A 72,089-nucleotide genomic window follows, 5' to 3' on the forward strand; every position below is an offset into this window, starting at 1 on the left:
CCGCTGCACTCCAACAATGCAGCGCTTCATCCGACCCCCCCACCCGACCCCCACCCACTCCCCCGACCCCCGAGGACTCAGACGGCCGCTCCCTGGGGGGCCACCTGGCTGATTTAGGGCCCCGAGGAGCCGGAGCAGCGGCCTGGCTGGGAGCCAGTCTCCCCGCGGCCCAGTTAATGCAACCCTCTGCAGACCTGGACCGGAACGGAGGGGTGGGGGTGGGGGTGGGGGTGGGGGTGGGGCATCTAAGTGGCCATTACCGTGAGACTTTGAGTATTTGTTCTCCACTCCAGCGGTTCCAAACTACTGGAGTCTCAGAAGCCACATTTGTTTTCCCCCTCATGAAGTCGCCACCCAAATAAATGATTGAAATGATTGAATTGAATTGTGCGTCCTTCATAACAAATGCCCAACATCCATCCATCCATCCATCCATCCATCCGTCCGTCCATCCGTCCGTCCGTCCGCCCGTCCATCCATCCATCCATCCATCCATCTGTCCGTCCATCCGTCCGTCCGTCCATCCATCCATCCATCCATCCATCCGTCCGTCCATCCGTCCGTCCGTCCGTCCATCCATCCATCCATCCATCCATCCATCCGTCCATCCATCCATCCATCCATCCATCCAGCTTCTTACTCAGCTCAGGGTCCTGGGGGTCTGCTGGAGCCCCTCCCAGCTGTCACAGGGTGAAGGCAGGGTGGCACCCTGGATCAGTTTATTCAGGCCACAGACAAACAAACAACCATTCACACTGACACACACTCCTACGGTCAATCCAGAGTTTCCAGTTCACCTCACATGCATGTTTCTGGAGTGTGGGAGGAAGCTGGAGAACCTGGAGAGAACCCAGCAGACACAGGGAGAACCTGGAGAGAACCCAGCAGATGGAGGGAGGACATGCAAACTCCACACAGAAACACCCCCGGCCCAGAATCAAAACTGCCCACGAAGACGCGACCCAATCAAAAACAGCTCTGCAACCACCTTTTGGGTCGCGACCCACCAGTTGAGAAACGCCGCTCTACACGCTATGAACCCGGTGTTTGACGGACGCTCGGAGGAGGGGAAAGTGGAAAAAAGGGACGTTAAACTCAGGTGAGGTGGGTGGGACATGACGGCAGAGGTGGTGGTGGTACCGTAGATCCAGCCGATGGCCACCGACTGGAAGATGGAGAGGAGCAGCAGGCTGGCTCCACTGCACGAGAAGTGGTCGTAGATCTGGAAGACGTAGAGGCCTCCCTGCAGCGGCCAGCAGAGGCATCAGCCACAACAGCCAGCAACAGAACGGAGAGAAAATCTGAATTTGGTCAACGGAACCGGGCCGACTCACCGGCGTGACCATGACCAGGCCCACCAGGAAGCAGACCACGCAGATGGCGAGCAGCAGCAGCTCCCGGCGGTAGCCCCGCCTCACCTGCTGGGGGTAGAGGTCAGCCACCGAGGTCATCAGGGCCTCCAGGCTCACAAACTGCTCAGCACACAGCAAGAAGCAAGGAGGAGGGAGAGGTTACGGCACTTTAACAAGAGCCTCTGGAGAGGAGACAAGTGTGTCTGTGTGTGAGCCATATAGTCCACCTGTGTGTCCAGCCCCAGCATGATGACCATGACGAAGAAGCACACGGCCCAGAGCTGAGGCACCGGCATCATTGCCACGGCTCTGGGGAAGGCGATGAAGGCCAGACCTGGACCTGTGAGGAGGAGGAGGAGGAGCAGGAGGAGGTGGAGGAGAAGCAGGTGGAGGAGGAAGAGGAGGAGGTGGAGGAGAAGCAGGTGGAGGAGGAAGAGGAGGAGGTGGAGGAGGAAGAAGAGGAGGAGGAAGAGGAGGAGGTGGAGGAGAAGCAGGTGGAGGAGGAAGAGGAGGAGGTGGAGGAGAAGCAGGTGGAGGAGGAAGAGGAGGAGGTGGAGGAGAAGCAGGTGGAGGAGGAAGAAGAGGAGGAGGAAAAACAGGTGGAGGTGGATGAAGAGGAGGAGAAAGAAGAGGAGGAGGAGGAAGAGGAGATGGAGGAAGAAGAAGAGGAAGAGGAAGAGGAGAAGGAGGAGGAGGAGAAGGGGATAAGGAAGAGAAGGAGGAAGAGAAACAGGGGGAGGAGGAGGAGGAGAGGGAGAAGAAGGAGGAGGAGAAAAAGGTGGAGGAGGAGGAGGAAGAGGAGAGCAGGAAGAGGAGGAGGAGGAAAAGGAGGAGGAGGAGAAACAGGGGGAGGAGGAGGAGAGGGAGAAGAAGGAGGAGGAGAAAAAGGTGGAGGAGGAGGAGGAAGAGGAGAGCAGGAGGAGGATGAAGAGGAGAGCAGGAGGAAGAGGAGGACAAACAGGTGGAGGAAGAGGATGAAAGGAGGAGGAAAAGGAGGAGGAGGACGAGGAGGAGGTGGAGGACGAAAGGGGAGAAAGGGGAGGAGGAAGAGGAGGAGAAGGAGGAGGAGGAGGAAGATTAATCGTGAAGAATGGTGATCTCAACTGGAACTTGCGGTGATCTTGTTTCTCACTGGTGTCGATCCCGTCACATTTATTTCATTCGGGACATCAACTGCACGAAAAACAAGCGCTCCTACTTTCTCGCTCAGACACAAATGTCGACGCAACAATGTAGCATTCGATGCAGAACAGCCGGGGCGATGGCAGGTGGGAAAAAAAACATCTGTTGCGTGAGAAGGAACGCAGGAGACGCTTGGAAAGGCAGACTGGCAGCGAACTGGTTAGTCTGCAGTGAGAACTAAATAAAGCCCGCTGTCCTCGAAGTGAGGGCCAGAGGAAGGTGACATGCAGAGTGTTTCCACTTCATCGCAGCGTGGCAAGGAAACGCTGCAAACTTATACAACCACAACCTCAAGACCGCGGAGAAACATTTTGACGAAAGCGAAAAAGTTCAACTGAAGATGAAAGTGACGAGCGACTTGTTGTTGGTTCATCGTCTGCTTGTTTTTTTTTTATGGTCAGGTGACCAGATGATCATTTTGATGACCAGAGTTGAGGTGCCAATCTAGCATGAAGCACCATTACATTGACCATAAGGACAAAAAACAATACAACCCCCCCCCCAAAAAAAATCTAATAAATAAGGTTTTTATAGAATCGTGATCTCAACTGAAAAAAAATAAAAATGTGATTCTCAATTCCCACCCCCAGAATATTTTAGCACCTATTTAGCACAGGACAGTGCTAAAAAAAAAAATAATAATCCCATAACGCCTCATTAATCATCTTCCCACAGTGAGTGAAGGGGCTGCAGGGGGCCTGCAGGGGGGCTGCAGGGGGGCTGCAGGGGGGCTTCCTGGTGGCTCACCTGACTGAGCCACAACGGCGATGTCCTCCTTCTGCTCCTCAGCCATGAAGCCCAGCACGGAGAAGATGGCGAAGCCCGCCAGGAAGCTGGTGCAGCTGTTCAGCAGGCACAACAGGAAGGAGTCCCTGCACAACACACACACACACACACACACACACACACACACACACACACACACACACACACACACACACACACACACACACACACACAGACAGACAGACAGGAGAAAAGGTGGTGTGGTTAGAATGGCAGGGGGGATTCCTACCGCCTGGAGCATGTTCACATGTTCACATGTTAAGATGTTCAGATGATCAGATGTACAGATGTTAAGACGTACAGATGTTAAAGAGGTTGGGGGGTGGGGGGGCAGGAAGTGGATGTGTGCTTGATGGAAGTCTGGCTTTTCAGCTGGAAGTGCGTGCCGAGAGCTGTGTGCTTAGTGCATGTGTATATGTGTGTGTGTGTGTGTGTGTGTGTGTGTGTGTGTGTGTGTGTGTGTGTGTGTGTGTGTGTGTGTGTGTGTGGGGCTGGTGGGTCTCCAGTGTGCGAGGGAGAAAACGTCAAGTGAGGGCTTTCTGTCTGAGGTGTGGCTGTTTTCTCTGTCCATTCCAGCCATTCCTCCCTGAGCCACCTGAGCTGCAGCTGGATCTCACTCTTCTATTGTTCAAACACACATCATGCGTCAGACTGGGGGCTGCTGGGGGAGGAAGCTCTGTGGCTTGCCGACCACCTTTTCTCTGTGTGTGTGCGAGTGCGAGTGAGTGTAGTTTAGTTGCGTGTAACAAAGTGGTCTCACTTATAGCAATTATTGTTGTATTTGTTATAGCTGCCCAGGGCCGTGAGACTCCCCAAGCAGATGCCGTAAGAGAAAAAGATCTGGGTACCTGCGTCCATCCACACCTGGGGAGACAAGGGAGGAAACACAAGGTGGGGGGGGGGGGGTGAGAGAGACCGTTACTGCTGATGGAGGAGACGTTCCGAGGAGAACCATCTGAAACTGGCCAACGTTCGCTCAGCATCAGTTTTCAGGTTAGCCCGTATATCAGGAATGGCCAAACTACGGCCCGGGGGCCATATGCGGCCCGTGAAGCTTTTCAATCCGGCCCTTAAACCGAACTTTCAGTCATTTCAATAAAGAGCAAAATATTGTGGGGCTTCAAAGACACTGCTTTGGTTCATATCTCTGTATCTCTACGTATCCCATGATAGATTTTTTTCCTCCTATGAGGTGGCTCACCTAAACACTCCGTTCATCTGCTGCTGCTCCGCGACCCCCCCTCTGACACATTTTACAACCCATTGTGGCCCCACCAGGCCCGAAGGTTGGCCCACCACTGCCGTATATCACGGTTATTTCACAACATAAGCGCAGTTAGCGCGTCAATGTCCAGCTGACCACAAGTGGTATCAGGCAAACACCCCTTTAAGTAACATTAAGAACAGACACAGGTGAGCGTCGCTGTAATTATTCAGTTCATTTGGAACAAAAGCCTTTTCTTCTTTATCTCATCCATATCTTGATAGCAAGTCACTGCATGAGTAAAGAGGAAAGCAGTGGAGGAGGGGGAGGGAAAAGTGTGCAAATCAATACGTGATGGGCTCGATGCTGTCGATACGGCCTCCGCCTGCTGGCCCCACTAAAGCTCTCCCAGGTCGATCGGGGTCAGCCCCCCGACAACAAGTGGCTTCACCGCACTGGGTCAAAGCCACACACAGTGTGTGCGTCTGCCTCTGAGCGGAATCACATCATTCAGGACACAACCATCAGCGCTGAGAAGAGGACAAACGACACCAAAAAACCCCCCCAAACCCTGCAGTTGGTGCCGAGGCTGCTTTGACCTCATAGTGTGGCCTGCTGTTGCAGTTTGGACGCCCACTTGGCAACTTCACTTGCTGCAACTCACTGTGTTGTGTTTCTAATCCAAGTGTGGTCTCACTCCTTGGTTCCGTTTTGAAAAGCAAGAAATTAAGACCGGTGGCCAAAAGTGGCTTTGCACTGAGGACATTCCGTGGCATTCCCAATAAAACAATACAATGGAAAGTGTGTCAGCACTTAGCGGTGATTAATTGCAAAGCAGACCCAGTGCTTGCAATTATTAGATCATTACATTATCATTATTAGGGATGCAGCGATAACCGTATCAGGTATCGGTACCAGGCTTGAGTATCCATTCTAAATACATGCCGATACCAACTACATTTTTTTGTTGTGTACTGGAGTGAAACTTGTGATAGTTACCCTGTACGTACTCGGTATTGGTGAGTACTGAAAAGCAAGTACTCATACTTAACTTATTCTGTGAAAAAGTGGAAATCCCTATTAGTGATGCACCAATACCGATACCAGTATCGGGTATCAGTACCAATACCGGGGTTGGGTGCTCTACTCGTACTCTTAGAATACAGTATGTGCCAATACCACAACAGCAGTAGCAGGTGTATATGTATGTATAAGACCATTCTGTTTAATTTGTGTTTCTACTGCAGTGAAACTTGTGACAGTCGCCCCATGCTGAGGAATGTTGTTCAAACAACCACATCTGTGGGACAAAAAAAAAAAAAAATCAAAGTAATTCTATAATGTGTAAGACCTTATCAAGTACTCGTACTGCACTCGTTCTGGAATAAAGTGGTACTGTTCCTCCCTAATTAGTATGATCAGTTTTTGTCCTGACGAAGACCTCCAGCGCCAGTGTGTGAGGGTGTGCAGAGGAGCTGGTGGACATACAGTACCAGCTGTGAAGGCCGTCCCCCGACACGGTGAGCCGGGCCCTGAAAGAACGACTGAAGAACAGTCTCCAAAACAGATGATCTATTTAAAGGTCCAGTGTGTGAAATCTGTAAGGACGCCTGGTGTTTACGGAAGCCCGTCGAACAGCGGGTTTGGTATTCAGGCCACTGTGGGCTTCCTTATAATATGGTGGTGCAAGATGGCAGCTAACTGGGAGCAAGATCCTAATTGCTCTATGGATGTTCTTATATATATGAGAACCATTCTAAGGGTAGTAAAACCAAATGACTTTCAATGTACTGCCAGTATACACTTTTATTCATGTACTTATGAGCAGTACGTTTAGCTTTTACCAATATAAAAATCATAAATTAGGCCAATTTCTTTCACACTGGACTTTCAACACACAAAAAAAAACATAGTAAGAAGTGTAAGGCTGTGTACCTGTGGGTCAGCCAGGCGGGTGTGGTTGGGTTTCAGGTAGTAGATGATGCCCTGGCTGGCGCCGGGCAGCGTGACCCCACGCACCAGCAACACCAGCAGCATGACGTAGGGGAAGGTGGCCGTCAAGTACACCACCTGGAGGATGGGGTGGGGCACACATCCAATCAGTGGATGAACTGGCTTGGAAAGGTGTCAAACTCTGGCCCGCGGGCCAAATTTGTCCCGCAGTGTCATTATATTTGGCCCGTGAGGCCAATACAATATCACTGCGAGAGCTGCTGGCCCACTGCTATTATACGGCACATGTTCTGCTAATACTACAAATCCCAGAATGCTCTGCTGGTTTTCTAGCAGCCTACTGACTTAAACAGACTATAAGTAACGTTTTCCTGTTGCACGTTTTCTTGATACTCCAAGGCTTGAACGGTTGTTAGTAGGGATGCAAATTATCGATTCATTCATTAATCGATAGTTGATTGACTTTGTTGATCGATTAACGATTAATTGAAAAGTGGCAATTCTTTTCTAACCTTAATTTCACAACAAATGAAAAATGTCTAAGGAACACGTTATTTATCCCTTAAATAATGTTTAGGGTCCAATGTGACCAACACCCTAACATGTATCCTCTGACTTTACTTCAAATGGGTCACATTTCAACTTTTCAACAAAAAAACTGTTCTTCAATAAATTGTGACTAATTTAATTAATCGATTGACTTCTTAATCGACAATTTATCGATTAATTGTTAACATCCCGAGTTGCAAGTTCATTGAAGGATATTATTATTACAACTTAATTGGTTTATTGTTGTTGTTTTATTTTTAAATGGATTATCAGCCTATGGAAAAAGGTTACTGTTGAATTTTAAATCAGAAGGCTGAGAACAAAAAAGAGCCATACAACTTTTATTTACATTTTGATTTTGCGTGTGTCCAATGTGAAGTTATTTATTGCATAGTATTGAGCTTTGCTTCGTTCCATATTCAGGTTGTTGGGGTCCACATTAAAGGTTCACTGTTCTATCTAGAGGAATATTTTTCCAACAAATATCAACGTTGGACCGAGACTTCGTCCAAGTTTGACATTTTGGCCCCACTGAGTGTTCGAGTGTGACATGCCTGGTCTTGAAGAAGAGGAGTAAGAGGAGTGGCGGGGAGGGGCCCTGGCTAGCCACGCCCCTCTCTTCTCTGGTTACAAGCGTGTGGACAGACAAACAGACGGACGGGCGAGGGAGGGGCTGGTCGACGGCTCACCTTCCCCGTGGACTTGACCCCCTTCCACACGCAGAAGTAGCAGACGAGCCAGATGAGGCCGAGGCAGAGCGCCAGCCTCCAGTTGATGGGGCCCAGCTCGTCCAGCCTGTCGGTCAGCTTCAGCACCTCGCGTCTGGCCACACGCACAATTCAAGGCCGTATGATTAATTGCAAATAAATAAATAAATAAATAAATAAATAGCCATCTTGATGCATGCTGACGACAATCTCATTTTTAAATGGCAACAATTCTGACACATTGTTTCCATTAGGGACATCACCTGCACAAAAACAAGCGCTCCAACTTTCTCACTCAGCAAAACGGCAACGCAACGCTCGCACAAATGCACAAAAAGTTTAGAAGTAATTGGGGTTGAGGAAGTAATCGAGAGTAATTGGGGAAAAAAAGGAAATTAACTCAAAGCTCCACTTACTCCCAAAACTCCATGACGGGAGACGTGGCGTTCGCCAGCAGGCCGCTGGCGCCAGCCGACACGTTCCGCTGGTCAAACTGCACGCACGAGTCTGCAGGCACACGCACACAAAGTCAGCCCTCGGGTGGCAGTAACAGCCGCACGGCTGGTGGGCGGTATCTCCGCACTCACTGGTGTTCCAGGTGTTGTTGCAGTGCGACCAGGGCAGCTCCGCCTGGCAGCTGTAGAACAGGTAGAAGAGCGCCCACGCCAGGATGACGATGTAGTAGACGCAGCCGTGCAGGATGATCAGCTGGCTGGCGTAGCCCAGACCTGAGCCGAAGGTCAGAGGGTTCAACTGGTGAGCTGGAGAGGGAATATTTCTCCTGACGCTACTCAAGCAGACGCCGACACAGGACGACTGAGTCCAGGTCGGCATCTTTCTATCCACCGGTTCTTCTTCAGGAGCACCCAACAAACTAACTGACTGACTGACTAACTGACTAACTAACAAACAGCTGCTTGTGCTTTTCCCTGTGATAATAACAGGACCCTGTCTAACCAACCATCAATTCAATTCTGTCATGTTTTGTGTATTTCCTGTTTTATTTTGAAGTCTGTTTATTCTGCTGTAAGCGTCTTTAGTTTGACTTCCTGTATTTATTTCTTGAAGTCTGTCACCTGCGTCTGGTTGTCAGCCTTGCCCTTGATTGTTCTCACTTGTGTTCCCCTGCTCCAGGGTCTAAATAGTCCTTATCTCCCTCAGTCTTTCTGGGAATCATGTTTTGTTTTTTTTTTGTATTCTGTTCAGGGTCGTGTCTTGCCGTTCACATTGTTTTTAAGTGTTCTAAAGTCTGTTCTTGTTTTTCCTTAGTTTCATGTTATGAGTTCCTTTTGTCCCTGCCTTGCCTTTTTGTGTTAAGTCCCCCAGTGTGTTTTTGTTATTAGTTTCCCTCATGGGACACCCTTCACCCTGCTCCCGTCCTGACATATTCTGGCCACGTGCAGAAACCCAGATGACTTCAAAATATTCTAATCGGTTCTAAATGATCCGTTTCCTCTTTTTTTAGCTTTTTGGCAATGCCTGGATTGACACAACTGTTCAAAAGTTTGGGCTCACTGACTCATTTCTGCATTGACCTTTTTATTTTATGAAATGATGACCTGGAATGCTCTGCGATTATTATCCAGCCCGAGAATCAGTCAAGATGTGCTGAACAAGTCTGGCAAAATGTTACTGCTGAGTGAAAACCATTTCCAATGTCAACTGAAGGTGACGGAGAGATTTCCCAGTGGGAACAGTCGGCTGTTTTAAAGAGCCTGAAATATCAACCGTGACGCTTTGGTCACTCTACTATGGTTCAGCCTAGCACGACTAGGTTTGATTAGAAGACACAGCTTTGTTTTTAAAAATATCTACAATTTTCTAGCAATTCTAAAGTATTCAATTTCTGCCATGACGGCCACATACTGCACACTTGACATTCATTCTGTCAAATCGCATTCAATTACACACTCGAGGGAACAACTGTCAAGGAAGGAAGGTAGGAAGGAAGGTAGGAAGGAAGGCAGGAAGGAAGGAAGGAAGGAAGGAAGGTAGGAAGGAAGGTAGGTAGGTAGGAAGGTAGGTAGGAAGGTAGGTAGGAAGGAAGGTAGGAAGGTAGGAAGGAAGGTAGGTAGGAAGGAAGGTAGGTAGGTAGGAAGGTAGGTAGGAAGGAAGGTAGGTAGGAAGGAAGGTAGGAAGGAAGGAAGGAAGGAAGGTAGGAAGGAAGGAAGGTAGGAAGGAAGGTAGGTAGGTAGGAAGGTAGGTAGGAAGGTAGGTAGGAAGGAAGGTAGGAAGGAAGGAAGGTAGGTAGGAAGGTAGGTAGGAAGGAAGGTAGGAAGGAAGGAAGGTAGGTAGGAAGGTAGGTAGGAAGGTAGGTAGGAAGGTAGGAAGGAAGGTAGGAAGGAAGGTAGGTAGGTAGGAAGGTAGGTAGGAAGGTAGGTAGGAAGGAAGGAAGGAAGGAAGGAAGGATGAAGGGAATACCTCCAAACAAAGGGCAGATTGCCCTCCATGCGCTGACTCCTCCCAGGCTGGTGTACTGTCCCAGCGAGGTCTCCAGCAGGAAGAGGGGGATGCCGCACAGCACCAGGAACAACAGGTAGGGAATAAAGAAGACACCTGGACACACACAGAGACACACACAGAGACACACCCAGAGACACACCCAGGTGACGTCAGCGCACCCCCTCTGCGACACACACCTGCTACCTCCACGCTCGTCGTTTCAGGTTTCAGCTTGAAAAGGGAGTGTGCTTTACCTCCTCCGTTCTTGTAGCACAGGTAGGGGAACCTCCAGACATTCCCCAGGCCGATGATCTGTCCCGCCACGGCCAGCAGGAACTCGGCCTTGCTGGCCCACTGGCCCCGGTCGTTCAGGACCTTCTGGTTTTTCTCGTTATTGGCGGTTAGCTCCTCGTTTTGCGGCAGCTGCATTTTGTGGGACATCTTTTGGCCGAGAAAGAGAAACGACAACACCACACACGTAAGAACAATAAAGGAGACCTTCTCTTGGGTGACAGGAGGCAACTAAAGTGCAGCGCAGACAGCGGTGGCTAAACAGCCGGTCCAGAGTCAGGAGGAGCCAGGAGCAGGGGCTACATTTCTAACCGTTTAGCTCCTTCACTCACTCAGGGTAAAGGATTACAAACATGTGTGGGTGTGACATTTATCTCTCTCCTGCAGCACTGCCCGCACGCAACCAGGACAATGTGTGTCTGTTGGCTTTTTTTCTTTTTCTTTCTTCTCCCTTCATTTCTTGAGGTCACTCAGTTGGCCGAAGGGGCTCAGATGTACGAGTCTGCTTGTATTAGCTCAGTTCATCACCAAACATACACATTCCTCGTGACTGCATGGCACCTTAGGGGTTCCGTTGGTAAGAGAAGAGATCAGGCTGAAACACACACACACACACACACACACACACACACACACACACACACACACACACACACACACACACAGCCTTTCACATTAACAGGCTGATTTTAGAAAAAGTTTAGAGCAGCAGTTACCAGAAGATAACTGCTGCTTGCCTGCAGGCACCTGCCAGTCAGTAACAACCAAACGACACATGTCCACGCCATATGTTAATATTCAACAATATTTTTGAATGAGTTTGACCCCCCCCGCGCGCGGAGATGAAGCTTCACCTGAGACCTTGAACAACTCCTGATGCGCTCACGTGACGCAACTGGCCACTCTTTCTCACCCTTTCCCACATTGACAATGTGCAAGCGCGCGGCTGCGATGTCTGCCTACGACCCAAGACACAAAACAACACAGAGAGCCCACCAGACTGAGGTCGAGCGGCGGCGCCGTCACAGCACGTTGGCCATTTATCCGCTTCGCTTTTTCCCAGGTGTGAAACACACACACACACACACACACACACACACACACACACACACACACACACACACACGTAACGATTCTGTGTCAACCAGCCATCTCCGTCCACACTCATCACCAACAACACGTCACTGCGGGGGAGGAAGGGGGGGGGGGTTCTCACGGTGCGGAGGCGCAAAATGAAAACAATGTAAAAGCCGCAGCCTGAGAAATGATCGAATGAAATGTGCAAGTATTGCGGCATTTCTCTTCCTGCTGCTGGCTGCTGCTGCTGCCGCTGCCTACCTTGAGCCTGTCCTGTGTGTCGCTATGGCCGCGGACACACACACACACACACACACACGCGCGCACCCCTTCACCGGCTGCAGCGATGGTTCCTTCCAAGGGAGGAGGAAGAGGAGCCGCCGCGCACATGGTACGGTTCGCGCGACTCGGACGCGCGCACGCCGTGCGTCGACGTACAATGCGTGAGCGCAGTTTCATAAGGCGGCTCTCTTTCATAAACTCTTTCATGAACGGTTTGGACGGGGCGGAGAGTCAAGTCGCATTGGAGGACACGCCAATTCCGGATAGGTGTCAAACTCTGGCCCGTGGGCCAAATATGGCCCGCAGTGTCATTATATTTGGCCAGCGTGACCAATACATAACCACTACTCGAGCTGGCAACCCGCTGGTATTATACAACACGTGTACGGCCAATACTACAAATCCCATAATGCTCTGCTAGTATTCTGGCAAGTCACCCAGAACAGGGCGTTCAATGAAGGATATTATTATTACTTAATTGGTTTATTTTTATTACTTTATTTTTTAAATGTACTATCAGCCCGTGGAAAAGGGTTACTCTTGAAATTTAAATGAGAAGGCTGCCAAAAGGAGCCATACAGTTCTTTATTTATTTTATTTTATTTAAAATTCAATTTTGCAATGTGTGCAATATGAAGTTATTTATTGTATAGTTTGAAGCTTTGCTTGTTCCATTTTCAGGTTGAAGCAAAACTTGTTTGGCTCCATATAAAAGGTTTCGCTGTATTATTTTCGAGGAGGATTTCTTCAATATATATCAGTGCTCGACCGAGACTTTGTCCAAGTTTGACATTTTGGCCCCACTGAGTGTTTGAGTTTTGACACCCCTGGCCTCCTGTATTCATGGTTAATATCATAGCCCCACACAAGTGTGTAACAGTTGTCATCATTTGTGATTAGTCAGAGAAACAAAAGTTATTCATGCCCCATAAAAACACAACAGTGGATAACAAACGGTGCTCTGCACACTCTAATAAACAGTCATGTTGATAAGCGTCGCTCAGCTCCCAGACTCCCCCCCCCCCCCCCCCCCCCACCTGACCAATAGTAATATTCTTTATGTTACGTCACTGACAGTTTGATTTGAAGTGCCTCAGAAAGGACGATCGTACCAGTAAACTCACCACAATTTATTTATTTTTAATTGTATTTTTTTTTGCCACACAATTCATCATCATGTTTCAGGATTGAATTGATTCCATTGTGGCTCTGGACTCAGGTCCTGTCAGGTCTTGGCGCCACTGCCTTTTAGGGCAGCGGGGCAGCAACAAACTGCTCTTTAATGGGCCGTGGCATTGATTGTTCTCATTCAGCCCGACATTTATGGCCACGGTAAAAAGCCCATGCAGCTTTCCTTCAGAAAACTGCATTCCAAACCATTCATATTAACAAGGTTTATAAATCACCGGGCAAAGTGGGGATTTTCTTTTTTAATTTAATGGCGTCTATCTACCGATTTTATGGCGTAGACCTATTGCGTACATAGTGGTGGTTTAAACGGACTCCTGACTCCATTCTTTTAAAGGTGAAAACACACCTTCCTGATCCCAAGATCAACGGTCTGGATATTACATTATCTTTGATTATGATGACTGGCAGCAGCCATTGTTTGCAAATGTCACTTGCTGAATGCACAAGTAAACAGCTGACCAACAATTCAATTTTTGTGGCGTGTGTGGCGTGTGTACTTAGCGTTAGCTCGTTGCTCTGTTGCTCTGTTGTCTTCTGGATTATTCTAGCCCATAACTTTGGTTATTTTGAGTTTAGCGGCAGTATCATTAGTGTCGCTGGTGACGCACCGCCGAGTGCACTGACTAGATAAGGCCGCTGGTTTCCACTGTGCCGAGGTTATAAAGCTGCAATAAAACTGGTCACAGCGAGGGTTCTCTGTAGTTCCTTGTTCTACTTCACTGTGCTGCTGTGAAGCCAAACAATTTGTATCTGAAACTAAAGGTCCAAGTATCTAAAAAAAACAATGATGACAATAATTTTGTGGACTTTACACTGTACTTAACTTTAGGGGTGCGATCAATTCCCTCTTAACACGTCTCGTAACTTACTTTTGCAACCCTTCTAGAGCCAACCCCCGACTTAAAGTCAAAGGTCAAGAGTCAGGAAGTCATAAAAAAACGTTTTCAATCATACGCAATGCAAATGTTCCAGGGCGACCGGCGCACTTGTGTGATTGTACGCACACGCAGCTTGTGGCCTCCTTTAAAAATGCAGCGCTGCCGTCCCAGGGGGCCAAATAAAAGCTGGGCATTAATACAGACGCCATTGTCCTGTCCCCACACATTGTGGCACCTGTAAAACTCAACTCAGACCAGCGTGCACACTTTCTGCACGCTTTACCGCCGCTTTTATTTAGCGTCTGGCGTTCACAAGCAGGGCAGTGTGTTTTCCGGACGTGCAGCGCAAGGGGTTGTCGGAAAAGCTGAAGGAAATGGCGCGCGGTCGGTTCAGAACATCATGTGCATGAAGCCGTCGCCCCCTGCTTGTAAAAGAAACATGCAGAAACGCATGCAAAGAACAGCCTCGCAGTTTAAACACAGAAAGTGAAAGCAAAGCAAAAGATGAAACGTGCATTACAGCAGTCATTTAAACAAATGTCCCATGTGTGATTTATCATACGTGCGATATAATTCATGAACTCACTTTAAATCAGTGGTTCTCAGCTGGTGGAGCCTCAGGAGCCACATTTTCTTCCTAATAATGAGGTTACGAACCAAATTTATTCCACAAAAATAAAAACGCTTTCTATCATTGTCAATAAATTACTGAAATGATTGAATTGAATTGTGTGTCCGACATTTTCTCGATAATTTTAGAAACTGCCCATTAAGGCACAAACCAATCAAAACAGATCTGTGACCCACTTTTGGGTCGTGACCCGCCAGTTGAGAAACGCTGCTTTAAACCATATGCAATGGAAGTAAATACGGAAAACTTGTGTGTTTTTTTTGTTTGGCTGAACCGCGACACCATCCTGATGAAGCGCTCCTATAAATGTTAATTACCAAACAAATGCACGCAGACAAACAAGTCAAAGCAGTCAACAATAAACAAATTTCCAAAGACGATCTGCAGGAAAAAACATGAAACATTCTGGTGCAGATCTCAGCAAGTCTGATTACCACAAAGCAACTGGCTCCGAACCCCCCGGGTTGCATTCAAACCCATTAAAAGCCCTTGAGCCAAACGTTCTCCATTATTAACCTAATAAAGGAAGAGGCACCGCAGCTTTTGGAGAGCGGGGCACCGCCTTTTCCACCGTGGTCTAAAACGGCGAGACGGAGAGAGAGACACAGACCCGTCTGGGAGCGATCGCTGCCGTCAGTCCTTCTCCGAACTCTGCGGCCGTCTTCCTAATTTCCTCACATTGTCTTACCGCCAGAGTCCACCTTTGCCTCCCAGGCTCATTCACTCTGAGCCAACCCCTTTGTACAGCCTTTGTACTCTGAGTGGCCCAACAAGCAACCACACCCCTGGTGGAGCACCGGTGCAGTGGCGCAAAAGGCCACCGCCGCCGCTGCGTTGCCACTCTTGGACGGGCTTCCCTCAGTGTGCTGCATCGAGGTGACGTTCCCAACCACAAGACGGATCTGAGTGCCAGTGATTGGCCGTCGCTTTCATCAGTGTGCAGGCGCTCGCTGCTCCTGTGCCTGCTGTGCACTTCATGCCTGTGAAACTGGACATGCCCACCAGCTCAATACTCACCAATACTGATACAGAGTGCTAAATAAGGTACTGATGCCGGATACTGGTATCGATATCGGCAGATCCCTCGTGCACACAAGTTCAAACTCATGACACTTGGAAAAGTTTGGCGTGACACTTGGAAATCTCTGATTGCTTGTAATGAGACTTTGGCAACTCTAAAATGTTCCCACACTTGTTTAGCACATCTTGACGAGTTTTCGTGTACTTACGTTGATCGCAGAGCATTCAATATCATTACTTCATCAAACAGGTTCTAATGGAGTTCATTGCAGCAATGAGTCAGTGACCCCAAACCTTTGAACATATTTTCGTCTAAGTTTGAATAAATTGATCATCTTGCTGAATGAATAATCTCTCAGGAGCGATTCCCGCGAGCAGATGTGCAGGTGACATGTCGAAACCTGTTCGGTCAATTGCACCATTTTGGGAGTGGTTATGAGCGCACTGATCGCTCAGTGAAGAAGAATACTGTATTTAAAGTATTTAAAACAGATGTAGGACATTTAGGCGTTGTGTTGGATTAAAAAATAAAGATCATTTACAACCTACCTTTCGTCTTTTTCTGCGGCCGTTTATTTGGTGCCTGCGGAAAAGAGCACATGTTTAAGACCGAATTCACGCAGGGGTTGATCAACAACAAACAGACATTATGGGATGCAGGGCAGACGGGCACAGCCAAGGTAGAGCTGGTTCAGAAGGAGCGGAACAACGTTAAAACATAAATGGTCAAAGTTTTTCAAACATTTTACACGGTTTGCTCACCCTTTTGCTTCCAAACACTTTGACTCCAGCAAAAAGCACAAAAACAAAACGCCACCGCTAAGACGGTGAACTCGGGCGCTAACTGCCGTGCTTGTGGTCGCACTGGCGGAACCAGCAGTCGTTTTACAGTCCATGTGCGTTTGGATGTGTAACAAATGTGAAAACACATGGTGTGTGTGCGTGTGTGGGCGTCACCAAAACCTTGTGTAAACATGCGAGAAAACATTTTTTCTTGACAAAAAACAAAACAAAACAAAAGCTGATCACATGCCCGCAACAGCAGGTGACTGCTGATTGGCAGATTTCCCAGATGAACATTTTCAGTTTCACTAATCACACAAACAAGGAAGTCCTGGCTGCATCTTATTAACAGCAGCATCTTCAGCGTTGTTGAGGCAGGAAGTAACAAAGTACAAATACTTTGTTACGCTACTTTTTCTTTTTCTTTTCTTTTTTTTTTGAACTTTATTTAAGGATAATGTTTTACTCTTACTCTCAACATTTGTATTTTCTACTTGGAACATTGGAGAAACATGCTTGTTACTTTTGTGTTGAAAAGTGTTTAAAAGATACAAATTCTCTTCAAAGTAATTTGTTGTTGTTGCTTGTAGTGGAGCTATTTGAACTCTGCTGTTTTGTTGTTAAGTGTAAAAGTGGATCATATTTTAGAGGGAGATTATTTTACATTATTTTGAGTGCCTCGGCTTTGAGCTCACTCGTTATCAATGAATGTATTGTTTCATTTTTGGCAAAAAAACAAAAAAACAAAAAACTTTTTACTTAAGTACATTTCAGAAACTGTGCTTTCTAACTTGGAGTTGACTCAGTACTTTTAGTTTGACTAGAGTATTTCTTTACAAAAGTATCCATACTTTTACTTGAGTACAGAACGTGAATACTTAAAACCCGGTAAAAGTCAAATGAACCCAGTTTTCATAAAAAGATTTGCCACCCCCGCATCTCTCAGCCAGTCGTGCTGCGTTGTTTTTGAAGCCACAGGAGAACTGAGGAGCACAAACCACACAATTGTTATCTACAGCAAGGCGCTCGCGGCCAAGTTCATGAAGCTTTTATAACACCTTGATTCATTCCCCCCCCGAGGCTGGCATCGCGCAGCGGCGTGCACATGATACGTGACGGAATACCTGAGAGGTAATTAGATCATCGCAAGCCGTCAGTTCTCGTCTATTCCCATCATTTAATTATGAAGCGTCTTTGTTGGCCCGGCCCGGCCCGGCCTGGCTCGGCTGTACATTCCTCAGACGGGCACGAGAGTTTTTAGCGGGGGGGCGCTGCCTTTAGCAGGGATTTGCGGAGGGAGACCCTGCGATTGGAGCCAATGTGGGGAAGAGCGAGGGAACGAGTTGAAAGGTGCCTGGATGAACGTCACGGTCCTACTCGCCGTGCACACTCGCACCCCCGGTGTGTTTAACGTGAATACTTATCAAAGCTCTCCGACGAGTGAATGAATGAAAGGGCTCACCCTTCCCTCCACCACCTCCACCTCCACCACCACCACCACCAACCACCAAAACAAAGGAAAAATCACAATTCAATCGTTGGATGAAAACAAAACAAAGCAGCTTTTGTATTGGAAGCTCCACCCTCCCCTTCCCACACTGCCGCAAGATCACAAGTATATCCCGGCTTAACCACCCCCGCCCAGGGCACTCTGACTGTACTTGACAGTGCACGTGACTCAAACAACTCAAACAACTCGTCGCAATGACTTTCGCTTCGGACTGCACAGTATTTGCTCATCCGTCCCCTCAAACAATATCTTTGACACTAATACGATCAACACGAGACTCAGCTCCGCGACACTCCAGCGCCCTCACATTCTGCTTTGTCTTGCAGGTGCAGCATCGCGGGGAGTGACAGCTTGTTGAGGAAAGAGGTAACTAGACAGCGAGGCGCATGACATTCCATGTTATCGAATGTAAACTAACCAAACTGTTAGCTATCAAAGCTGCGATCGGCTCAAAGTACCAACACCTTCAAAAAAAAAACTAAAAGGAAATAAAAAATAATCTCAAGAACATTTCGAGGTTTGGCAGGTTTGTATGTGCCGGAGTCTGAACTGTTTATAATCGACAGGATTACATTTGCACCTGCAAACACAACATTTAAAATCAAACTGACAAATCAACCTCTTGATGCAGCTCTACTAAAACGACCCCCCCACGCAGGCACCAGTGGATCGATTGTTCAGAAAAGGTGCGTTTAATTGATGTTCTACAAATGAATGAATGAATGAATGAATAAATAAATGAATGAAGCGGCACTCCTCCTTCTGGGTGAGGAGGAGATATGGGTACTCACCAGCGATGGGTCGACACACAGTTGGAGTGAAGCCGCCTCTGCGTGGGGATATCAGAGAGAGAACCTGCAGCAGCCCCACCCATTGCCACTGCTGGCCAAGACTGTGCCTGTATGAAACAGCAACTTTGCTCACCGTCCCATGAATCCCTGCACAGGGCAGGTGTGGACGGCTGACAGTGACTCAACATCGCAGAGCAGTGCGACCAACACAGGCTTCCTCTGACGGAAACTCTGACTGCTCAGGTGGGTGACAGTCATGGCCTCTTGGACCTTGTTGCATCACTGTACTCGGCCTAAACCTGCTGGTATATTTATTTTTGGCAGATTTTCACATTTATGACGCTTCCTTAGAACTCCTCTGACCTCATCTGACCTCATCTGAGCTCCTCTTTCTTCTTCTTCTTGTAAATTGATGAAAGACCTTCTTGGAAATCTGGTGCAACAAAAACATTTTGTGTGCAGTTAAATACAATGAGTTTTTTCCCCCCCGAGACAAGGATTAAATGTTTCTTTGGGGCTTTTGTTTGATTGATTTTGTTTATTTTTTACTTACTTATACATTTATTTTTTTTATGTCTGTGAAAATGTGCATCATTTCCAAATGTTTTGTGTGGTTGTAAAAATAAAAATCTTCTTCTTTGTTCTTCTTTGTATTTAGAAGTGTGTATGTGTATATTCTACGATTTTGATCAATCAAAAGTACCTTGTTTTCCTTTGTAATAATAATAATAATGATAATACAAGTAATGAAAGTGTGGTTGTAAAAATAAAAAAAAATCTCCATGGATTTGCGGGTGTTGTTTGTTGTGAGAGGAGACACAAAGCATGAATCTGAGGGGGGGGAAAGATGGATGTCAATCCATTCAGTGGGTTACACAACTTTTTGCGTGTGTGCGGCGTGAAGGAAATGGTTGTTGCGTCAGCCGTTTGGGAGCCCAATTAAGCCCGGAGCCGTTTCACCTCAGTGGCTATCTGGGAAAGCCAGAGAGAAGAGGAGGCGGAGCGGCCAGTCACTGACACAGTGGGGCCCCATCAAAACAAGACCAACAAGACCAACATGCTCTAATAACTAGCGCGCCATGGCGCCCTCTACTTTGTTTTACTTCCACCTCAGGTATCGTGCATAAACATTTTGAGGGCCCCGAGGTCCTGCACTGAGAACCAGGCACCACCCAGGCCGGGTGGTGTGATGGCACCGTCACTGAATTCGTGATAAACAAAGCAGTTTATAACTTGTGGGTTTGGAAAAGTGGCAGCCAACAGCAGATGCTGCTGCAAAACATTCAAGAGGTCAAGCCACACTGCTTGCCATGGATGGATGGATGGATGGATGGTTGGTTGGATGGGGGAGGGATGGATGGATGGATGGATGGTTGGTTGGGGGAGGGATGGATGGATGATTGATGGTTGGGCTGAAGAATGGATGGGTGGATGGATGGGTGGATGGATGGATGGATGGGCGGAAGTGTTGATGGATGGTTGGATGGATGGATGGATGGGTGGCTGGATGGATGGATGGGTGGATGGATGGATGGATGGGTGGATGGATGGATGGATGGATGGTTGGTTGGATGGGGGAGGGATGGATGGATGGATGGATGGTTGGTTGGGGGAGGGATGGATGGATGATTGATGGTTGGGCTGAAGAATGGATGGGTGGATGGATGGGTGGATGGATGGATGGATGGGCGGAAGTGTTGATGGATGGTTGGATGGATGGATGGATGGGTGGCTGGATGGATGGATGGGTGGATGGATGGATGGATGGGTGGATGGATGGATGGATGGATGGGTGGATGGATGGATGGGCGGAAGTGTTGATGGATGGTTGGATGGATGGATGGATGGATGGATTAATGGAAGAATGGGTAGATGGCTGGATGGATGAAAAATTGGACAGGTGGATGGATGGACGGAAGGGCGGATGGATGGATACATGCAGTATTTATACATCCATATATAGTGGTATGGAATATTTTCTGTTTACCTAAAATGGCCAAATTATGACCTGGGTTTGAATTAATTGACAATTTAATAGAAAAATCTGAGAAGATCAGATTCAGCAATTTCATAATAACAAATCCACCTTGTAAAATGTGCCAAAAAAGGAAAACACTGCAATTACACCAAAGAACTTCTCAACACCCAGTGTCTCCCAACACCTTGGTTCCATAATGGACTTTAGATGTACAACTGAGAAAAATCTGAAATAGGCGTCCTTGACGTTATTCTGATTATCATGGTAGTTGATTTCACGATGGCTCCCAACACGACCTGCCTTGGCTGTCACAAAGCACCTGAGACAATTGAGAAATTCACCTTCACCTGCACGGGAGCGAGTGGTGCTTGTGTTTGTTGGGCCTCGTTCACACTTGCAGCCCAAATCCGATTTTGAGCCCATCCAGATTGAAACTGCATGGCTCTTTTGTAGTCTGAACAGTCACAAACCGTATGAAATACGATTTTTGCAAGACGGATTTAAACCACATTCGGGAGGTGGTTTCAGATCGCATCTGGACAGATGCGTCTCAGTCTGAACGGCTCCAAACACACAGAACGGTTTTGACTGTCCGCGACGCAAGACCCAATGCGCTAGACCAGAGAGTGACTCTCGAGAGGGAGACTTTCGGAGCTGTTAGGTGATGGAGTGGACAGAAGGAGCAGGAAACTGCAGTCCCTGGACAGAGGAGGAAACTAGTGCCTCATCCGTCTGTGGGGAGATCGCTCCATTCAAGCAAAACCCCAGGCTTCGTATCGCAACGATCGCAACAAGCAACGCTGTCGCACATGTATGACGTCACACACTACACGCGATGGACGGATTTGAGAAGGAAGCTGATTGGAATCAGACACGCCTGCAGTCTGAACGCAGCCTTGCTATCTGCCAGCCTCCGAGGGCGTCTCACAGCGTGAAGCGCAGCCACTCAGGCTCCTTCAGCCTGGGCCAACGCTTCTCATGCACCGCATATTTCTCTGACTTTGGTGAACCACGCCGCAACCAGCGGAGGTTGACAAACTGTGTGTGTGCGTGTGTGTGTGTGTGTGTGTGTTTTATTTAATGCCACCAGCAAAATAAGTCAAAGTGCCCCCCTCTCGCTATCTCCTACTAGGACGTCATTGAGGGGAAAAGAGAAAAGATCCTCTCTCCTTGAGTCCATATCCTCAAGGCCTGCTCCAAAGCAGAGTGGTGATTCATGTACAAAGCACTGCATTATAAAAAAACAACAGCACCAGATGCTGCTGTTGAACAAGCTGAAGTAGAAAACAATGTGCAAAACAATTTCTTCACTGCAGACAAATAATCCCTTTTTTGGAATTAGAGGTTCACGTTCCCATCAGTCGGGTCGCCTTCCTTCATACACTTATTGTACTTTACATGTTTTATTTCTCATTTTAAGGTCTGTTTGCTGTGCTGATGAAAAGGATCTCATTTCTGAGGAAAAAGCAGATCCACACACACACACACACACACACACACACACTTTTAAGCTGCATCAAAAGCTTCTGCTTTCATTCTGCGGCCGACTGTGGCTTTGCCTTGATTTATGGTCAAGTCCTTTTCTCTTGGGGGCTTTTCATTAACTTCCTGTTTGCGATAAACAGGGACCAGACGCTGACAGCGCCCACTGGAACCCTCGAAACGGCCGACTGTTGATTTCATGTGGTGTTGTTGTCGCCGTCGTCGTCGATTTCACAAACCATCCTTTGCAAATGTGCCCTATCAGACATTGTAGCGGCCCATCAAAAGAAGGAACTCGACCCTTTTAAGAGGTGGGATGATTTTTTCCCACTCTAAGCCTCCAGCTGGAGATCTGCTGATACTCCAGCCTTCCCCTCCGTTCAAACTTGACCTTGCACGACATACCGCCGGCCCGTGGAGAGAATCCCTCCGCTTTCTTTTCCTCAAATACTTTTTCCCCCTGAACCGAAGGGGCCTCTTTCCTATCTAAGCTCTTAATAGCCGCTCCGAATGGCATTCCTCCACATTAGCTCGTCATAAAAGCAGCAGCTCTTTTCAGTGCAGCCCAAATATGGATTTATTCATTTATTTTTTGCAACCCTTCTAATTACAGCCGCCGTACTCTGATTGGGAGTTCTTGCGACCAGGAAGTGTACGGTGTCTTCTAATGGGTTGTAACCGAGTGCTCTCCCAGACTCTAGAACAGGCAAGGCATGGGCCCGGGGGCCATATGTGACTCGTTAAGCTTTTTAATCCCGCCCACCGAACTTGAAGATATGATATTAATAGTCAGTCAGTCATAAAATAGCTGTATTTCCTCCATGTTTTCAGTGTTTGCAGAGTCGTTTCAATAAAGAGCTCAACACTGTGGGGCTTCAAAGACACTGATTTGGTTGCAACTTTGCTTTGGTTCATTTTCAATGGACATTAAATGTTTTCTACACATCCCATGATAGATTTTCTCCTCCTATGAGCTGGTTCACCAAAACACTCCATCCATCTGCTGCTGCTCCGCTGCCCCCCCCCTATCACATTTTGCAACCCATTGTGGTCCACCAGTCAGAAGGTTGGGCAAGCGCCTCCAATGAGCTCACTTGTATCTCTCTGTTTCTCCCCCCTCTCTGTTTTGGACACCTCACCTCACCAGTGTTGTTTTTTCCGCTGGGCTGGAAGCTGAAGGGAAAATGAAAGGAGCCAGAATCCCTCAGAGGGGTTTTTCTGGACGGCCGGTTCATGATGCCAACTCATGCCAGGCTGTTAGCCCAGACCACTGTGAGAAAAACAGCCTTTGGGTTAACAAGCCCTCGCCAGCGCGGCACAAAGACACTCATGCAGAAGGGTCAAACGCTTCAAAAAAACCCCCCCAAAAAAACCAAGCAGAAAAAAAAAGGCAAGATCAAATGTAGGTGTCAGGAATGAGATGATGCAGATGAAAAGGCGCCGCAGTGAAAGAGGAGAAGGGATCAAGGACGACATTGCTGCCCGCCTGACCTCTTAAATTAACATTTGGTGAAAGGCAAAAGGAAAAAGCCAACGACAACATGGAGAGGGAGCGGGAAGGTGACGGTGCGGAAACAGATGGAGGGTCGCTGGTGCGAGGAGAGAGAGAGAGGGAGAGAGAGAGGGAGAGACACAGAGAGAGAGAGAGAGAGAGAGCGACGGAGAAGAGGGAGCCGTTGAGGTCTGGCTGTGCGGGGTTTCCCTGATGAAGCACAGCTGACGGCGCGAAAAAACCTCCAGCGCTCTCATGACAGGCTTCCACCGCATCAACCCGCTGACATTATAGTCAGACTGGTCCGGGAACGGCAAGCCCACACACGCGCACACACACACAGTTTCGCAGCACGTGCAGGTGTGTGTGTGCTTTCAAAGCATGCAAATGTGCGCTTTTATGCCCGCGATGAACGCGCTAAAATAGCACTGAGCCGACACAGATACCAGCGTTCGGTGCGTCCCCACACTGAAATATACTGGTTTCTTCTCATTCTTCAATATTTACGTGGGAATTTTGGAAACGCTGCACATGTGACTAATAGCTGAGGGCTTTCACTCCGTGCCGGCGTTAAGAAAAACAGGGTTTCTGTTGACTGAGAAAAACAAACCCAGCCTTTATTGGTGGGTGGTTCCAATTCCGGTTTCTCATCTTCAAAGGCGAGCCAAGAACGTCAGAGCTGTTTGGACTGACGATGAAGAAAGTCATCGAGGCGCAGGTTCGTCCGAGCCTCCTTCAGCCGAGAACGCACTCACCCAAAGGTGCCCGTGTGGTTGATGCTGTGGCTGTCTTTCTCGCCCATCGAGGCATTTCCGTTTCGTCTTTTGCATCTATTTTCCCCCAAAACGTGCGCAGCTGTTTTTGGGGAAAACAAGCCAAAAAAAAAAAAAAAAATGCAGCTTGTCCCGGCGAGGCTAAAAATGGAACCTTGGTCCGTGTTGCGCATGTTGTGTTTACATGCCGTACTCGTAGTGACAATAGTACTTACTATATACACAGATGTTTCTTTCGATGTTTGATCAAATCAAGATAACACTGTGTGCTGTTGTCCAATGTTTTCACTAACGTCCTGTTAGTGGGCAAAAGTTGACCAAGTTAATCCTCGGGCTGAAAGGTCAGAGGGCAACAGGGACCTCAGGGTTTGTTCAGAAGCTGAATAGATGCTGGAAGGGATGTGGCTAGTTTACTTTATCAATGCTTTCCAGAGTGAAACAAATAAAAGCAATTGCTAATAAAACCGTCCTCACCCCACTCCATCCCATGATGGAGTGGGACAAGAAGAAGAAGAAGAAGAAGAAGAAGAAAACTGCCTGAAACAGTCTGCAGCTGCACTGCGGGTAGCCGGCAACATGCATCACCTGACAAGCCATGTGAACAGTCAGCACAACCCCCCGCCCCTCCAATTCCAACCCCCGCCCCCAGCACCTCCCACCCCTAGAACTTGTAAACACGGCAGGCACACGCAGACAGATTCCCACACGTAGATCACTCATCAGCCCTGACAAGGTGGTCAATGAGTTTCTGGTCCGCAGGGCATCTGTTGCGTTCATTTTTTATTTATTTTTGGCGCCGTTATGATGGATGACATGTGGTTGTGGGCGATGACTTGCCCGTTCTTACTGACCCCCAGCCTTTTTGGTGTGTGTGTGTGTGTGTGTGTGTGTGTGTGTGTGTCTACAGAGCATTGGGTCATGGAGTCCAGGCGTCCTCACAGAGGGGGCACCATCACGATCCCCCAGGATGAGAACAACAAGGCGCTGCTGGAGTTTCTGCAGCTCAATGTTTTCAGCGCCGGAATGTCGTCTCGCGCCAGCGTCGATTACGCCTTGCAACTGTGACAGCTTGGTCCTCTCATTTCCAATGCCCGCTGTTTGGAGACAAGGTGCGAACAGTTTACACCAGTTTGGGGTCAACGACTCATTTCTGCAGTGAACTCCATTATAACCAGCTTCATTAAATGATCTATGGAATGTTCTAAGAAGATTACTAGTGCAGGAAAGTCAGTCTGGATATGCTCGACATATTGTGGGATGGCTTTGATGGTTGTTGCCTTGAATGTCTGAATGAATGTGATTTAAGAGAATGAGCATCAAGTGCTTTGAACATTTCTAAAACAATTCCTCTTCCCCATAATTTTTAAATGGACACAAAAATGTTGCCGTACTTGTCCCGCACATCTTGACTGATTTTCATGCTGTCATAATAATCGCCGAGCATTCAAGATCATCGTTTCATGAAATTGGCTCGAGTGGAGTTTGATGCAGAAATGAGTCAGTGACATTTTGCCAAATCATTTCTTGCCGAGTGGAGAAACAGAATGGACGGAGCCGCCGCTTTTTCCCTCCTTGATCTCTGCAAACACGGGAACGAGCTGAGGGCTCCGCGAGCAAAGTCACGTCAGCAGTGCAAATAAACCCTGCGCAAAGGCAAACAATAGAAATGGCTAAAGGTTAACAAACGAGCGCAGGTCCGTGACGAAGACGCCGGTCGCGTCCCTCCGCCCTCTTCCTCTCCGCTGGCTGGCAACCAGGGAATGGATGCACGACCTCGCGGCTGCGCCAGCCAGTGAGGGGCCGCCGGGGGGTGTGGGGTGGAGAGCGCCAGGGGAGTTCTGAGGGCGCGGCCCCAAAGGAAGGGCGTGTGCCGACGGTTGAAGGATCCTTTGTGACAGGCGGTTGGAGAGATCACCCTGCGGTCGCAGTGATGGAAAGACACACACAGACACACACGTATGCGTGTTCCTTCCTCTCAGACACACGCAGACAACCAGGCCAACGCCAACACGGCCTTCAATGCCCCCCCGAGGACCGTCGGACCACCAGTTGCCATCGACAGGTCGGGCTGTCGGCTCGCACAAGTTGGCATCTGAGAGCTGCAGCTACTCCAGTCTAACTCCTGCTGCTCCTCCTTCACCCTCACCTCCACCTCCTCCTCCTCCTCCTCCTCCTCCTCCTGCCTCCCAGCCAACGAGCACCTGTTGTTCATAAACGCAAGATTAGCCCCAAGTCCCCATGTTGGAACTCCACCAAGGCTACTTTTTCACTGACGGCGTTTGCAAGGAATGCTCTTTGGTCGGGCGCTGACATGCGATAAGGGGGCCCTGGCCTCTCCTCCTCTAACTCTGCACTTTTATCCGCCATTTTCTCCCCACCAACACCCCCCCCGACCCCCCCCCCCAAAAAAAAAATCGACCCCTTTTTTTCTTCAGCGCTCAGTTTTTCTGCTCAGCTTGGACATGTGTATCGGTGGAAGGGAGGGAGAGAGAGAAAAACAACAACTTTCCAGATGACTTTCAGCCTGTTCCCGACTAACCGGATCCTGACGCTCCTCCTTCAATAGACTCCTTCTATTTATGTCACCTTGTCAAGGTGGATGCAAGCCGTCCGTCCTTATCTTCCCAGCTGTCTCCTCGGCGAATGCCTCACTCTTATTATCTTTGCCAATCTGAATCAGCTCATCGATCGCTGTGTTTCTTTGATTTTGATCAAACCCTGCTGGCCCACACGAACCCAAACACACACACACACACCAGTGCTTTTACATCTTACATGTCTCCGCTGACTCGCTATGTTTAAGCCGTAATGCCGTCGACTGATAATTTAGAACCCATTTTGTTTCTGCAGCTTTTCTCTGGTGGATCGTTTTCCCAGAGACTCGAGAGGCAGGAGGCCTTTTCTTTTATTATTCTTAAAGCAGCGGCTCCATTTACTTTTTTTTTTCTAAATAGCCGGGAGCCCTGCGGGGGCAGAGAGAGCCCAGTTGGGTTGGTCTTTAAACACAGCAGAGGGCTGGGAGAGTTCATTGTCTCGCAGCCAGATACGATCTGTGAGAACCTCCCTGCAACTTTAGCCGGCTGTCGGGCGAGATAACCCCTCGCGCTGACCCCTGTGCGATCTTCAGCGTCAGGCACTCTATATGTCTCAGCGCTGCTGCGAAGGAGTAGAACTATAATCATATAGCGTCACAATGTACACGGCAACCTTAAACACTGTGGCTTTGGCTCGCATTTCAATTTTTTTTAATTAGCTTTTGGCTATGTTTCGTACTTTTCTTGCTACCAGGTGTCATTAAATGGATTTTGCATATCATCAACAAAATCTTGGCTGCCCCCTGGTGGATTGCCAGGAGGTCAGGAAGCCGTTTGTTGAACTCCGCCCTCCCCGCTAAGTTGCGGTATGTCTTTGTGAGATGAGACAATGTTGTGAAAAAAATGAAAAAATCCAAACAAATGATAAGATAAATGTGGCACGGGCAACGACTCGAGAACCAAAACACAGATCGGTCCAGGAAGGCTTCCTCGTACAGTTTTCTCAGATCGAAGTGTTGCGCAAGGGGGAATTTGAGCTGTGACAAAAGTGAGCGAAAAGAAAAGTTTGATTTGGCATATAGCTTTCATATGTGTTTTTTTTACCACCATTATTTTGATAGAGATGACTTGAGATGAGAGATAGTAAAGGGCAGCAGACACCCCCCCGCCCCCCCCCCCCCCTTTAGCACTAATTTAAGAAGCTGCATACAAAGTAGGATTCGATTTCCTCCTGCACTGCTGAATGTATACGAGGTGCAGCATCGTGTGTGTGTGTGTGTGTGTGTGTGTGTGTGTGTGTGTGTGTGTGCATGCAGAATTGTTAATCCATACAGACAGACGGCCACAAGCTCCTCATCTGTTTCAGCCTCCACTCTGCCCTCCGCCGTCGTTACCCTATTTATGTCTCTGGGGCAATTAGACATCTGGAGACGATCTGCACTCCGCCTGTGCGCGTCTATCACGCTGATGCTGACAGAGGGACTTTTTTTTGCGTGTCATGAATGCGAAACAAGAAGTTCCGAAAACTATGAGACTTCACAACACCAGTGGTCGTATACGATGACTTTAATACTTTGACCGGACGCGTAAAGGTGAAGAGTGAAATATTCTGGGATTTTTAAGAAGGAGCAGCAACATCAAGACAATTTAGATTTTAGATTCCCTCTCCCCAGCTTGCCAGTGAACTACGGTGGCCTGTGAGCACAAAGCTGGACACTGGTCAACCTTCTTTGTTGTTGTTTTTTTTGAGGACGCCAGGGTTCAACCTATATATGAATTGCATTGTCAGCCAGCTGGTTTTGGTCCATACAGGCTTTCTTAGGAACGAAAGGTGTGTGAGGTGGCAGCTGAATGGGAGCAAAGAGATAGAGCCTTGAATACACATAGAGCCTAACTCTATGTAAATCTTTTATATACATATAAAAACCGTTCTAAGGTTAGGAAAACCAAATGACTTTTATTGTACTGGGATTCTACACTTTCATTCATGTATTTATGGGCGGTACGTTAAGATTTTACCAATATGAAAATCATACATTATGCCAAATTTCACACACTGGACCTTTAAGTGGCTCTGAGCGGGTGACACCCCCTTTTTCCTGCCACATTTTCAGCTGCACGTGTGTGTGCGATTTCCATCCCGCTCCATCGAGTTCTCTGCTCTTCTCTGCTAAGGCCTAAGGTGGAAGAGAGGCGAGGTCGGTCCGCTGCCAGCGCAGCTCTTCCCAGTGACGCACGCAAAACTCCCGAGATGCAAAATGGGCTCAAACTCAATCCACTGTTGCCTCGCTGTTCAATCCTGCTACCTGGAGTCGCGACGCCATTTCTCCAAACAACGCTGGCAGTCAGGGCGTCTGAGCGCCCTGGAGCGCCAGACTGTCTTCCTCCTCAGCGTGATGCTGTCCAGAGGGCCCTGCGGTCTGCTTCTCCTCCGCTCTGCCTCTTTAATGGCCGTGGAAGCGCCCCACTGCTAATGCCCTCTGGAACAACGTCAGGATTAGCTACACACACCCATTAGGGATTCCTGCTTTATCATGTACCCCCGAAGTTTTACAGCTAAGAGACATTCCTCTTCAATTAAGCGTGGTCCTGACTGTTTTTTTCTTTTTTTAAACTACTAGGGCCCCTTTAACTGTGCCACTGATGTGGAATTCGTGGGAGACATCACGAGGCAGCGGCCGTACGAGCTGCATCTCCGCGGCCTCTCACCGCCCGACTCCCACTGTTGACTCTGCATTAAGTGGGAATTCCGTGAGCCTCTCCTTCCCTCCGTCCCTGACTTGAAAGGCTCCGGTGCCGGACGCCGAGGTCAAAGTGTCGATTGGGCTTGAAACATTTTGCATCTGTGGCCGAGTGCTGCCTTGTTTGCTGAAGCATTCTTTGCATTTTTGACCCCCCCCCCAAAAAAATACAAACCCCAAAAAACTTGGCAAATGCGATACACTCTGTAACTTGTGCGCTATCAGCATCTTCCGTTGACCCAGAACAAAACTGCACAAGCACTTCCTGTTGCGACACGTCTGGGTCTCGCAGTCAAAGGCCTCGGGTTTAAAGGTCAACTTCCTGTCTGGCTACGGTGATGGGCGGAGACTAGCTCCGTCCGCACGCTGCAAAGTGTCCCGCGGTGACTGATGACAGGAAGTGGTCCTGGCGATCCCTGACACACTGACACACTGACAGACTGACACAGCAACGCGTCATCCCAAGCAGCGTGCGACAAGAGGTCGCGCACACATGCACGCACGCACACACACAACCCACACACGCGCACACACAAGGGCGGGCACGCCGCTCTGATAAATCATTGACCCTCGCCGGCCCTGAAAGAACAACAAGTTCTTTTAGAGAAGTAGGTCAACGCTCATGGGCGGTGATCAGCCCTGCCAGCAGGGCGGCGTAATGATCGGAGCAGCCAAAAACATCCGGTCTGATAAATCTGGGCAAAGAAAAAAAGAAAAAGGGAAGGGTAGGGGGTGGGGGGTGGGAACAGGTCGGAAAGCTGCCATTTACAGTGGAGGTAAAGAAAAATACAAGTGAAGTCCTTGCTGGTAGCCACTTTCATCCAGACGGTGAATGACACCAAATATATGTTCAAGGAAGAGTATTTCCCCTAAATTGAAGGTTGGACTTGTGCTTTGTTAAAAGGAAGAAACCTGTGGAATGTGGATGGATGGTATGAAGGTGGATTTGAGCGGAAGCCAATCAGAATGTTCCGCACTGACTCCCACCCTGAGAAAAGTGGGAATTTACAGTGGCACGCATGGAAAACCCACTCTGGTTTTTAAAAAGATTTGAAATCTTTTTTGTCCCCCTACGGCAATCTCGATGCCCCCCCCCCACCCCCCACACCCCCAACCCTAAAAGGGCGGGGGGGAGGCGCGTCACGTCCGTCAAACGACACTACAGTATTAAGCTCCAGCTGCCAGCGGCTGAGCGAGCGCCGCTGGATCGCCTTCCAACCTGTCAATCACGCGACCCCGTTAGGTTCAAGGGCGAACCTGAGGTCACCCCCTCAGCGCCCCCTGGGGCCAGGAGGAGGGCGCTCATTACACTCAGACAGGTTTACCTGGAAAGTGCTCCGGAAAAAGAGCAACGACGGGAGGATGGCAGGTTTTTCACTGGAGGAGCATTTCTCTCTCTAGCTAGAGGGCACTCCGGCAGAACTACCAACACGCATAAAAAAACAAAACAGAGCAGAGTTAAAGAAAAATAAAAGTGTGTGTTCGGAGCGTCTGGTGCACACGCCTGACAGGTTGCAAACACGAGTGACGTCGGCGTGCACACAGCCGTCTCAGAGCCAGAGATTTGACAACATGTTGTTGAATGTGAACTATTCAAGCAGCCGCTGGGAGGAAAAACAAATTTGCCGGTGGTGGATTCTCTGAGCGACAGCCTCCATGTCAGGGCCGCTTGGTTGTTTTTGACCAGATTAATCAGGGTGGCAGTCAACAAACACACTCGTTTGGGATGGAGGAATGTTTTTTGTAGCGTATTTATTTCCATCTAATGGAAATCAGGTGACATGGAAGAAAAACGTTACGGGGGGGTTGGGTTATATAAAAAAAATATTTAATATGTGAATTTTTCATTTTTTCCCCCTTTTCTATAATCAACCCCTCCTTTTTTATTTATCTATTTATTTATTAACTTACATCATTTATCTCCATTTACCATGTTTTCTGTCTAAAAATTATAATATTTATCAATATGTATGAATTAGGGCTGTCAGCATTAACGTATTAATCGCAATTAATTAAATACAATCCATAAAACCTTAATTTTTTTAATCGCATTTCAAACGTGAGGCCAGGTTCACACCAGAAGCGGAAGCAGGCCACGTGGAACGGGGCCTGCTTCCTTTCGCCGTCCTTGTTAACCGACGGTGTCGTTCAGACCAAATGCGAAGCGGCCAGCTTGCGTTGGCAGCAATAGTTTCAGCCTCTGGTCTATTTTGTGCACGAGCGAACACAAGAAAATCTGTTAAAGTTCCAGAATGAAAGAAGAATTAAGTGATTAATCGCAGTTAACTGTGAAGATTCTGCGATTAATCCCGATTAAAACAATGAATCCAACTCCAACACACAGTCACACACACACACACACACACACACACACACACACACACACACACATTAATGTTTGTTTTTCACTGTCTGTTGATGTCACTGTTGAAAAAAAAGAAAAAAAGAAGAAAAGAAACGCTGCCCTATTGCAGACATATTTCAAATGTCCTGGCCACCATTCAGGAAAATAAATAGATGTATCACTTTTCCCCCAAGATGCTGGGATGCCTGCGACTTCGCTGCCCTGCAACCTCTTGGTCCTCTCTTCCCTTTCTCCTTCTCTCCTTCCTGCTGCTTTTGGAGCGAAGTCGTGAAGAGCACCGACTCCCTCGACATCTCCTGTCTGGCGCGGGGCTTTTCTTACTTTTTTCCTTTTTTTCCAGCTGGAATGTGTTTTTGTGACCCATATTTTGTGGAGAAGGCCGCTCGAGGAGGGCGAATCCGCCGCCGCCGCCGCCTGACTTTCCGAAGCACTCTCCGACCTCAAACTCTCCCGCTCTCCCCCCTTCCCTCTCTCCTCTCTTCCACTGCGATCCTTCTGACCTCCGGCAGGAAATCTAATCAAGCGGCGAGCGAGTGAGCGAGCAGACCGTCGAGGGCGCCAGGTGACTTGCGGCTTTCACAGGTAACCTCAACCGAGGCCGCAGGCCCGCAGGGAGGAAACGGAGGTGTTGATGTGGCGTTATCAGCCCCCCGACCCTAAAGGAGGAAAGTCAGACCCTCCAGGAGGCTCGTTGGGGAGTGCTGGCAGAAAGCTTTCACTTGGGACGTTGTGGATGTTTCATTAACCCAAAGCCCGAATACGACCCAGCATGCATTTTTTCGAAACACCGTCACCCAGGTGTGCTTCAAGCTTCTTCCTCTTCTTCTTGGAGACAAATTATATGGTAATGATAATTGTTCATCTATTTTCATTTGTTCAATTTCAGGTAAATCTGTATTTACATAAGGCACTTTTAGAATGTGCTTCTTCCTCTTCTTCTTCTTCTTCTTCTTCTTCTTCTTCTTCTTCTTCTTGTGTTTGATCAAGTGTGATCACGCGGCCGGCACGATGTTCCGATTCCACACCTATGACCCCCTTTTTTCTCTTCCGGCTGGACTCGTTCACTCTTTGGCTCTCCGATCTGTTCTCCAGACGAGCGCAGGCGGACCAAAGCAGGTCGAGGTCGACGGCCCGTTGCCAAGACTAAGAGCGGCAGCGGTATTTAGGTTCGGTTGTTTGTCGCGTCATCATCGGCACATGCAGGGGGCGAGAAGAAGGCTCATAAAAAACTTCATCCGAGGCCACGGGGAGACGGAAAACATGGTGACAAATTCAATGCGCGGCGAGAAATAAATTCAATTGAAATATGTTTTGGCTAAACCTTTTTCCTTTCCAAAACATTTGCTCACGCTGTTGGTATTGTGTTGCATCGTCGACTGAGATGTGAAAAGTGAATTTCACAAGAAGAATGTGAAAATAAATAATGATGAGTGGAGTCAAGCTCAACTTTGTGTGTGTGTGTTTTTCCCCCTTGCTTACCCCACTTATTGTCTCATCGTCGTTCCTTTCGCTATTGCGAAGATGCCACCATTGGAAAAGAAAATAGCTCTATTGTCCTCATGTTTGTTTCAATGTGTTTTCTCCCCAGACTCTCTCGCCATTGATAGTGATACTTTATAATGTGGATTTCAAAAAGGGAAAAATAAAGTCAGCAAATCACCACAAATTATCTCGCAGTAATCATCAGGATGCAAATGTCTTTCACGAATAGCTTTTAGCAGAAGCCAGCGAGTCCATTCGAGACTCAGTTGGAGTTCATTAAAAAAAAAAAAAAAAAAATCTCATGAGAGAAAACTCAGCAAAGCTGTACGTTTCAAAGGAAGCCCCTCCAGTCCTGGCTGGTTCCCTGCACTTTTCCATCTGGCAAGTGACAGTGTGTGTGTTGCGGGCACCAGATGATGTCACCGCGTGTGTTTGTGTGGGTTAGGAAAGGGGGCGGGGCCACACAGAGCCGAACCCTGTGGGACTCCGCCCGCCTCCCCCTGGGGGCAACATGAGTGATGTCAAGAGCGCTGCTGTCTCGCCGCTGCGAGCTGGGAAAGTGTGAGAAAGTCTGTTCGTGTCAGCGTGTGTGTGTGTATTCGGGGGGTTGTGTGGGATTTGGGAATACCTCTCATCGGTGTGTCTGCTGCTGCTGCTGCTGCTGCTGCTGCTGCTGCTGCTGCTGCTGCTGCTGCTGCTGAGGGAGGCCAGGCCAACTCTGTAGACACAACAAAAGATCCAAATGAGAACTTGCTGACACCGCTTCTGGTCTTCTGGAGGCCGTTTTCTCCGACGTGTCAGAAAGTACACATACAGAAACATTCCAAAGGATTTTGCCATGCATAAATGAAATGAAATTATGCTGTGTATCCCATGGCTCGGCCTGGATGGAAAGTATTGGCCCGAATCTGTGTGAAAACCTAAATAATGATGGAACTGCTTCTTAAATCAGCTTAAACTGCACCACGCGACATAAAGTACAACTGGAAAGAGACGATGAGCAAGGAGCACAGCAGCAGATTCAAGCTAACACGCAAAATAGTCATGCTTGCAACCAGGAAGTGGACTATTTTACTGATCAGCCTTCACAGAATGAGATGCTTTTGGCTGTGCACTAGTGTTGTCACAATACTGGATTTCAAACTTCGATATGATTTTCAATATGTATCTCGATATTAGCAACCGTGGAAGTTTCGTTGGTGGGAGGGGGTGGTGGTGGTGGAGATTGTGCTGAAGTCAGCGGAGCACGTCGAGTATCGATATATCCAGAATATGGAAAAGTCGTATTGAACCGTTTTTAGTTTTCAATATCAATATTAAATCGATGCTTTTGACAACACTACTGTGCACGATCTTGCACAATCTTACTGTCACTATAAACATTGTTTTCATACGAGATGTACTGGACGTTAAAGTTCCAGTGTGTAGCCAGCCTAGCTAGCTTCGTATTTAGGGCCACTGACAGCTAACTAGGCGCAAGACCTAAATGTATATTCTTATATATATGAGAACCGTTCTTCAGGGCAGGAAAACCAAATATTCATTTATTTATGGGCAGTATGTTAAGCTTTTACCAATACAAAAATCATAAATCAAGCCAAATTTCACACACTGGACCTTTAAACTCTTCAAATACACAACAGCACTCCATTTAAAGGGGAATACGAATCACATTTCCCCCCTTAAGGGTTGACTTCCCCCCCTTCAATGAGTGACAGCCGTGGGATTAATAAGCAGAGGGGCTTCAAGTGACTTCAATTACACTTCCCCCCCTCCACAGCATCCTGCAGTGGAGTGACAGCCGACGGCAGCGTCTGGAGCAGTTTTTTCTCTGTCCGGCCTATGCTGCAGCTGCTCCGTTACTTAACTCCATCTGGCCTCCCAGCGGACACCCCAGCGCCGCTCTCTCCCAGCTCCTTGCTCCACTTAACCCGGGAGTACAGTATTGCCTTCCTGTTTGCACGCTTCCATGGAAACTCCTGGAAGGGAAGCGGAAGAATCGCCTGCCCTCGATCGTCCCTTCCGCCTTCGTCCTGCCTCGCTCCCAAAACGCTTCACCTGAAGTTGATATTTATTGTCCGGAACAGATGTGAGCTTGCGGCTTGGCTCTCAGCTCTTAATATCTTTAGCATAAGTCAAAGCTTGTGAGGTTTTGTTTCTTGGCTCTTGTTGCTTTTTTTTCTCTGGGTGCACCTCTGTTGGACAGCCAGGACGGGAGCAGGGGTCTCTGTCCGAGGGGGCGAGCCAGCAGCTGCATGAACAGCAACATCACGGCCCCGTGGGGGTAGAGCAGAGGCGGGGAGTGGGAGTGCGAGCCCGCATTTTGATTGATGGCTCCCCTGCTGGCGGATCCCTTAATCAGCAGCCGGCTGACTCACTGGGCACCGCGTAGGACTGACATTCAGTGTCTTCATTAGCTGCACCCACACGCGCAGGCAAAGGATAAAAAAATGTCAACTTTTAATAAGCTGCAACAATCTGTTCGAAAGTGAGCAGGAAGTTTCTTGGCGGAGGAATTTTGGCGAGTTAGCGTTTGCTGCTGACGGACGTCAGTACGGCTAGGAGAGAACATCTCTGGATAACTGCAACTCCGTCCAATTACAGGCCCAGGATGACGTGGGGATTGTCTTGGGACAACACTGCAGTCTTAAAGTTGCTCTTGAGTTGTTCACCCTCATTAAGTTAATGCATTTTTTAAAAGTGGAACGGACCAGAACAAAGTTACGTCTTGTGTCCAGGCTGTTGTTGAAAGGACTTGGAGGAAGAGGAGGAGTTTTTGGAGCAAGACTTGAGGCTCAGTCAGCACTACGGACCAAGAAACGTATGCAGGTCCTACATGCCCCTGTAATTAAGGCATATTTACTTTTGTAAATACAGTGTGCAAAAGACACATTCGACAGCTGCCCTCTGGGGGAAGCTGAGGTGGTGAAGGAAAACGGTGGTTCAATCATCAAGGTGATTCCGTCTCAGCTCCACTGAGGCGTCTCCCAGCTGCATCACCACCCAGACACAAATTTCCATGTGAAAAGTCGCCTGTTTAGCTTGATGTGAATCGTTTTCCACACTGCCTCGTGGTAGCGACTCGTCCTTTGCCCTCCCTGAAAGGTCGTAAAATATTTCCAAATGGGACCTAAATGCACTCCGGGTCACAGGTGGGCCTTCGGGGTCTGACTGAAAAGCATTTGTTCAGGCAGACGTCTGCGCCTGGTTATAATGGGAGTGCTCACCTTCTTCTGTTCTCCACTTCGACATGGTCTTCCCAACCTCTTTCTATTTTGTTGCCAAACACTTCCATTATTCCACAAAGTGAGGACCAGCAGACGTCCCGCTGAGGTGTGAAGGTTGTCTCCGCGAAGAGCCCGGCTTGTTTTGGACTCGTTTCCGCATGCTATACTTTAACATGCTTTAGACTGTGAGTGTGAAGACAATAAAGACGGGATGAAGCCCGGCTCTGGTCTAGACGGGGCGCCGGTGGGATGGGGCATCTATAAGGTGTCCGTCATGTGTACCGTGTGCAGGTGTTAATATGGGAGTGGCACGAGCCTGTTGGACTCCACCTAAGCCCAAACCGACTGTCAGTTTCAATGGAGCAGGAGCACTACTTGCTACTCTACATCAGTACTAAATAACTTGCATCAGCAGCCTCTTGTTTTGTTAAGATTAGACCAGCGGTGCGTGTATCCTGACTAACTGCGCTCTGGTGCCAAAGTAGACACAGTTACGGCATACTGCCCATGGTACAAATGTTTGGTTGGGATGACCGAGGGTTCCCGAGGCAGAATCGCCCTGAGTCTCCGCTGCCCTTGACCTTCTGGCGGTGCATCCTGTGAGAAGGGAGGTCCGCCGTGCTCAGGAAATGGCCCCCAATTGATTGCCGGCAGTGAACAAAAGGAGGTGGTGGGGTTGGAGGGAAGTGACAAAGTGAAAACGAGGTGATTTGCACAATGGGTGTTGCAGACGCCGGAGACATTACAAGTCTTTCCTTTTTTTTTATTTTCCGTCCCAGTCTCTGATCTGCTCCTGGTTGAACGGTACATTGAAAGTTCAAAAAAAGTGCAGCAACTACAGAACGTTTGCATGAGCACAAGTGATCAGATTATCTGAGGTATCATCATGTAAATGCTGCCTACAAGTTTCAAAAGGATTTCAAGGAAGAAAAAACTAATCTGGTGCTGCTTTAAAGCTCCGACTGAAACAGAGGGAGTCCTCCGTGCTGCTTCTCCACTTCATGGTCCAGTAAGATTCACCGTGTTTACAGGAACTGTTCAATTCAGCAACAGGTTCAGCATCATCCCGTCCCTTCTGCATGTTCATCCGTGAGAGCTTCTTGGCGTTAGCGTGAGAGACTTCTTCTTCCGTTCCTCTTGATCAGATGCTGGTGGCGAACTTGTCCACACTTGGTGGCATTGCTTTTTATTTAATAAAAAATAAATGAGTAAAAAAAGAAATCTCATATTTCTCACAGTCCTCTTCTGCAGCTCATCATTCCCCACATCCCTCTGGCTGTACTGGGATACGTCCCAAAAATCACTGTTCTGAGAACTGAAAGTGATACGGCGGTGACTCATGTCGGAAGTTCGCTAGTCGGAGTGCATGTTTTGCGTGAGATTGTGTAATTCTATCGTGGCTAATGGGAAGCCAGTCGCTAGGACATCGATGCCAAAGTGAGCAGGTGCAAGAAACAGCACAAAAACTCAAGGAAAAACAGACACGCCTGTGTCTTTGGACGCCGACAACGGCAAATGACTTTGAAAGGAATCAATTCATGATGCAAGAAAGAAGAAAAAAAGACACATTCTGGTGACCAAACTCTGCCTCAAAGTTGTTGCTTTGCAGCCATTATATTTCGCTGGTAGCCTCAACTGGCCGTCCGAGCAGCTTTCCAAATGTCACAAGAGGCGCAAGTGCCCACGAGGGGTTGACCTCAGTCCTACGCAAACAAAATGTTAACTTAACCTCTCAGACTGCTTAGCGTCCAAATGCAAAACATTAACCTCACCGCTGACCTCTGACCTTTATTAATCTCTTGCCATCTGGCTGGAAATGACCAGGCAGCGAGTCGCGTGGGCTTTTCTGCTTCCATCCGTCTGCTCTGCCGGTGTTGTGACCGACATGAAGCCATAACAGCTATAACTCATCGCAACCTTTTCAGGGTTAAAAGCACATGAAAGTGGCATTTCATGAGCAAGTGGATGTAGCAGCTGCTGTCATGAACCTGCCGCTTGCAGCGAGCGGCGAGCGGCATCCGTCTCGCTGTTGGTCCTGCTGGTGTGAGAGATGACCTCACCCGCGGCTCACCACTTTGAAACGCCCTGGCTCAAAGGCGGGCGGCGAATCGCAGAGGTGGCGTGAAAAAATCCAAGGCGTCTGCGACCTTTTGAGGTCTTCCCCTTTTTTTCCCCCCCTCGACGCAAATAAAAGGGAGCAGACCAGAACATAATAAACAGAGCGGGGGTGGGGGGGGGAGTGCTGCTGAACCACCTAAATGCTGTGAGGATGAGCTCATGTGCTAATAAAATAATGAGGTTTGTTGGCACAAAAGTGCAACATTTTGAGGTTAAAAGTCTAGTTTGGGTAGGTTCAGATTGCTCTCTAAGAAGTATCTCTATGAAGGTTCTCAGTCAACCAGGTCACCTTAGTGTAGAAGTTAAGAAGGCAAGTTGAGGTTAAGCTGAGGCAACTTGACTGGTTTTGCTGTCTTGAAGGTGGGTGAGGGTTCGGCTTTGAAACGCTGGAATAGGGTTTGAAATACATGGAACTCTCAAACCTTTATGAGAAGAAGAAGCCTTTCATGATAGCAAGACCAGTCCAGTTGCCTCAACTCAACCCTTCTGCACGGCTCTTGAAGTAGTTCCACAAAAGTCAAGTTCGTGGAACAGATTGCAGTTTTGAGAATTTGCTCGTGCTGTTTTCCAGCTTTTGTCCCACTTTCTTCCTTTCGAGGAAACGTCTGGCTGGAGGTGGATGGTTTTGGGGGGCGGAGGTTCAGCCTCCCCACCAGGCATGAGCTGTCGATGGCCGGTGACTTATGAGCAAAATAGAGCCATCCGTCTGCGCGGCTGTTTGAGCCAAGAGCGCAACGCGGCGGTACACGACACATATATCAAACAAAAGAAAAAGGCTAATCCGTCCCAGAGGGTTCCCTCGTCATTCCCAGGAATGCACCGGGCAAAACCCTGCGTGATATATGAGAAAAAAAACAACGGAGGCAAAAACACAAACCATGTGCTTTTCGGGATGCGAGGTCCATGTGAGTTCAAAGGTCGTGCGGCGGGCCAGTCTAATAGAAGACAGACAGGCGTTGGCATTCGATTCCCCCCCGCCATCTGAATAGCACTCAGCTGGAAAACAAGCGCAGGGCAGCATGTCCTGCAGGTCTGGTTCAAATGTGGGAGTGATTGAAGTTAAAAGAGGCTTGGAGGGACTCATGAATAACCCCTCGCTACTATCATGCGCGGCTAGCCTCGCCTCGCCTGCCCCGTTCCACAGGATGCTTCTTCTATTTTGGGTCATTTTGCGAGCCTGGAGTTGGATGTCTTTAGTTTGTGTGTTGGGTTTCTTCTTTCAGATGAAACTGGTAACTTGCTATTTGCAACTGTATCGTCTTTGCATGTCTTGCTTTAAAGGTGGCCTGTCCTGTCTCTCCGCTGCTGTGTCTTCTTTTGTATTTGCACTCAGGCAGACCCGCGGCGGAAACCCCTCCGCCTACCTTGAGGTTTTCACTCCCCGACATTCTCACGGGACATTCCCTGGCAGCGACGCTAGCAACGCTGGCTCATCTGCGGGGAAATTACGCCCGGGCCGCGGTTTGTTGTGTTAATAGATCTCGCCGTCCTGGCTGCCGGTTTTCTCAGGGCGCAGGCTGTGTGGTCCTCGGCTTCAGCTCCCTCCTGTCAGGTGCGGGGCCGCCGCCGTTATTTGTTAACATTTCCAACCCCTTAACGCTCGTCTGTCCGAGGAGAATGCGGTAGGTGGTTTTTACTGAGAAGGGGACTTTTTGGCTTCCATTGTCGTGGCTGATTGCAATCCCAGCGTAATCTTTGCTAAGCGCGCCCTCAAAGACACGGACCGACCTTCGCAAAGTGCTTTTCATGTATCTCTCTCCACAGTCTGTGTAGTCAGTGAAAGTTTGCGCAACCGGCATACCAAAGTCGGAGATATAGTTGGGCTAATCTTCCTGCTCGTTCCAGGACTTTTTAATGCAACATGTTTTGATCTGGTTTATGAATGTTGAGTGGGTTATGGTGTGGTGTAATTTGATTGACACGGACCATCGACACGGGTTAGGGATGGCTAATGTTTGGGTCTGTGTGATTGTACATGAAGGTATGTGTTCACATATGTATTCTTATACCTGCCTGTACACATTTGTATGTTCACATTTATGTTTTAATGTCATATGTTATTTACAGTTCAGTGTAAGTGTAATGTCAGGGTTTGATGGTTGGTTGAATGGTTTAGGAAGAACTGTACTTCGCTTCACCATCCACAACACACTTCCCTGTTCCCCCCAAGGCACCTGACACACCATCAACCAATCATCAACCCATCGCAAGCAGATCTGACTGCAAAACCAGATAAGGAGATTCAACACCATACTAACCTTCATAGGATGCGTGTGTAAATATCAGAGAGATATAAACGGAAAATGAATCATGGATTGTATGCGTCAACAAAAGGAAAATGGGATAAGACTGTAAAATCTTTTCTTCCTGCTCCTGCTTTTTGGTAATTCTGATCTGGTTTGTTATGTTTCGTAAATGTAACCGCATGTACATGTTCTTATCTGTCTTTTTCTTTTTATCCTGTTTTGTTTAAACAAGTTAAAAATAAACTGAACAAACAAACAAACAAACAATAAATTCCCCCAAAAACTCCACTGCATAAACACAGCATTTCCCCCCCAGTGTACGATGCAGTGGCAAAAGTCCCCTCCATTGGCTTCCAGCGGCCGTTGGTGCAGCATAAAGGTGGTTCTGTGAGTCCATGGCAGCGGTGACAGGGGACCCTGGCAGAAATATCTTCTTTTTTTTGTTGTTGTCGTCAGAAAATGACTTTCCTTCATGGTTGCCAAACAGAGAAGTCCAAACATGCTGCTACTCTGTACTGTTGCATGCTTTGCAAGTTGGTGTGGTGCAGTTTAGCTGGGTATTTTGAAGGTAGTTATTGGCATTTTGCGGTTGTTTAAACGCAGTTTCCACCATGTTTAGATCGTTGGAAGGTGTGGCCCATCCCTGTAAACGGACTGCGTGAAACCACAAGCAGCGTTGCCTCGAGATGCAATGACTCTGGCGTGCACGCCAGTGAAATAAAGGCAAAAGTCTCTTTCAGGTTTTTTCCATTTGGTCGCTTTTGTGTGTGTATGTGTGTGTGTGTGTATCTGAAGAGGTTGACTGGGTCACACGGAAGTACCGGGGGGAGCAATTAGACTTTTATGAGAGGAACTGCATTTCCAGTCACCACATTATCATCATAGAACATTTGGTGGGAGCAAACCCCTGGAGGAGGAGACTAAAAAGAATGCGCGCCATGAGAAGCACAAGTGTTTTGTTTTTTTAAATACACTCGTGTGTGTGCATATCCCGCATACAGGAAGAGCCCTCTTATGACTTAAAGCTCGACCCCACCTGTAAATAAATGTGAAACAAGTAGCCTGTTTACAGCCCTGGCCCCGACTGGCCTCCGAGGCGGCTGCACAACAGGCTGCTTGTAAACTGGGGCATCATTAACAAGGCTGAACATGGACGCCATTGTTGTCTGAGTGCGTTTTTAAACCCCGGCAAAGGTTTTTCAGGAGTTCCGCAGTGTTTAAACCACCACGGCTGCATCTGAGCGGGAACGGCTTGGTCGAGAAGCGGACTAATGAGGCACGGGTGGAGAGGTGTTCGCCGGAGGTGAGTTTGAAAACGCGTCCAGGAAGACGTTAACACAAATTAAAACATGCTTATATTTCCTGTAGCTGGAAAACAGCACCATAAAATTGGCAAGGGCAAACTTGCTGCAGCTCTCCCCATCTTGCAAAACTCCTTTACAAAGTACAGAACAGAACCGGACAAATCCAATCGCAATTTCACTTGATGTGAATCCGGTTTGTTTAAAGCAAAGTATCGCAACACTATCATAATATTTATCTCTATAAATATTTTTTCTGGGCCCCTTATTTGTGTAACCCAGTATCACGCGGGGCCATCCAAACATTTCCTCGCTTTCCGGCGCTCTCCAGGACAACAACACGGATCTGAGGCGAGCCGAGGGGGCCCCCGGAGTTGGCATCATCTGCGGGAGACATCTGCTGAGCGCGCAGAAAGCAGCAGCAGCAGCAGCAGCAGCAGCAGCAGCAGCATGAGAAGTTTTTTCCCCGACTTGACCATTCAGCCGACTCAGACAGTGTGCTTGCGAGCCTCGTGTTTGTTCACGATTATGATCTTAAGCCGCGTCCATAAACATACCTCCCCAAAGTGTTTTCCCTCCCGTGCTGGGAACCTCTTTCATCTGCCCGCCCCTCTCTTTCTCTTTCTGCCCGTCACAACTGCCCCCCCCCCCCATCCCCCCCCCTCCAAAGCAAACGCACAAAATCACAGCTGCACCGCTTCGAAAAACAGCTGTAAACTATTCGGCGGCGAAAGAAAAACACACGACGGTTGTGTGTCACTTTGTACCGGGAAATATCTGTTGCTCAACTGGGTTCTATTTGTTTGCCGAAAGCCGCCTTTCCTGGTCCTCTTGTGAAACGCAGCTGTTTGCGTGTTTGCCTGACCGTTGTTATGTGTAATGTTACTTCGTTAAGTTGTCAGCGTAAAAACAAACAGACCGCTTCTGAGTTCATCTGCCAAAAATGACTTTTGCTGCCGACTCAGCAGTTCGGAAAAAAAAAGTTTGCTAACGATGTTTGGGATGAGTCAAAACAGCAGGGGGACGTATATTTAGCCTTGCGGGACACCTCGAGCAGCTGGTGGTTGAGTTCATTTGATAAAGGCGCACCAACAAGCAGGGATTTTTATCAAAAGCAGCTGCGCCAACCTGGGATTACGCAGCGTCAATTTGTTTTACTAATTTCTGTGGGATGAGAAAACAAAATCGTTCAGGTACGATCTTTGAAACACGCCAACGTGGACGCAGAGGGTCGGGGCGGACAGCGGGCAGAGTTCACGACAAGGACGCAGACGTTTGCGGGCAGCCTAGAGCAACAAACGAGCCCAGGGTTGGTTTTGGTTTAATCGTTTGAGAAGAAATATTGTGAGAGCGAAGACCTCGAGCAGACAAACAGAAATATCCTCAACAATGTGCACTTCGTGGAAACAAATATGATACTTTTTGAGGGGGACAAACAAGTTTTATTTACCTTTCCAGCCGACCCTTTCGAACCAAACCAAACGGCTTCTTCTTTTGTTCACTCTCCACATTTTTTGGTTTCTGTTTTCTTTTCCCCCCCCGACCAAAAACCGACGGGGTTCACATAGAAGTCGCGGTGGAAAAACCAAAAGGTTGGCTTCACCTTCCTGCTTTTTTTTTTTTTTTTTTTGTACAGCCACAATCAGAGACGCCAGTTTGACGCCATGCTACTGAGGTCAGGAATCTATTTACCTCCTCCCTTTCCTTTCTTTGGACATATGTAAAGATGAAAGACGCACCTTGGCTTCCTCCTGCGAGAGTGACCGATCTGGCGGTTTGTCGACTTCCTGACTTCTGCAACCGCTGGCAGTTCCCTTGAATACGAAATCTAACACCATTATTAGGAGAAAAAAACAAAACCTATTCGAAACTGCTCAGAAATCCTGACACTGGCTGTTTCTCGGGAAGCTGGTGGTTAAAGGAGGATAAAATTAGGTCATTTCCTCTGCAGAAAAGAGGTGATTTACAGCAAAAGCAGAGTTTGACTAAATCTTCTGTAGTTGCTCCGAACGCTCCTGTGCGCATCCTGGTCGAGTCGGCCGGAGCTTCGGGTCTCTTTGAATGCTGATGGCTCCTGCAAAAAACGAAACAAAACACATACAACAAAGCCAAACCCAGACTGGGGAGCTGAGGCCCAGGCAAATCAGCGGCTGCACCAGCCGACCTTTGGCTCGCCGTGTTTTCACATCATGACGCACGACCTTTCTACACGCTGCCGCGCTCGTTAGCGTCCCCGTCGCACGCCGTGTGACACACAAGAAGTCTTGGCGGATGACAAAATGTTTTCAGAGCACACAGGCAAGCGTACGGGTGCTTGTGTGTGTGTGCAGATGTGCAGACTAACCCCCCCCCCCCCCCTTCCACCGCCCACCTCCAGGACTGCCAGACAGTGTTATTGCAGCTGCGAGTGGCCCTCCCGCCTCCTCTTCCTCTGCCTGAATCCCACTTCAGGTGCTTTCCAGGCTGCTGGACTCTCCTCTTTCACTTCCCTCTCTTCCCCTCTTTTCTTTTTTTACTTCTTCTTCTTTCTTCTTTTTACCCATCCTCCTCCCTTCCTCCCTCTCTGCTCCCCCCTGGCCCGCCTCAGACGCATTCTTCGAATTTGCGCCAGCGGGAGAGTGAGTGACAATCCCACTTGGCTAGACGGCCCGCTGACCTTCTCATTAACCCCCCCCCTCTGTCCCCCTCCCACCCAACTAACCCCCCCCCCCCTACCACCACCACCCCACCCTCACCTCCCTCCCACCGTCCACTGCGCCCATTTGGCCGTAGCCATGGCGATGGTGGGGTTGAGTGGGCTGACCCGCTTCCTGCTTGGTAAGCCAAACGGTAATTTGAGGGCGTGCTTTTTGTCGGTGTGACCTTCGAGTGCGAGGCCGTAGGGTGTGAGTGCACGCCGAGTGCCACTCGCTTGAACAAGTTAAGCCTAAGCGAGCTCCTGCATACCTTTGTGATTCCTTGAAATTCCACAGCAATGCAACTTTTCCATCTCCCTGCATTGCCAGTTCTTTCCGGGAGTTCAAATGATTTTTCCTTTCCTTCTATGTTGATGAATCCTCATCTTGGAACTGAGTCAATATTGTGTGGACTTGCAGATGTTGGGCAGCTGACTGGAAGAACTGCATTTAAAACAGTGATGCTAGGGATGTCCTGCTGTATGGCTCTGAGTGCTGGAGAGTAACAAAGCTGGATATGAGAAAGGGTTGCCCTCTTCCACAACAGCTGCTTCCGTGAAGAACTTTATAAGAAGACAGGCAGCTCGCATATGCCCCTTGAAATGAGCGAACGCAGGCTGAGATGGCTCGGTCACGTGTTGAGGATGTCCAATGAAAGGCTAAAGGCTGCTCAAAGTTGCATTGAGATGGACCCCGATTGGGAAAAGAAAGAGAGGCAGACCAAAGAGCACCTGGCGAGGGACAGTGATGATGGTGTAGGTGGAGGAGATGGGATCTTTCCTAGGACGAAGCACCGGTCAAAGCACGAGACAGGGTTCAGTGGCAGTGTATGGTTGTAGCCTTATGTCCCAACCGGAACAAAGAGGATAAGTAAGTAAGCTATGCTGATGATTACGACCCTAAAAAGATAATACACGCAAGTTTGAACATCTTATGAAAAAACCCCTACTTGGAGTTGCAATGCCTCCATAGGCATTTCTTTGCATGGCACCTTACTTAACCCTTAATTAAGCAGGAATGTTAAAGCCAAAAAAAATGGCGTGGAAGGCAAAGAAAAATGCTCCCTCGCAAAAAAAGGTCAAAACCTGATACCTCGTAGCTTTTTAACAGCCGTCTGAGCTTCTGATAGACTGCATGCCGGCTGAGATTATCCCCAGGCCTCGTGTCCATCGGAGCGGTGGCGAGAGAGAGAGAGAGAGAGAGAGAGAGAGAGAGAGAGAGAGAGAGAGAGAGGTAATGGCGTGGGACAGACAGATGAACATCGTGTTCAAGAATGTTTTGAAGTCGGTCGACACATGCTTCTATCTCCTTTCTTGGAAAAAAAACTTGTCAGAGGAGACCAAAAGAGTGATGCCAAAGTATGTTCTGTCTCTGACAGACAGACAAGGCGGCTGTCTGCGCTGTCTGCCTGCCTCCGCGTCCAACAAGGACAACGTGGCGCTTCTGCAAGGACGCACAGCCTGCAACGCAAGATGATTCATCAGGACAAGATCGACTTTCGCGAACACAAACTTCCCCCGATGCCAAGGAGGCTCCTTGATCCTACAGTTTCATCACCCTGGGTGCCACGGGTTGGCAAAGGCTTCCTTTAATTTGTCTATTCTGCAGTCGCAGGTCATGAACGGTTCACTTATTTTGAGTGATACAGCAACAGACCGTGTGAGTGCTAACGTCAAGGCCAAACTGGACGGAGTGAGTTTCTGCCACAGCCTCTCCTGCTTGCTCTCCCTCAGCGGCGTTGTGGTTTTCCAGGCCCCCAATTTTTTTTTGTCATTTCATGTGTGTAGTGTTGTATCAAGCCTACACCAAACAAGAGCAAGATATTATCGAGACTAGAGAGCATCGAGATCGAGACAAGACCAAGATCAAATAGATCAAAGAACATCACAATGAAACAGAACAAATGACCAAAAAATAAAAATAAAGCTTGCTTCTACATAAATGGAACAGCACCAATTCTTTTAATCAAGGTATTGTTTAATAATTTTCTTAAACAATTGCTGCTTTGCTGAGCCATTTTCCAAAAAACTACTTTGCATCAGAAAATTAAAAAAAATATTAAAAAAATAGTCAAGAACAAACAAAAAGAGTAAAAAACATTGAAAGTCTGAACTCAAAAATAAAAATACTTAGCTACATGGCTACATGGCTCTGAGGATGAGGCTTTTCTGTTATTATCGCGTTATTGCAGTGTTGGTTGAGTCGAAAGCCACTGCCGGTGCACTGCACAGCGGCTGCACCGCGGCAACGGCGTGTCATGTATGCCTTAATGTTTAGTTTATTCTTGTCCATGTGCCTGTGTATGTAAGCCATTATATGTGTAAAGACGTGTAAGATGAGGGCCTTTGAAATCGCCTTGCTGATCTTGTGGATTATTAACTCCTGTGGAAGATGCCTGACGGTCGAACTTCAGACTCAACTCAATAGCAACACAAGGCGTGGTGGAGCGTCCAGCTTCGCTTGTGTGTACAGCCGAGACGCGCGGCTGGCACTACGACCACCGGTGCCGAAAGCAACGAACGCAAGCCACGTCAATCTACCAGTGTTGAATAACATCCCCAAGGAGTTGATCCGAATTAAAAGGAAGAGGAAACGAGGAAGGAAAGGGGTATTAAGAATCGCCTACGGAGGAGACACACTCGCCCGCCGCTCCCCTCTATCGTCCTGGCCAACGTCCGTGCCATGGATACTTGAACTTCAACTGCAGTATCCAGAGACACCAGCAACCGTGCTAGGAGACTTGAACCAGTGTTATCTGGACACTGTGTTGCCGGGATTTGAAAAATATGTCAAGGATGTGTTAGGAGTGCTATGCAAATATTCCAAATGCCTATGTAGCCAATGTTGGGCCGTCTATAGTGACCTCTGATCATAATGTTGTGTGCATGACTCCAGTCTATAAGTCAAAACTAAAGAGAAGTAAGCCAGAAAAGAAGGTGATTAGGACATGGACAAAGGAAAGCAGGGAACAACTAAAAGCATGCCTAGACTGCACTGACTGGGACATTGGATGAAGTTACCACAGTTACAAATGATTATATTCATTTTTGCGTACAGATGGTTGTTCCTACAAAGGAGATAAAAAATCTACCCAAACAATAAATCATATGTTACCAAGGATATAAAAGGTAATACATGAAAGGAAAACCGCTTTCATAAATAAAGATTTCGGTGCACTTAAATTGATGGGAAAAAAAAGCAAAAAACTAAAATGAGGCAGGCAAAATTGGCATGCGTCTGAGGATGCGTTTAATGCCAATAATCAGAAAAAGGCGTGGGACACTATGAAATCTATGACAGGAATGTCATCCCCAACCAAACCTATTGTGACAGATAATGAACTAGGCTTTGCCAATGAACTAAATACTTTCTTTGCCAGATTTGAATCATTGGACAATTCCTCAAAGTGGACTGAAATCTTGACGGCTGTAACACCTGCCCCCTCAGACAGAATTACAGTCACTGAAGAGGATGTAAGGAAAGTGTTTCAGTGTACTCATACAAGGAAGGCTAATGGGCTGGATGAGTGCAGTGCTTTTCTTCTCAAGAATTTTTCATCCGAGTTGGCTCCAGTGTGGCAACCAATATTCCAAACCTCTGTAGACACACATACAATTCCTCTGTCTTGGAAAACCTCATATATAAAACCACTGCCCAAAATCCAATGTCCAAAAAAACACAAGGATTATAGACCCATAGCTCAGACTTCAGCGATTATGAAATCACTTGAAAGAATACTGTTACAACACCTTGTTAGTATAACCAAAGACAAAGTTGATCCCTGCCAGTTTGCTTATCAGAAGGGTTGCGGTACAGAGGATGCGGTTGTCACACTGGCTCACCTAATTACAAAACACCTAGATCTGTCTAAGGATAATCATGCAAGGGTGTTGTTCTTAGACTTTTCTTCAGCTTTCAATACAATACAGTCTAATATACTAGTGTCAAAGATGGTACAGTTGGAACTGAATCCATACTTAATTCACTGGTATTCCTCTTTTCTCACCAATAGAGAATAGAGAGTGAAAGTGAACAAAATCCTCTCTGCAGCATTAACTACTATACATATCTAGGAGTAGTATTTGATCATCTCTTGTCACGGAAAGACCAGATTGAATCAGTGTGTAAGAAAACAAAGCAGAGAATCTACTTCCTTCGCCGTTTAAGATATTTTGGTGCAAGTAGACAGATCCTTCTTTTGTTTTTTTACTTCTGTTATTATGAGTGTGCTTCAATACTGTAGTACCACATGGTATGGATTTTTGTCTGCAGCCCTATAAGCACAACTGCTGCAACAACTGAACATTTGCTCAAAAATTGTTGGACAACCACTCCATAGGCTATATACATCTACGTATGATAGCAGTGTCCTAAGGTTGGTTAGAAATAGTACATCAAACACTAGCCATGTGTTATATGGAGAATACAGGCTGCTGCCCTTAGGAAGGAGATATGGTGTTCCAGCATAATGACGACGCCGGGAGGTGGGGCGCCGACCAAGTACGTCCACGGGAGAGGTGAGTGGAGTAGGCGGTCGTTAATGTGGACCAAGATCGCATCCTGTTCACACGTCCGTGAGGAATGCTATGCTATGCTATGCTATGCGTCGAAACCACCTCCCCGAGTTGTTTGAGTAATCGGATGACAATACGGATTTGGAGTGTTTCCACTTGGTTACTTTGTGTGATTTTTGCCGATTGGAATACGAAAAACGCTTGAAATGACCAAGTGCAAACAAGGCCAATGTCAACTGTGTGTATATGTTGCATACATGCTGTTGTCGCAAGACACATTCCAGCGTAGACTGACTAATAAAGTAATTTATCATATCATATATCATATCAGTCTCGACCGGTCTTTGAGTCCAGGATGAATCCAACAGACTTATAAAGTGGTCTGGAGACTAGTCTTAAGATCAAGATTATCTTGAGTCCTACGAAACTACTGTAGAGTGTGGCTCCGCAACACATCTCCGACCGCTGGCCGCAGAGAGCACGCAGCACCGAGGACCTCCAGCGAGAGGAATTTGAAAGTCAACGGTTTTTAGTGTTCAAAAAAAATGTTTCCGACTGAGAGGAAGTGCAGTCGCACACTCGCGGACACACACACACACACACAAAGACACACAAACACGCACACACAAGGACACACGCGCAGCTGCTTTGATTTCAGACGTTGCACAACGTTTTCCAATTTCCATCACGCTGGAGAAGATGCTCTCAGCTGGGCAGGTCCACTCAATGAGCGAATGTGAGGCCGCTGACGTCGCAGCAACGGAGAGAACACACAACCGACACTTAAATTCCGCACAACCCACTTGAGTGGGTTATATAAGAGCGACGCTCTCCCCCCAAAAAACATTCTTGAAGCAGAATTTGTCTTGGACCTCAGCGCAATTATCTCACCCCATCACCATCCTCCACATGTTTCAGCGAAAACAAGCTTTGAGCACAGCATATTAGATTAACGGACTTGTTGAGATGTGGAATTGAATTTTCCTCTGCCTTTTTTTCCTCTCTCTTTTCTTTCCACCCATCATGTATTAGTTACATGCCACATTCCCAGGGTCGGCTCTCTCCAGCCGCGGGGGCCTGTTTTTCCAGGCTTCACAGGGTCCATTAAAGTCCTCGACCTGGGTTTGAGGCTGAGGCTGACCTGCTGGTGACCAGGGCTGGTGGTTGAGGAGCTCCAGGGAGGCCCAAACCCTGTGTTCTTCCCTCCTGGGTGGGGCGCGGCTTTGAGGAGGAAGTGAATGATGGGTGGGTGGGGTTGGTAGATTTTGCCAAGTGTCTTGGGAAAGGAGAAAAAAAAGAAGATTGAGATTCAGATCCTGCCTGCAGGGAAATGTGGCCTTTGTATGCAGCAGGCCATCGCCAGCAGCCAGTTATTTTGCAACCAGCGCCCCTTAATCCTGGGATCATCCTGGCCTTATCTTGCTCTATACGGTGGAACCATATCACCAGGCGGGAGCTACGCCACCATAACACCATGATTACCAAGCAGAATGAACCCACATCGTGTGCTTGATTTGTGACTGGACAGCGCATTCTCATCATGAGGCAAAGCCCTGGAAGCATGTTTACCGCTGCAGGAGCGCCGCTGCTCAGCATGTGGAAACAATCAGGTGTCTCAGGAGGAGCTCAGCCTAAAAATAAACCTGTGGGAGAGGGTGGGGTTGGGGGCGTTTGAACACATACCTACGGAGGGCATTGTTTTCTCTGGAAAATGCAACAGAAACGGGCACATTTAAAATGCTGGTATGTGAGTGCGCGCCAAAGTGGTTCCACATAAAATTCCTGGTCTGCTTGGTTGGAAAAACAAGAAAAGGTTGTTGCGGTCCTCATTTGCACTGACATCATGATGCTCAACACACTTTTTGCAAACTTACTTTAAAGTTAAAAGGCTAAGCGTGCAATATTTGGAGATATTGAGAAGAAAAAGAGCCTAACAGTGAGATACGGTGGCCTGCGCACACAAATCTGGAGACCCCGTCCACGTTCTTCTTCTTCTTTGTTGGTTTATTTGAGGACGCCAGCGTTCACCCTAAATACCAAACGCTACGCTGTCAGGCAGCTGGATTGTCCACACCAGACTTCCTTAGAAATATGGTGGTGCAAGATGGCAGCAAACTGGGAGCAAGACCAAGACTAAGGATAGGAAAACCACATTACTCTTACTGTGCTGCGAGTACCCACTTCTATTAATGTACATAGGGGCAGTATGTTAAGCTTTTCCCAAAATCAAAATCAAAAATCAAGCCAAGTTTTACACTACTGGACCTTCATGTGAAGAAAAAAAAGCATCTCTGTTTCTCCCCTTTAAGTTGATCTTGTGTGAAACACAAAAGGAGTAAAAGTGAATTTGGGTTTTGAAGCAACCAACCGACTGGAGAACCATCCAACCGATTTGGCCGTGCCTTATTGCGAGCCATAAACCTGCTGAGGCCGTGGAGATTCACTTTGGGTTATTAAACTGTAAGGGTTATTGAAGAGGCAGCAGGCTGCGCTGGCCGGCGGCCGAGGCCCAGTTCACTGCACAGCAAGTGTTGGAGAGTTCGGTCCAGGAGTCGCCGTCTGCGTCCAGCACATCTGGACGGCTGCACAACTCTGGCACGCGCAGCTTGCTGACATTTACAGACGTACAAACGCCTCTCTTGTGACAATTTGTCAGATACCGACGTCACCCCCCGCCCCCACACACCACCCCCACTGCCCTCCCCTCCTGTCAATCACCCTGGAGGATTAACATGTCAAAGAGGCACAAGCCGTGTGTCCGTGTCGCAGGTGAAAGAATTCAGGGTCTTTCGAGGTGACCTCAGAAGAGGTGACATTGGTTTTTATTTTTCATCTTTTTGATTTTTTTTTTGCATATTTGACTGCCTGAAGCAGTTCTGTTGGAAAAAGGCTTTCAGGACATTGAGAGCAGAGGTGCACGAGAACCTCTGTGCGACCTCCTGGCAGACGGGCCAACCGAGCGGATAAACAAGGAGTGAGGCTTTGACTGAGCTGCACAGCAGTTGACGGAGGCACTGACAAACCTCATGTCTGCATGTGTGTGTAGTGTGTACGCACTCCCCGGAGTGCACGCTCGCTCGTTCTCACACTGTCAGTTTGGTTTTGCATTGCTGAGCTGTTTGCTTGGACTTTCCCATCCCACCGCTTTTGCTGAAGGCTAAATCAAACAAATTAACAAAGTTACCGGAAAACCACTTATGAACGCGCCCTCAGGCACTCTGGGTATGAAAGTCCGCTTTGGTCTTTTCATTTTTGTTTTAGAGTAAGAAGCAGCGCTGCTGCAGATCGCAGCTCATTCTCTGTGCTGCATGTCAATCGTGTTGCCTTACATCCAAAAATAACACAAAGTTTTGCAAAAAGAAATAACACAAGGCCTTCCTTGGCGGAACGAAACGTCCGAAAGCTGTTGTTGCAAGACTGCAGACTGGAAGTGACGGCTGACTATCAATCAAAGACTTCCAAAGACACATTTCCCATTTACAGCTCCGCTAGCTTGGCGCCTCGCAGCCAGTGTTTGGCGGCTGCGCCGCGGGAGCTTCACGTGTTCCCTTCCCTCGACATGTGTTTTCTTGTGTTACAGTCTGGAGCCGATCCTGCGGCTTCATGGATCATTTCAATTACAGCGCGGCGCTAAAGATAAACTGTACATGCGGGCCCCGGTGTAAATAAAGACGGGCGCACACATGCACAAATACGAAGAGAGCGATGGCTTATGGATGTTTGCCCAGCACGCTTTTAATTGGAGAGGGGTTGATGAGGGGGTCAAAAAAAATAAAATAAAAAGTGAGTCGTGACTGTAAAACGTGAGCAGAGGTCAAGCGTTGATGCAGATGGATGTGGCGCACGCACTGAAGGGACATTCATCAGGCTTATTAATGAGGTCGTTCTGGTCAGAGCAGCAGCGATTTACGGTCATCGAAATGTTCTCCTTCTTTTCCCTTTATGACCGTCTCGCTCACAAAGCTTCTGAAAAACAACACAAGGCTCGTTCTCTGATAAGAAGGACGTTTTTTTTTCCTGCGGTCGCTGAGGAAGGTGTGACCGAGAGGAATGCACCGACGACAAGCGGGTTTTCAAAAGCGTACAAAGGGGGATTGTAATTTTCTGACTCTGATTCATCCCGTTCTGTTTTGGGATTTTTTTCTGGGAAACTGACAAAGCGGCTCGTCTCGCAGCAGGGGATTTCTTTGCAGAACATGATGTTTCACGGCAGTCACATTTCCTCCTACATGTGGTTAGCCCAGACGTCAGCAATTAGTCAATGACCACATTACAATGTGGTCAATCCACAGTCTGTCCCAAAAACCCACTGTTTGATTGTCATGCTATCACATGACCAAAAGGTCAGCACTGTGGAAAATCTCCTTTTGGCTACTTTGCCCGGCGGCGTTACTTAATTTGCGATATTACGGGATTCTAGATAAGGGGAATTTTTGCGCTGCTGTCGTATTATTATTGCACATTATGCATGATCGCTGTTTCGCAGTGGCAAACTGTTGGCAAAGACAGAAGACTGGATGATGGTTCAGGAAGCTTATTTCAGTGAAAGGTTTAAAACATATTTATGCATATGAAAACCATAATCCCCAAAAAGTACGGAAATCGCTTCTCAGATCGACGCCTGCAGCGCTTTCCAAGAGAAACATCTCCTGGCCTTAGCCCTAACTGTCGGGATCCATCCATCAGGCTGCTCAACGTCTCATCCTGTCAAGAGTTCCTTTCCAGTCGGCTGGGTGGAGTGATTAGCGGGCCTGTGCAGGTGCCGCCACAACGACCTGGTAGAAAATGAGAAAATGGGACGGACCAAACCCTTGACACCGACGGCTTACACGCAGATACTACCGTGACTTGGGAACCGGGTCTCAAATCACAACCCGCTGATTTGAACTAGAAGGACTTTGCAGGTCGGACCAGTGCTGTTCAACCATTGTTCCGCGTCACTATAGTGTACCGTGAGATGATATCAGGTGTGCCGTGAAAAATGATCCAGTTTCACATAATCGGTGTAAAAAGAGAATAATATCGTTCCATTGTCAAATGAGTGCTTTAAAAGGAATGTGAGCCTATTTTCCTTCCTCAATTCCTCCCAGGTCCTCCCACTTCATGTTCTGGTACCTCCCGATGCAAAATACCATGAAGGAAATCGAGTTAAAGAAGAACTCTTTGTCAGAAATGGGTTTTCTTCGGTCAAAGGCAGTTTCTCTTATCCTACAGGCATTATTTGTAGTTCCTCATGTCCTGTTTACTATTTCATAAAACAAACTCTTTGACAACAGAGCTAAATTACAGGGCAACACAGCCCTGGCCCATTTCCAGCCTTAATGGTACATTAACGGCGGCATTTTATTTCAGATCCCTATGGGGGAGAGGTCTAATTGTGAGCAATACAATAAACTGCTGCCAAACTGGCAACCGGTGCAGCCTCAGAGGTGAGGCCAAGACATTCGTCTCTGTCAGAAGACATGTGGCGCGGCATGGCTTTATGTGAGTGCTTACACACCTGGGACTCTCTCGGGACGCCATGAAATACTGCAGGATGTGGGACTGGTTACGTGATACGCACAGGCATGGAGTGGTTTTTTTTGTGTTCTTTTGTTTTTGTTTTTTTTCAAGGGATGTATGTTAAATAGTTTTGGAACTCCTTCGTGTGTGGAGGCCCCCAGTTCTTCCAAAAAAAAGAGAAAAAAGCCCCATTAGGCTCATTGCCAACTGTGCAACCATCCATTTCCCATATCCCGCTGGACATCACATCCCCGTTGATCAAAACAAAAGTGCAACCCTCGACAAAGACACACACACACACACACAGCACACTGTCCTACTGACCCACTCTGCAGGCCATTGGAGTGCGGTCCAGGGAATGTGACGGCACGGCAGATCCGAGCTGACAGTGCTCAGTGGCACAGCGGAAGCAGGCAGCCACAACCACTCTGCGGGACATTAACTGGATTGAACCCGGGCCTGGGAATCATAAAAGACACATGTATAGGAATGATTTCGCATCGCTGAATTTTTTTTTTTGTTTTTGTTTGTTTTTCTCTCCGATTTCACAAAGACCAAATATTGCAGTCCGGCTGAGAAAGCTGTGTCATTTTTGGCAGTGTCCATATACAGCTCTGCAAGGGTATAATATGAAAAAAAAGAAAGGAAAAAACATGAAATGTGTCTATCTGAGGCAAGTGCACAGACATATGTTTCCCATCAGCCAAAAATATAAACACACGTGCTGCCAGGCATTCCTTTCTTCTCCTTGCACCCTTAAAACCCTTCTAAACCCCACCCGTTGAGCAGTGTATTGTGTGGACCAAGCCCATGCGGTGAAAGATGGCACATATTTTACACACACAAGTAAGTAGGAAAATCACGCACTCTCAGATAAAAAGAGGTGCAGGGCCCAGGCAAAGAGAAAAGAAAAGAAAAGCAGCCATTTAGGGTGTTCTTCCACCGGCTCTACTCGCTTGGTGCCGGGTCTGCTCGGCACAGTGTGGCTCGGTAAGGACCGGTTTCCATTGGCTGGGTTACTGCCTGAGCGTGGGCGGAGTTACGGCTGCAAAGAAGTTACGCTGAAAGAATCACTTGAGTCTCTGAGTTGCTTATTAGTAGACAAGAATATCCACCCAAATGAAGGCTACACAAAGCACAAAACAGGAGACGCTCCATTCCGCCGGTGTTAACACGCTAGCATCATTAAAATTGCTACAAGGAGCAAAAATTAAGACGCAGAATCGTCGCCTCTTAAGTTCCACTGAAAGTGAACACAACACACCAGCTGAACATGGAGTTAGCAGTGGTGGCTAACAGTTTATTGACACGATTCAGCGGTTCATTCATTCATCTTCCACATAGACGCAAACAACCATTCACACTCACATGCACACCTACGGTCAATTTAGAGTGTTCAGTTGCGATTCAGCGGTTGCACTTGTTGGTCAACGATGATTGAAAATTTAAAAAGTAACATTAATTTAAACTGTAGTCAAGTCACTCAGTCCATGATAAGAAGTATAAGGTTGATTTATTTTGTTTTCATTACACACCTTATTGACTGTCCCAGTTGTGTAATGACCAAACTAGTTAAATATTAGCTAGCTCTGTGACCCATTGTTATTTAATCCCCCCCCCCACCCCCCCTCCATAATGCTAAAATATGCTATCAAAATGATCTTATTCTGTAAGAGTTTACTACAATCGCCTTACTTCTGAATACTATCTTGCATTTTTTTTAAATGATCTTTTTAGCCACATCACTGGCCGGCCATGGGATGGAGGTCTCCCAGAAGAGGGGAAGCAGCACTGCATCCTGATATTAATGCCGTTTGAAGATGACATCTTAGTGTTGTAATTTGTTCAGTTTATTTAATCAGAGTTTTCTGAACTGTTGATGACCAGTTACAAACAGGTGTAGAAGTTCATGATGAAAGGAATGTCTTCTTGTTATTGTCTATAATCTGTTATGTATTCCGGTGTATGCATGTTCTCACATTTCCTTAACAAGTAAGTAATAGTAGCAGTTAATCGGTGCCAGACTTTCCATTCCGTTCCGTCATCAGTTGTTTCTCAGTGATAACTTGACATGTTATCACCGCAAATGATCGTTTAACAAAGGAAAGGATCGTAACCCCATATTAAAAAACCCCAACCTCAGGAGCTGCAGCCGCGCCTTTTCAACAGCAGCTTGCAGAATTGCAAAATGTGTTTTTGGGGAAAACCCGCTTGTTGTGGTTCCAAGAGTTGCTGTGCAATATTCGGTTCTATTTGCTCAAAGTTAAAAGCTATCTTGCTAGAGCTTCTAACTTTTATGTTACCCACACTTCATGTAATGTCCTCGCTTCCGCGGGGCCCTGACCTGCGATCCATATCGACAGTTTTTTTTTTTATCAGCTATATCATGCTCACAAATGTATTTTATTAGCATTGCCATCCAGCCATACTGACTGCTGTTCCTGCAATTCACTTTCGTGCTGCTGTTTCTGTTTTTCATGCCTCGAGGGATAGTGGGCTTCATTTTTGTTTGACCCACAAGAACATTCTAGGGGGTAACAGCGACTCAGTCCATCCCTAGAGGTCAACAGCATGCTAGCAGCTAGGCACATCGCCTGTTTTTACTAGAACAAAACCTCCAGCCTGTAAGCAACAGAAACAGTTCATCAGAAGGGAAATTATGTATGCAGATCAAAACCTGTTTTTGCACCAAGTTGCAACCATGTTTTTCCTGGAGTCCAGCCTTGAGCCGACATCAAAAACTCCAGGTTTCATACCTCTCCCTTTTCAGCCCCCAAACATTTCCATTTGGTTTGCACGAAGCGTCGGTGAAGGCTGTCCACCCACACAGGCTTGAAAACCCCCCAGAAAAAAAAAGAAATGCTGGTAACTCTGGATCCTACGCCGCTCTCATATTCCTAATACATGATTTATTACTTTTGAAGTCTAAAGTGTTCCTTAAGGGTTGACCCTCTCCGCTCATACCACAAACACGCAAATTCATCTCGTGACGAATTGGAGTTCAGGAAAACAAAGTGCGAATCCAAATGGCAGCATTTAGGAGATTTTTCACCTGGTTTATTTTTGTGGTTGGCGTTTCTTTATTGAATATCAGCAGCTGCTGAGAGGATGGATGGAGAAGCAGCGAGTGGATGGCCTACAGCAAGGTGGGAGGTTTTTGACAGCAGCCATCCAGCAAACACGGGAACAGTTTCCAGCACGAGCCTTTTAAATTTGGCTCCGCCCTTTCGGGGGTTTTGGCTTTTGACGTTTCAGGGAAAAGTTACGAGGGTGTAAACAACTTTTGCACTCCGCCGAACTCTGAGGAAGATAATGTTACTCCTCAATACGGAGTCTCACCTGCTGCTTGTGGCGCCAGTATTCTTCCATTCAAACTGAGTGTCCGCGTTCTCCCTCTGTACGTGTGCGGGTTCCCTGGCCGTCTTCCCACAGCCCAAAATCATTCAGGTAAAGTCAGCAGGTGTGAATGTGAGCCCGCTCATTTGTCTCGCTGGGGTTGGCCCTGTCTCAAACTGGAGAGCACCGTGGCTCTCCAGTTGCTGGGAGGGGATCCGGTCAGTGACTTTTTCCTTTGCGAGACACACTTTGGTGGCATAGTAGTCATTCAGTGACCGACCAGCCCTGGTGTCAGGCTGCATTAATACTCAGAGCGTTAGATCTTTGTCACTGTCACGTGTGTCGCTGAGAGTGAACGCAGGACTCCGCCCCTGAGCGGGTACGCACCACAACGTACAAAATGGAAAGATTCATTTCATTAGGCCCCAGTGTGAGAAACCCCTGTCCCTGCTTTCAGAGACACTGACAAAATCAAATCCATCGAATTAAAAATAAATAAATAAAAAAAGTGGGGGAAAGTGGGGTTGATGGCCTTTGCAGCGCGGAAAGGTTTTTCACGGTGTCAGCTCCTCGCTGACGGCTGTGGAGAAGATGGTTCTGGCGATATGATAGGGTGGTGAAAACAGGCTCTTCGTCATCCATGCTATGTGTGTGTGTGTGTGTGTGTGTGTGTGATTTTTCTCTGAGAATGAAGGCAAACACGTCGGGCCTTGGCTCGTAAAAGGGACACATTCTTTGCCTGGCCAGGAAAAAGCAGGGAAACACACACACGCACACACACACACACACACACACACACACACACACACACCACTGGATTGCAGTCATTTTTTCCCCCCACAGCATACTTTCCATATATTTCCTGATGACATAAAGCAGCTTCAAAGTGGTACATGTTGTGTTTTCCGCAGCAGCTCATGAGTATCTGAAGCGGCTCTAATGCCGATTTGGCCTCATCGATGTGTTTACTGCTTTATGATGCGAAGAGCCGGAATCTGGACCTTTCTGCTGCCAACGCGTTCCTCCTCCGAGCTGGAAGCTCATGACGTCACCTTTTTCTTCGGCTGGTTTCACAGAATTTTTTCGATGATGGTTTTTTTTGCCGCCCTGCAGGATCTCACAGGACTTTGATCCTTGCCGTCGTAGAGGCCGGAGGCTTTTAAATTCCCACACGTGTCCCTTCCAAGACATCAGTCACCGCTGTGAAAAAAACTTTTTTTAGTCACTTCATGTTGACCTGGAAAAGTAAATATGGCAGGGGAGGGGAAGAATTCCCAGAAAGCATTGCATCAAAACTGAGCGCGGCCGGCATCTGACCCGTGTGCAGTCACGGCGTGTGCGTCTGAAAGGATGTGTGCGCTTGTTTATTTTTTTTGTGTGTTGTTTGCATGTGTAAGCGAGTCTGCAGACGGTGAGGTCAGAGGTGCTTCACAGTTTGTCATCTGAGTCACGTGGAACCTGCTTAACAACATTGTGGTTGTATCAGCGTGTGTGTGTGTGTGTGTGTGTGTGTGTGTGTGTGTAGGATTACGTGTTGGTTGTTGATGTATGGCCAGATAGTGTTTGGTGGCCAGTTGCCAGGTCTCGGCCGCCATACATCAGATTTAGCCGGGCAGGAACAGCAGATTAAAGCAGGTCTCACAGAACCCCAGGCGCTCGCTGATTGAACAGCTTAAACTTTGGACCTGGTGACCTGACTGAGTTTCCTGAGAAGCTGCTGCAAGTTAAAACAACAGCAAAAAAAAAAAAATCAACTTTTTTGTCATTGCCACAAGTACAGAGCAACAAAATGCAGTTAGCATCCAACTAGAGTGCTTACAGTGCTTACACACACACACACACACACACACACACATATACATGTATGTGTGTGTGTTGTTGTTTGCAGTATGTACATGAGTGCAGGGCGGTTATTGACAGTGATGCAAGGAAGTAGCAAACTACTCGCTGCTTACTATGAATTGCAAATATGCTGTCAATGTTATACACTTTTGAATTGCATACTTGGAATTGCACACTGTGAGCAGCTGATGGATTATAAAGTTTGAATCTTATGGGTATGAGCATATCCGTCATCGTCTAGCTGTGACCATCAGGGCTGTGGATGAACGGTGCTGACGGAGGGAAAATGTGTTTTGGTTTTTAACTTATTATTTTAGGAATTATGGTGAATATTTTCACCCACTTTGATTTTGTAACTATTGCCCTATTGGACCCCAAGACGAATAGTCAACACATTGTGAAAACTAATGTGGAGCCTTATTAGATGAACAGACAATGTTCTGCTCTGGACTCTCCCTCATGCAACACAATGGGCAAAGGCACCTTCCAACCTCCAGCACAGGTGGCACCGACTGTGGCTGCATTTCTATCAGCCTCGGACAACAACGCAGGAGGAACAACAACAGTGTCTGCATGTGTCCAGGATTAGAGCTAAAGAGAGAGTGATGAGTCAGGTGACTCTCCGAAGAAAGTCTGAGCCTTTTAAGTGGATCATTTGAGGTCACCAGGTAGCCCCTCCTCCCCCCCGCCCGCCCTGCCCGCCTGCCCGCCCGCCAGCCAAGCTCTAACTGATTTCATCAGATCTCCGAGGTCTCGCTGACAGTTTGTTGACTCTCGCTTGCAGCTGGAAACACAAGAAAACTCGCCTGTGAGACGAGCTTGGCGCACACACACGCGCTCGCACACACAAGCATGGACTCTTGCAGTGGTGAAAGATTGGTCAAGGATGAGGCGTCGCTTGAGACGAGGAGGCGAGGGGGATGGGGAGCAAGGGGAATGCGCACTATGTAGTGGGAAAACACGAAGCCCCTGAAAGAATAAGGGAGGAATCTGGGAGTGAAAATAAGGAGGGTAATGATGGACACATGTTTGATGAAACGGGAGGTGTCCGGGAGGGGGGGGGCGATGGCACTGTGGTGGGGGTCGGGGGGTGTAGGCACACGGCGAACAGCAAAACACTCTGATGAGCAGTGTTGGCGAGTAATCTATTACTAAGTAATCCACTACTGTCATTAAACTACTTATCTAGTAACAGGATTACTGTGGTAAAACCGGGTAATTACTGCATATCATAAGTACTTTATCGAGAAACGATTCCATTACTTTTCCGAAATATTTTGCGAGCTAAAAATGTCTTATCATCCACAAACTGTCTGAAATTTAGAAAAACAACCAAAAACAAAACAAAGTAATTAGCAACTGATTACTTATGAAACAAAGTAGTTAAAGAAGTACTTAGATTACTTTTTAAATAAGTAATCAGTAGTTGGATTACTTTTATGGAGTAATCCCAACAACGCTGCTCATGAAGACGGGGAAAAACCTCAATCCTCCATTATGTCTTTAACAGCAAATACTTGACAGACTCGAGCTTTCAAGGCCGCTTCTCTTGCCTGACTTATTGGAATCCACACTTTTATGGTTGAATGCCTCGCTTCAAGGGTGCTCACTGACTCCCTGGTGGATTTTTTTTGTCATCCAAGCATCTGAATGAGTTGTTTCCAGGCCTCCGACCAGCAGTCCGAGTCCGTCATCGGCGGAACCACTCAAACTCTCCTCTAATTGGGAGCAGATTCATTTCGAGACCTTGGACAGGAGGATCTGATTATTTGTTGTCGTGTCCTGTCGACCGAGTAAACAATGACAGAAGAGCTAACAGTGACGCCAAGTAGATATGGACCTTTTATTTTTTCCTAGTGTGTTCTAGTGTGTGCATATGTTGTTGTGTCAGCCACAGCAACAACGTGACATCACAGTTTACAGGATGGGATTTTTTTTTTTAAATTAATACTGGTTGGCTCCATTTTCCTTTGCAGCTGTATTTTGTTGCCTTGTGAATGTAATATTTTTGTTCTTGAGGCAACACTGAACTCGCAGCATCCTCTGTTTAATATGATGAGCTGAGTTGTTCTCCTTCTCAACACGATAGAACAATGCAGTCCGCAGCAGTCGTGACATCCCGCCTTGAAAATTTCACTCACCTGTTTTGCAGACTTTGTGACTCCGCCTGGGATTTACCAACATACACGTGCTCACGCAAAGCAAGCGCCTCCGACAGTATTTTGCACGCTTGGTGTCTTCAAGTCGCGGCAGGCCCTCCTCGGTTTCTGTCCAGGAACTCAAAGGTGGACGTGTTTTTCTCACCTGCGAGGCTGAGACGGCGGGGCGGGGCCCACTTGCTTCCAGGCCTGTATTCCTGTCAACCTGCCAGGGAAATACACGTCCGCCCATTCTCGTGTAAAAGGTTGCAAGGTCAATGACAGTTGCTGCGTTTCAGTCTGGATACAGAAGCACGCTGGGGTTCGCTGTTGTATAAAGAAAAAGAAGAAGTAGAAGAAGAAGAAGAAGAAGACCTTTATTGATCCCACGGTGGGGAAATCTGCATAATTACAGCAACAACAAAAAAAGTATAATACAGGATAAAAGCACACAGCTGCAATTAAATTATGCTTGCACTTATTCAAACTTTGAAGCTTTTCTATAGAAACAAAAGCTTTTCATCATCATCGATCTCTTCTTAAAGGCTCTGTGTGCAAAATTTGCCTGATTTATGATTTCTATATTGGTAAAAGCTTAACATACTGCCCATAAATACAATAAAACGTTTGGTATTGAGGGTGAACGCTGGCGTTCTCACGTAAACCACCAAAGAAGAATTTGGACCAGGTGTCCAGGTTTGGGTGTGCAGGGCCACCGTAGTTCACTGGCAAGCTCAGGAGGGGGAGGGTGAGTGCAAGACGCTGCAATCTAGAATGTATTGACTTGATGTTGGTGTTTGTCCTTTAAAATCTCCAAATATTACACACTTAACCGTTAACGCCTTGCCCTTTTTTCCCAGGAGAAGACAGAAGTCAGAAAATGCCTCCACCCGGGTGAAAATCCTCAGCGCGCGGCCAGATTTGCACCGCTTCATCAGCCAGCTCCTGTGATGCCCCTCCCTATACACCCCGGCCTCTGAAAAAATTCAGTAAGTCAGCGGTCGGGGGTCTGGATCAGGCCTCGGTCTTGGAATAATCCGATATTCATTAACATGGCCTAATGGGATGGAAAAAAGGGAGTGTGTGGGTGAGCTCGAGTTGTTCCATGAAACTACAGAAGTCTCATTTAATTGCAATTTTGGGAAATGATGAAAGGTTCCCTTTTTGGGGTGAAACTAAAAGTCAAAACTGTAAGGATGACAACATGTCTTTGTATTCCCTTTCCCCACCATCTTCTAAACACACACACACACACACACACACACACACACAAGTACAGGCTCACCCTCCTGAACCCCCTCGTCTTTGATCTGAAGGCCCTTCTCCTCGTGTGACTTGACACATCTGGCACTTTGCCCTAATCTCGCATTTTCCCTGCACCAGGTGGAGGAGGAGGAGGAGGAGGAGGAGAAGGAGATGGGCAGTAGAGGGGGAGAAAGGAGCGAGGAGGTGGGGGGGGAAGCTCGTAACTTTGCACCTGCAGCACTTGGAAGCCGTCCGGAGGCCAAAGCTGCCGCTCGCAATGTGGGGAATTTACCTGGAAATAGTTTTCTTCGCCACCCCGAAGGCTCGCTTCACTCCTCGTCTGGCGTGTGGCGTGAATGCGTTACTCACACACGCCAAGCGCACAGTCACGCGCTCACTGTGGTTTTCGACTTCAGTTGCGCCGCCCTCTCTCAGGGCCGCCATAAAACAACCCCCCCCCCCCCCCCCCCCCCAGCCATCACCCCCTCAGAACAGCTTCAAAAGTGGCCTTGCTTCCCAGAGTCCCCCGCTGCTCTGACATCACTCGCGGTTGGCCGTGTTTTCACAGCTGCTGAGCCCCGTGCCAATGCAGCCCACCGCTCACACTGCCGCTCTCCTGCACCAGCGTGTGATGGAGGTGCGAGCGGGGCCAGGGACGTCGACCGCGGAGGTGTATTCGCTGACGGCGCGACAGACAGACGTCAAATTCTGCCACCCCACATCGTGCCTAGATTGCGAGGTTCACATCTGAGAGTTCACGCAAGTCACTGTGTTTGTCTTTGTGTTTCCAAAAAAAAAACCCTCAAACGAGGAAGAAGTCGTGGCCTGAGGTTACAGTTCACGTTCCTCTTTCTTTGCCTTGTGGGTCAACAACATTCATGTCAGCCGTTGTTGCTGCAGCAACACTGCGATCTTTCCCCCCGAGAAGCGGAACTGGCTTGCGTATCACTTCTCCGTCGTTGACGTTGAACAAGCCTCGCTTGTGACTCTTTGGAAGCCTGTTTGGCAGCGATGGTTGCAAGTGCGATTCCTTTAAGTTTTTGTTTTGATAGAGAAGGATTGGACAACTTTTCAAGCCTTGCTCACTTTCCGAATGTTTGCTGCGTAATGCCGATATTTATTTATCGCATGTCAGGTTACATGGCAGTGAAATGTTGGAGTGGCAGAACCCAAAGTGATTGTGAATGAAAGTGTATAAAAAGAGTTTAAAAAGTGGCAAGTGGCAAGTTATACAAGTTTTACAAAAATACAAAGTTTAAAAGGTTTTAAAAAAAATGGCAGTTATAGATAAGGGTGCTCTACACAATACAATATGATATAATATAATTAGTTGCAAACAACGGAATGCCAAGTATGACACTATACCGTTTAGTATGTAATGATATAATAATATAAAGTGTCTTTCTTTCAGTAAAAGAGTGGGAGCATGTGCACAATAACCAACAGTGATGATGTCAAAATAACACAAAATGCCTTCAAATCCACCCAAGAGTTTCATCTTTCTGTGCTCCCTCGTGACTTGATTTTCTTTTTTTTTTCTGGGTCATGCTCTACTGGCATGGTGGGGATTCCCATTATTTCAGTGGTCCACCCGGTTAGGAAAAAAACAAAAATGGAGAGACGCTGATGTCACAGCGGGCCGGAGAATGGCACAGACGGTTTTGACTGTAACGCAGATTTTAGATGGCAGAAAGTTGTACTACGACGCTGTGAGACCACGTCACCGTCGTGAGCTGCGAGACGAGCATGAGAGCCTGGCATTGTGGCGCGAGGCCACCGCCACAAAGCACAATGACGGGCTTTCACGGCCCCCCGGGGCCAGGAATGAACAGTGACGTCACCCAACGACGAGTTGGTTAATGATATCAGACGATGTAGGGGGAACAACGAGAGGGGTGTTGTAAATGAAGAAAGGAAATGAGCTGTTATATTTGCTGTATGTGACACCAGGGTGTGTGCGCCCTCTATTGGTCAGTAATGTGACTTGTCTGATTTGAAGGAGCTTATTTCAGGCCTCAGTGAAGGAGTCCCGACTGGGAATGTTGGATTGAATGCTGGCAAGATGGCTTGACGTCTTGGCCGGCTGCTGTTTTGTTGATTTCTTCTTTTTTTTATTTTTATTTTTTATTATTTTGCTGTTTCTTTATTTACAATTTATGTAAAAGGATTTCTTGCGACCCACAACCCTGAGTGCAGGAGGAAGCGGGTATAGAAGATGGATGGTTTTCTTGGGATAAAGTAGCAGATTAAATAAGATTATTCTTGTTTTCACATTAAATTGTTCTTTTCTTTTTCAAATGAGACAAATAAAGAATCTTAAACTGAAAATTCCAAATCTCAGCGACCCAGTCAGCAAAGGTGCCTTTTCTTTGTCGTTGCGTATGCAGCTTCCACCCAAGCTTCCTTTTTTTTTTTAAACCTTGCATGCCTTCACCATGAGCGAGCCGTGTCTTCCACTTCTTGCCCTCCTCCTCCCACCAGACGAGCTACCGCTCAGTGAAAAAAAAAAAAAATGTTGCATCGTCAGAAATAAAAAAAAAAAAAAAAAGGCTTCGGGATGCGCGCGCAGCTTGCCGACCCGGACGGAAAAGCCAGGAAATGGTGATCCTCTGATTGCATGGCGCTTCCTGCGGGTTGCGGGATGGCACGCGAGCCAGTGGAAAAAAAAAAAACCAAGAAGGAAAAAAAGAAATGCAAACTCTGCAAGCCCTGCGAGTCTGTCACTCGGCCAGTGGAGACAAACGGTCATAGGAAGTCCAGCGAGAGGAAACTTACCTCTGGCCCTCTGTTTGCACCAAGGGATCCAGCTCCTCTCGTTTGTCTTCTCCTCCGCCGTAATTGCAACATTTTTGTTGCAGCGCGGCCGTCCCTGCCGAGGCCCTCAATGACCCCCATTCATCGTCCGCGAGCCGGCCAGCCCACGCCAAGAGAGCCGCCGTGTCTCGCGATCCCACGCAGTGTGGCTGTCAGCACCATCCATTTTGCCGAGGGAGGCCGTCGGCTTTGTTGATGCGAGGCTCATCAGACGGGCGGCTTAGTCGCCCGATAAAACCGTATTTACGCTGAGGCCTTCATGTCGCTCAAGAATGGGGCCCTTTCATGTGGCCAACGGGGCGCATTAGGCTGTTCTTTGTGTTGAGGCTCGCATTCCGGTGCTGTATTTTGTGGGTTGTTGTTGTTTTTCAGTGTTAGGAACAGTGGAAAAACTGAGCTGAAACCAGAACGCGGTGTTTCAAGATCGCTTTTGGCCTTGAGGTTGATCTCAAGACCACTTTTTGAGGGTCTCGGTCTCTGATGCATTTTTTCTTGTCTTGTCTTCTCGTCTTATCTCAGTCTTGGACTGGTCGCGGACTCTGGGGTTTTGGTTCAAAATAGCTGGCAAGCAGCAAAGATGTTAAAGCAAATTATTCAAAGAATCCTTGCTGAAAAAATGTTCAATTTCTGTAGAAGCAAATTGGAATTAAAGAAAAGATGCTGGTCATTTGTTCTGTTTTGTTGTGACTTTTCTTTGAGATATCCAGTCTGGGTCTTGTCTCAGTCTTGGACCCCAAATCCTTGTCTCAATCTCAATACACTCTAGTCTCTATAATGACTTGGTCTTGGTTTGTTGTTGTCTTGACTACGACACTCCCAGAACGTGCTGCAAGATGTCCTCATTTGACTGTTGCGCCGAAGAGACGTGCTCGCTGTGTTTGTGTGTTTTTGGTTTATAACTGTTTGGAAAGGCGCTCAGGCCGATCCAAACTCACATCTGCTTCATGACACTGCATCGCTCAGTCTCCTGTCGAGTCGGAGTTGATGTCGGAGCATGAAAATGGCCTTCCACAACGATTCTCATCCGTGGATTTGGCGCAGGTCTGCACTCCCGTGGAGAGAAAAGACCCTCTTGCAAAGTCAAGTTCAGAGCGAAAGCAGACATCTCGGGAGATAAACGAGAGGAAGAGGCGCTGATAGAGAGAACAGAGGCAGGGCGGACAAAAAGCCTGTCCTGCTTTGAGGAGATGGAGGGAAGGAAGGTTGCGGGGTTAAGAAAAGCCAGCTGAGCAGAAGTGAAAGATAGAGTTGAAAGTTGACAAACTGGGATATAAAAAAAACAAAACACTTGAAGAGTTGCAGTTGTGCTCCTGCAGCTTACGCTGACCGTGCACTTTCTCTTATTTTCTGAAGTGGGAAAGAAGTCGCTGCGGTTTAGACAAGGTTATTAAATTTGGACCCAAATGTGTTGAAAGGAGGGCAAATAGTTTTAAGAAAAACTGTCAAGTGCTTGCGATTGTCTTGTAAACTACGGCAACGTTTGGTTTTGAAGATTGTGAATTTCAGATGATGCCCTGATGATGATCTGGCCACAGTGCTCCTCCTGAGTCTGCCTCATTTCGCCATACACAGTCATTCGAGCAATGTGCCGTCTGTCGCGAAGCCAAGCTTGTCTCCACTTGATAAGATATAAATATGAGTGTCTCTGGAGGCGGTGTGGAATTTCTGGATTCCTGCACGTCTGCCCATTGAACTACCGCAACGCCCAGCGTCTTCTGGTCCCGCTCTTAGTGAGAATCCCACCCGTCTTTGCAGCTTCTTAATCTCAGAGACATGCTCACAGTTTCTCTTTAGATGTGAAAAGTTGTCAGTCTTTATAAGCTTTGCGATGGGATGCAAATAAGACATTTCTGACACAGCAGTAACCTTTATTTGAACTTTCCAGAAGGTCAAAAAGCTACAGACGCCGTCTCAGCAGACACCTCGCTGATCCCTCCTCCCCACCCCCCACCCCGAAGTCCCCCATCGCTGTTGTGTTTATCTGCAGACAGCTATCGGTGTCAATGACATTGTTTTGACTCGCACCGACAACTTTGAACTTTGCACTTGTGGCACCTTTCCCAGATTAGATTACTGCGATCTCCCGCGTTTTCTCTTCACACCTCCAGACTTGTACGGTCGGTGTAAGGTGTCGGTGTGGGAACTGAGGGAACTTCTCCTCGATCACAACCACCGTCAAGCTCCAGGCAGAGAGCGACTCCTGCTGCACAGTCACCAAAGTGCCCACAACAAGTATGTTCTTGCTCGGGGTGCCCCCTGCCAGCCGTTTCAAGAATTGCAAGTTCCAGGGTGAGCGCCGCCGCCAGGCCCCTCAGCCGACACCAGGGGGCGCAGGGGAGCTCACTGGCTGAAAGTAGGGCAGCCAGTACTGCAACATTTTTTGCCCAGAGGCCTGGCCTTTACTTTGCCTTCACCTCTCACGCTCCTGGAATTTCTTTTTTTCAAACATATCATCGTGGCAAACTGGAGTAGAGGGAGGCACGAGTGGGTTTACACTGGTTGTGTAAAGTTACGATCCAAGAAAGATTTACGATAACATTATGTAACATTTACATCAAAAACAGGCATTTGATTTTGATTTATCTTCACATATCAGCCAAGAGCTAGTGAGCGCCCCCCCCCCCCCCCTGGGAGGCTGTTTCTCATACCATATCCTTAGGAATGTCCGACAATGTGCATCCCAGCTGCACTTGCACACAAACACGGCGTGGCAGGGATGCCATCGCATTCTTATGCAATCCACACTCGGGGGTTTTGCGATGTACACAATGGTTACGCGGAGGCCGGTGGGGAAATGCCTCGGCGACGAGCCTCCTCTCTCGTTGTTGTGTCAGCGGCGGAGCATTCCGTGTCCTGCCCGCTCGTGAGATGAAGCACAACGTGCGCATGTGCAAACAAAACACCCGCGTTTGCACATCCTCACTTGTCAGGATTGAGTTTTAATGGCCTTACCGCTGAACTCCGGGATCCTCTCTCGCACGTACGCACGCACACTCGCTCATCCACACCCGCACAAGCAGGTGGACGTTTGGCCTGAATTTGGGTGGGTGAGGCTGTAATGACTAAAGCAGGACAAATTGGAAAACCACACCCAGCGGGGACGGGAGAGGAAGGCCAGGGCGGCTGGACTAAATGGGAGAAACAGGTGATCTGAAGTGTGTGTGGGTGTGGGTGTGTGTGTGTGTGTGTGTGTATGGGGGATTCTTCTTGTGCGAGGTAATAGCGAAAGCATGAGTGGGCCCTTATGAAAGGAGAGAAAGAGGCTAATGGAGTGAAAGCAGAGGTCAGAGGGAATAGATTTACCTTCGCTGACTTGTCAGTTTCATGTAAACAAATCTCTTTCTGCGTTTTCTCTCATTTACACCTCTATATCTTTCCCATTGGTGACAACAACTTAATACTAACTAACAAAAACAATTGCCTGCAATTGCATTACACCAGTTTTCCCGCACGACCGTCAACCTGGTCCTCGGGTTGATTTCATGATCTGAAATGGACCTTCAGCTCTGCAAAGTAACCGTGTTGGGCGGCCTTTCATTCATTTACCAGCTATAGACACATATTAGTGCGAGAAAGAGAATTTAGCACAAAAAAATAATGGCTCTCATGCCATCAAAGCCCTCATTGTTGCTCTCTTATCACTTTCCTCTCCGCTGTTTTTCCCCTTCCTGCACTCCCTTACCTGCCCTTATCTTCCCTGCCTTTCATCTGGGCACAGAGAGGCCTCGGAGCCCCCCCCACCCCCCGAGACAAAAGGGGACAAGGGGAGGAGGAGGGAATGGGAGCAGTGACAAGGGGGCATGAGAAGGGGCCTTATCTAAGATGATACGGCGCACACAGGGAGCCATTGTCTGAGCGGCTTTTCTGCGGGGGCACCCTGTGATCGCTGAGTCCGAGGCCCACGAGCGCGTGGCCCCTCTTTCTTCCTCGCGCCGCCTTTCATCTCCTTCCCTTCCTCCTTGTCTTGCCGAGACTCCCCTCTGCCCCTCCGGGGTCCCTCGTTGACAGGAGGCTTCCACCTGAGAAGCAGGGGAGCGTTTGGCCTAAGATGGCGATCAGGGGCAGCAGGACCTAAAGGACGGTTGTGTATATATATATATATATACATATATATATATATATATATATATATATATATATATATATATATATACATATATGTATATATATATATATATACATATATGTATATATATATATATATGTATATATATATATATCTCCTCCCACCCTGCAAACTGAGCGGCCGTGAGGTGCAGACGACCAGTGTCGGGCAACGGACTAATGACCAGCCTGCAGTCTTCCCATTAACCTTCACTACAACAAACTGCAAACAATAGTGAACAATAACACACGGTGCTTGTGGATCCATTGTGGATTGAAAAGTGAAAATAAACCCAACAAAAACGATTTGCAAACCTCCTGTTTGACTTTTTATTGATTTTCTTTTGGGTTGGAGGACTGGGAAATTGGGAAACCTAAATGACAAAAAAGTTACCAAACTTTTCATGGCGCAACTCCCTGTCAATCTTAACATGGACCTTTTAAAGCTTTGTTTTCTAAAGTAACTCGAAGCAGAAGTTCAATTCTGTTGTTTATCCGCACCGTCTTTTCATGAGCGACCTTTCTTTCTGTTTTCTGCGGTGCTAATGTTGTTAGTGAGCTCCTGCTTCTTTAAACACGGCCTGCTTCAGGTGTTTTTCTTCCACAAGTTTATCTGGAGTAACCTTGCAGTGCCACACCAGGCTTGGCATAGGGACTACATTGTTTTCAGTCATTTTCAGCGTATCCAGTTAAACAGGATTTTTTTTTAATACGGCTTTGTGTTTTTTGTTTGGTTTTTTTCAAGAGCAGTTTCGAAATGATGCGGTTATAAAAAATATCAGTCGCTGTGTAAACGGCCCCTAAGTTTGGGTGTGCAGGCTACTGTGGTATACTGGCAAGCTCTGCAATGGGAGGGAGAGTGAAAGACGCTGCAATCTAAAATGTAACCACTTGAAGTCGCTTTTTCTTCTTCAAACTCTCCAAATATTACACACTTAACCTTTAAAGGCCCCGCAAGATTTTTCTTGAGATTCTGTCAGTGAAGGAACATATGTGCTGGCATGAAAATATCCTACGGCGGCCAGACTTCCATTATGCACGGGAGGATTTAAAGAAGAAAATTTTAAATAAAATGGCTGCGCACCAATCGGGCCGTACGATGGAAAGTGACTCAGTGCCAGGGACGTGAACCAGGCATATTTAAACAAACGCAGTCCGGCTCCTCTACCCTCCCGTTCAGATTGTGTCTCGGCCTCATTGGCAGCACCATAGACCTCAGTCCAGCCTGAGAGAAATGAACACTGCTGCGTTGACGTAAAGGAGCCCGAACTGACTGAGTTGTCCTCTTGCAAATAATTTTCTGACCCGTAATGAATGTTTGTGTTTGACCCGCCAAGCAGTCCGCGCTACCCAGTAATGGATTGCATGGTGTGTCCAGCGTTAAAAAAAAAAAAGGTTTATTTTTCTACTGCAACAGTAAATTTGAATATTTTTACTATATTTTTTCCAGGGAAAGAGTGATCCTGAACGCCTCAGGAGATGAACAACTACCCCCCACCACCTCAGAAAAAACAAAACAAAACAAAAAACCTATATTTATTTTGGACATGA

At 47.6% G+C, this 72,089-nt stretch overlaps 1 protein-coding gene across 1 annotated transcript; it reads right to left on the reverse strand.

Annotated features, from left to right (window-relative positions):
• Positions 1-920: 920 nt before the first annotated feature.
• On the reverse strand, positions 921-12,168 carry LOC142881166 (sodium- and chloride-dependent GABA transporter 2-like). The gene is made up of 12 exons (XM_076015256.1): positions 11,805-12,168; positions 10,430-10,616; positions 10,155-10,289; positions 8,321-8,461; positions 8,150-8,240; positions 7,716-7,848; positions 6,460-6,594; positions 4,081-4,184; positions 3,282-3,406; positions 1,580-1,692; positions 1,335-1,472; positions 921-1,243 (listed from the first exon to the last, which is right to left on the reverse strand). The coding sequence occupies exons 1-12, from the start codon at positions 12,030-12,032 to the stop codon at positions 938-940; spliced, it is 1,836 nt and encodes a 611-aa protein (XP_075871371.1). The 5' UTR covers positions 12,033-12,168; the 3' UTR covers positions 921-937.
• Positions 12,169-72,089: the final 59,921 nt, after the last annotated feature.

Source organism: Nelusetta ayraudi, unplaced genomic scaffold (genome assembly GCF_046127955.1).
Source record: "Nelusetta ayraudi isolate G7.1 ecotype Tasmania unplaced genomic scaffold, CSIRO-AGI_Nayr_v1 ptg000184l, whole genome shotgun sequence".
Classification (NCBI taxonomy): Eukaryota; Metazoa; Chordata; class Actinopteri; order Tetraodontiformes; family Monacanthidae; genus Nelusetta; species Nelusetta ayraudi.

Coding starts and splice junctions, on each gene's coding strand:
- LOC142881166 (XM_076015256.1), bottom strand. CDS start 12,032: ATGAAAGAGTTTATGAAAGAGAGCCGCCTTATGAAACTGCGCTCACGC. Junction 10,290..10,429: donor GTGCTACAAGAACGGAGGAG/GTAAAGCACACT, acceptor GTGTGTGTCCAG/GTGTCTTCTTTATTCCCTAC. Junction 8,241..8,320: donor CAACAACACCTGGAACACCA/GTGAGTGCGGAG, acceptor GTGTGCCTGCAG/ACTCGTGCGTGCAGTTTGAC.